The following is a 71,773-nucleotide window of genomic DNA, read 5'->3' as shown; positions in this document are numbered from 1 at the left end:
GTATTCCTTGCTTACTGAGTGATTCACTCATCCAAGAACTTCACTTTTTTAAAAAGAAAATGGTCTCGTTATCATGGGTGACCTGCTATATTTTTTTAAAGAAAATTGATCTATTTTCACAGGCGATCTGCCCACACACATCCAAACCTGGTTTATTTTCAGGGACCTGCCCACATACTAACGCTGGTCTATTTTTACGGGCGACCTACCCTTTTGATTGGGTTAACCTGAGATCCCATCTGGCGATCTCTTTTAATCCGAAGCAAAGTCGGTGTGTAGCTCGATTAATCTGAAATCCCATATGGCGATTCCCTTTAACCAAAGCTAAACTCTGTGTGTGGTTGACTTAACTTGAGATCCCATCTGACGATCTCCTTTAACCAAAACCAATACAAAAATGTGTGTGTGGTCTTATTATGACGGGTGACCTACCCAAATGAAAGATGATCTTATTATGACAGGTGACCTACCCAAATGCAAGATGGTCTCATTTTAACGGGTGACCTACCCAAATGCAAGATGGTCTCATTGTGATGGGTGACCTACCCAAGTGGAGAGAAGGGAAGAGTGGTCTCATTCTTATGGGTGACCTACCCAGGGGAAGAATGGCCTCATTATAATGGGTGACCTACCCAGGTAAAAAAATGGAGAATGGTCTCATTCTAATGGGTGACCTACCCAAAAAATGGTCTCATTGTGATGGGTGACCTACCCAGGTGGAAAAGAGGAAGAGTGGTCTCATTCTTATGGGTGACCTACCCAGGGGGAAGAATGGCCCCATTATAATGGGTGACCTACCCAGGTAAAAAAAAAGATGGAGAATGGTCTCATTCTAATGGGTGACCTACCCAAAAAATGGTCTCATTATGATGGGTGACCTACCCAAGTGGAAAGGGGGAAGAGTGGTCTCATTCTTATGGGTGACCTACCCAGGGGGAAGAATGGCCTCATTATAATGGGTGACCTACCCAGGTAAAAAAAAAGATGGAGAATGGTCTCATTCTAATGGGTGACCTACCTAGAAAATGGTCTCATTATGATGGGTGACCTACCCAAGTGGAAAGGGGGAAGAGTGGTCTCATTCTTATGGGTGACCTACCCAGGGGGAAGAATGTTCTCATTATAATGGGTGACCTACCCAGGTAAAAAAAAGATGGAGAATGGTCTCATTCTAATGGGTGACCTACCCAGAAAATGGTCTCATTGTGATGGGTGACCTACCCAAGTGGAAAAGGGGAAGAGTGGTCTCATTCTTATGGGTGACCTACTCAGGGGGAAGAATGGCCTCATTATAATGGGTGACCTACCCAGGTAAAAAAAAGATGGAGAATGGTCTTATTCTAATGAGTGACCTACCCAGAAAAAATGGTCTCATTGTGATGGGTGACCTACCCAAGTGGAAAATGATGGTCTCATTATGATGGGTGACCTACCCAGATGTAAGAGAAAAGGATTTTAGAAAGGGGTCTCAATATCTGGAGACCTGCCCGTTTTATTTTTTATTTTTATTTTTATTTTAAAAAAAAAAACTCCACGCTTTTGCTAGGGAATGGTCTCAAAATCAGATGACCTTCCTATTTCAAAAATTTTAGAAAAACTCACGTTGTTTTTTTTCAAAAAAAAAATGGTCTCAATATCGGGTGACCTGCCCATTTTGAACTTCAAAAGAAATCATCTTACCTCGAGGAATGAAGCAGTGCCGCTTCACAATTACTATCCTTTTCCGTAGTTCCGTTAACCTATTTTCGGAAATATAGGTCCCTCCTTTCCGTTGTGGACTTCTTCGAGCTCCTGTTTCCATTTGTTTGTTCGACCTATCCTCTTGAACTGGAATATGCTCCACGCGCTATATTTCCTATCCTTTTCATGCTTGATGAAGAGATCTCCAGTTCCTCATGGGGCCCTTTCTTGCTCCATTGAACGTTGCTTTGTGTTATACTTTTATCGATGTTTTAATTGTCTTTTCCATTTTTTTGAGAAATTATTTTTAAAAGGAAAACTAAAAAAAATTGGTTTTGTTCATGAAAACTAAAACTTTCAATGCAATCATCATATTTTGTTTTAAGTAACTCTCATAAAAGGTGTTTCAGAAGTTCTATGATGATACCACTTTGGGCTTTGGTTCACTATAGACCCCTACGTGCACTTTTGCCCCCAGTGTGGTGTGCAATACCTATCAGGTTTAAATTTGGTTTGGATCCCTCGAATTTGAGAATTAATGGAGTCATCTCCTTAATCATGCGTAAAAACAGTAAAAGATTTTGAATGCTATGAGATCATGCGTTTTATGAAGAAAAGGTTCCTTACATAGAGAATTCATGGCCGAACTTTATTTTATTGATCGGGAAGCATAGTATTTCTTTATAGAGTCAGCATTCACAAGTCTAACTAGATCTTCTCCATTCATTCTAGATAAAAATAAAGCTCCTCCCGAGAATGCTTTCTTTACCACGTAAGGGCCCTCATTGTTTGACACCCATTTACTCTGATCTTCTTATGGTAAAAGATAATATTTTCTTTAGTACAAGATCTCCTTCGTGGAATCCTCGAGGTCGAACCTTCTTGTCGTATGATCTGGCCATCCTTATTTGATAGAGTTAATGATGACAGATTGCGGCTATCCTCTTTTCACTGATCAGATTCAACTGTTCATATCTAACCTTTGCCCATTCTACCTCTTCTAGCTCAAAGTCTATCAATACTCTCAATGAGGGGATTTCTACTTCTAAAGGCATCACCGCCTCCATTCCAAAATACCAACGTATACGGGGTGGCTCCTATTGAGGTTCGGACTGCGGTGCGGTATGTGTGAAGGGCAAATGGCAACATCTCATGTCAATCCTTGTAGGTGACTACCATCTTCTAAATAATCTCCTTGACATTTTCGTTAGCAGCTTCTACCACACCATTCATCTTTGGCCTATATGGCGAGGAATTGGAATGCTTGATTTTCCATTTAGCGCAGAGTTTTATTATCATCTTGGCATTGAAGTTCTGGGCATTATTAGTTATAATCTTTTCTAGTTGACCATATCGACAAATCAAATTTCTTCGCCACTTTTTGCCTCCAAATCATCCAAACATCTCAACAAAGTTCTGTTAGATGATTTCTTATACAAAATTTCCCTATCAAGATAGAAATCCATTGCCAACCTCCTCAAAGTCTTCTTGTTGATTTTGGATGCCCCCATGGGATATGTCTGGTTTTGGATGAAATTTTTAATATCATAGTACCAAGGGTTTTCATCTATTTCTCTTTCAACTGAGCAACAATGAGCTGGGTTATTTCTGGTATCAATGTGTACCGGTTGTACCTTGTGCCCAAAGTCTATTCTAGCCATAGAAGCTAATGTGACCAAAGCATCAACAAAATGTTTTCTTTCCATTCCTAAATGGGTGAACTTTATTTCCTCAAATTCTCTAGCCAATTTAGACAGGTATTCTTGGTAAGGTCTCAACTTCTCATCCTTGGCTTGCCCTTTTCCTTTCAGTTGGCAAATAATCAAAATTGAGTCTCCATACACATCTATCTTTCTAATATTCAGCTCCAATGCCACCTCTAAAACGAGAATGCAAGCTTCATACTCCTATGTTGTTATTGCACCCAAACCACGACTTAAACTGAAACCGGATACTATTTCTTATCAGGAGAGATTAGCACTGCCCCCACTCCGTTACCACAACACCATTAAAGTACATAATCTACCAATCTGATTTCCCTTCCTTGACTGAAAGCACATCTTCATTAGGAAAATCAAATTTTAACGGTTCATAATCTTCCATAGCCTGGTCGGCCAGGTGATTTGTAATAACACTCCCTTTCATGGCTTTCCTTGTCATATATACTATGTCGTACTTAGCCAGTAGAACTTGCCATTTTGCAATTCGGCTTGATAGATAGGGGTGGATTCAGTAGGTATTACTTGATTTTCTCGAAAGCTTCTTCACACTCTTATTCCAAATTCCGAGATTCTTCTTCCTTAACAATCGAAGATTGAGTCACAAGTTGTGGTTAATTGGGATATAAATCGGGTAATGTGATTCAGTTTTCCTAAGAACCCTCTTACATCCTTCTCAGTCCTAGGAGTTGGCATAGATTGAATAACCTTTACTTAACTAGGGTGCACTTCTATTCCTTTATCACTCATCATAAATCCCAACAACTTCCTAGATTTCACCCCGAATGAACACCTTACATGGTTAAGCCTCAACTTGTACTTAGTCTTTCAAATAATTCCTTCAATATTTGGAAGGATTCTCTCCCTCTCTAGATTTAGCAATCATGTCATCCATGTATACTTAAATCTCTTTTTGCATCATGTCGTGAAATAGAGCCACCATGGCCCTTGGGTAGGTGGCCCCGACATTCTTTAACCCAAATGGCATGACTTTGTAGCAAAAGGTTCCCTACAGTGTTACAAAGGTTTCTTCTCCTTATCCTCTTGCGTCATTTTTATCTTATTGTAGCCAGAAAATCCATCCATAAAGGAATATGTGTAGCTACATGATGCATTTAATGTTTTAATTTTACCTATTTTTTTAGAGTTTTCTTTTATTATTTTTTAAAGCTTGTCTTCTATAGCATTAGTCTCATGTTAATGACCAAAGTCATCAGTTTCACAAGTTAACATTGATTGACCTTTTTTTTACCTATTTTTAAATTAATTTATTTCAATTTCATCTTTCAACATTTAATTTATTTGAAATTGTTCTTCGTACCTTTTTTCCCTTTTTTTTTTATTTGGTTATCCTAATCCTGAGCCCCTAGTTGCGACGTTTGCAGGTTAACCCAGATTAACTATGAATATTTTTTTTGTTACAGGATTAGTCTTGGGTTTATAACCAGAGCCACCGGTTTTAAAGGTTAAGGCAGACTGACTTTTTTTTGTTCTTTTTTTAAATTTTTTTAATTAAATTTTTTTCTTTAACATTTGATTTATTGGAAATTGATCTTCTTATTGTTTTTTTTTTCTTTTCTTTCTATTAGGTTATCCCAAGCTTATGCCCATGATTGTAGGATTTACGAGTTAACCCAAGTTTACTCATATTTTTTTTCATTGTTTTCTTAAATGAAATTTCTTTTTGGTTTCCTTCCTTCAACGTTAAGGTGTTTGATAATCAAACTTCATGATTTTATTCAATTTTCTTTCGAACACAATCACCATGGTATCATGATTGGGTCAAAGATTTTTCATCTTGACCTGGGTGGGCTCAAATCGAGTTTTTTCAACCATTTTCTAACTATATTTTTCTTAATTTTTATCCTTCAACATTTTATTTTCTAGAATCGAGCTTTGGGTTTTTTTTCTTTTTAGTTTTTGTGGAGTTATTATGTTCTCATTTGATTTATTAAGAATTGATCTTCAAAATTTTTTTCTACGATTTTTTTATGATATTATCTTAATGTTATGTTCATAGTCACAAAGTTTACGAGTTAACTTGGTTTGACTGAGATTTTTTTATTTATTAATTATTTTTCCTTTTAACATTGAATTATTTGATAATTTAGGTAAGCCCGGGTCAGGTTCTTCTTACCATTTTTTCATTGTTTTTTTTTATTTGTTTATTTATTGTTATTGCATTTTTTAATTATATTATCTAAATTATCATTTGAACCAATGACTCGGGTATCAAAATTTGTTTTTAGCATTCTTCGTTTAGATTGAAAAAACTTTTGCCCAGCTCATGGCGAAGCATAGACCACAAATCTAGTAAATCCTAAATTCAAACCTAGTGTCATATTTTTAAATTTGAGTTTGTTTAAGTTTTAAGAATAATATATTTATGAGATATAATATTAATATTAATTTTGGATCGACTTATTATAGGATTGAGGTAGATCCATATTCGATCTATTCAATAAACAAGTCAATAAATTCGGATCATAATCAAGCTCAAATCATAAAAATTATATACTAGATTCATTTAATTATATTAGAGATAGATTGAATTTGGGTCAAGATCTGTTTCATTGGTAAGCCTATATGAAGTGATTGGAACAAAGTGAGGTAGAGATTCTAATAGCATGTGTGGAATTTTTTTATGTTGGTTTAGATATAAAACATGGCACTATAAATGACTTGGTTATCTAATCAAAGAAAATTTTATTACAAAGACTCTAAACATTATAGTAACAGTATGCACACTTGCATTGCTTATCTTCTCACATTTTACTATAGATTTATTGTTCAAATTTTTTTCATTTTAGTCCTCAAACTTTTATTTTACATTATTACATCCCTTTTGGGCAGAATTAAAGAACAATTGAATCAAATTTGTTAATTAAGGATAAATTGAAATATGAGGGGACCAAAGTGAAAAAAACACCACAAATAGGAGATGCTTTTAGAGTTATCATAAAAAAAAAAGAAGTTTGTTTTAGTTCTCAAACTTTATAATTATACTTGTTTGATCCCTTAATAGTTTTTCAATTCAATTTTGATATAAAAGTTTATTTTTATTGTATCTTAGTCTCTAATTTGAGATAGAAGAGAAAAAGGACGCTGAATTTTAGTGATAAAGAGAAAAAACCAGCGTTTATGCTATTTTTTAGGTGTTTTTGGATATAAAAAAAATTGATATCATTTTCAAAAATATTAGGGCAGATGACATATCATCTAACCTAATTTAATTTAACAAAAAATAGGGTCCTTCTGTGGGTCTGCCCTTGAAAACCTGCGTGCAGGCCTTTTCTAAAAGAGTCAGACGATGGCTTGGCCTTTTTCTTTTTTAAAAAAAAAATTTTTCTTTTAAGAAAATCATGCTTTTTTTAAATGTGTTTTTTAAAATAATTTTTTAATTTATATTGAAATTAATGTCCCTTCTCTTTGATTTTTTTTTATTTTTTATTTAGCTTTTTTTAAAATACTGGTTATTTAATTTTTAATTATTTTGTATGTATCTAATTTTTGAATAGATTATTCTAATTCATCTATAATTTTTTTTTAATTTTTATATAATTGAACTCTATTTTTAAAGATAAAGAATATTTATTTTTGGATAGTATTTCTAATAAATGCAACCTTGCGTTATAATTTTCCCTTTGATTTTATTCAATCAATCTCGTGTGTGTATCTATTTTTACTATCATTTGATTAAATAAAAAAGTAATTTTAATATAAATAGTTATTGAACATAATCAGGTGAATAGAATGTGTTGCGAGATCAAATATATTGATCTACATCCGCCTCTTAATTTTTCCAGATATGTATTTAGTTATTGTTAATGAATTCATTTTCTATTTATTGACATAGATGATTCTCAATTTATTTAATTAGATGTGTGCATAAGCTTTCTGATTTACACTTGATATTATTTATGTTAAAAAACATGTTGGAAATGCTTGTATGTTCATTTTCTTTGTTGAAAAAACATATTTGGCACGCGGCAAAGCATGGGTAAACTTGTTAGGTTTTTAAATATCATACACGCAGCGAAAACAATAAAACAAAAATAATTTGGGGGTCCCTAGGATCCTATATCTAGAATTGTTTAGAGATTTTTTTTACTTGGAAATTTAATCTTCTTTTATTTTGAATAATTATTTAAAGGCTGGGTTGTAACAAACCATATGTTATCCAATTATCCGGCCTTCAACAGTGATCCACACAAACCACTAGTGAGAAATCTCCTAATTCTCTATTTAGAAGAAAGGGATTACTATGCCTAAAGTGTTAGCTCTCTATTCTATGACTTACATAGTTTTTTTGTATAACAAACAACAACTTCACAATAAGAAATATAGCTTACTATTTATAGGAAAATCTAAAGAAAAAAAATCCTACAAATTGGCAAGCTTTCTTTTTCCCCTAAATAATATCCATATTTTAATTCAGAACAATTTTAGAAATTAAGTCCTTACTTGATTTTTCTTATCTAGAAATATAATCCATGTATTAATTATATTCTAGTTCTTAATTTCTAAAATATATTTTAATCAAGTCATACTTAATTAAATCATATCAGTTTAATTTCTGACTAATGATTCTTAATGTGTATGACCCATTATGTTCCTAATATGTTGGCCCAAATATAAATTCTAATTCTAATTTAATAGAATTTTTTAAAAAGTAAATAATTTAATTTATCATCAATTCAACATTTGATTAATTTATATTTGAAGATAAGGTGTGTTGTACCCGACATCCCGGCAACCTTTAAAAATTCAATCGCAAAAGAATAACTTTATGGCATCTTATTTAAAGAGTCGCTATCTACTATTATAGTCACTTGAAACCCTAACTAGTCAACAGAGATTTTATGGTATGATACTGTTTATACAAAAGAGAAGATATTATTACCCTTTAAACGTCCTACTTGAGGTAAATTGTATTACTAGTTTTGTCTTAAATTGCTGAGTTTGTTAGGTTATGATATCAATAGTCTGCTTATAATATTCCTGAATCTAGGGTCAGTGAATATTCAGATGTGAATACTTTCAACTCTAGCATTGGTAAATATTACGTAACATAAAAAAAGTATAGTATTCCTAACTTTAGCGCTAGTGAATAAACCAATAAAATTTGAATTGAAAACAAAGCATACATATTTTTTTATTATTTTTTATATATAAAAAAAAAACAGGTATGTATTGCATACCAAATTTGCATTTCACAGTAAAAATCTACAAATTAAATATACTATAAAATAAATTAAAAAGGGTCCACAAATTTTTTTGAAATTTGATGATATCACAAAAGAATTCGTTTGGCCAAATATCAAAACAAAAAAGAATAAAATAAAAGGAATTGATATAAAAATGTGTTTTGTCAAATATTCTCTTAACCCTGAAGAAATTGGGTCAGTGTGCCTGATACCCAAGCACAACCTGATCTCAGCTGTTTTCTATTTATTTCTTTCATTATATCTAATTTGACTTATACAGGTTGGGCTGGACCGGCTAGGTCCAGCCAGGTTACTAGCCAAAACCAGTGAATAGGTGCATTCACAGTCACGGATGAATTAAGTTTCATGTGCAGTGTGCAGTAAGAAGTGATTTATAATTGCATGCACAGTAAGAAGTGATTTATAATTGGAAGAGAAGAACTTACCTGGTTCGCTAGAGAAGAAGCCGATGATGGTGTGATGGCTGACCGATGCTACCTCCTCTCCTCTGTTCTTTCTCTGATTTTCTGGTTCGCTGGAGAAGAAGCCAATAATTGTGTGATGGATGACCGATGCTACCTCCTCTCCTCTGTTCTTTCTCTGGTTTTCTTTCTGTCTTTGTTCTGTTGTTTCTCTCCCTGTGTTTGCTCGTTCTCCCTACGTTTTTCTCCTAGGTTCTGTCACTGTTTCTGGTACAGTTGCTGCTGAAGATGGAGCTCTAGAGCTGCTACTGAAGACGAAGTCGAGGGCGTGCTGCAGGATTACAACGGTATCACCTTTTGTTTCTCTCTTCTGTTCGTTCGTCCCCCTGTTTTTTTCCGTCCGTGTTCTCTGGTTTTCCCCCCTGGGTTCTGTGGGGCTTTGTCTGTTCGTTCCTCCCCCGTTCTTTGTGGCCTTTCTCTGGCTTTTATAAAGCCAGGGAATGCCATGCAGTTGCCTCTAGATAATGAGGCGACTGATCATTGTTGCAACAGTGGTGAAGCTAGAAGTTTTTAAATGAGAGGATAAATTATTAATAAATACTATATTATGTAGACATGTATTAGAAATTAATTCAAAATAAATATACTAACTCATATAAAGCAAAATTAATTTAAAAATACTTTTAAAATGAGAAAACTTATATTACAATTGTTATCTTTAAGTTTTCATAATAATAAAATTAAGTTGAGTTACGTAATAATGATACATCCACTACACATTGTGGACAAGGGATCATGCTACAGAGGATCATGCTGCATGAACATGAAGATCAGGTTGCATGAATGGAAACGTGGGACGTGCTGCAGGAAGTGGGCAGTTGATCATGCTGGAAGAACGTGGGTCGTTAGTTAACTGTTAAGTAGTGGGCAATGCTTTAATTCTTTCTTATTGCTTTAATTAATTCTGTTGTTAATTCAGTTATGCATCTTTCTTATTGTTTTATTAATTCTGTTGTTAATTCAGTTATGCAATGTAAGGCTATAAATGCCAGCGTTAATTTTAATAGATGGCATGAATTATATCCTAATCCCCTGATTCTTCTCTGTTATTCTTCCTCCACAAATTCTTTGTATCAGTGGTATCAGAGCCTGGTTATTCTTGGTTATGGCCATGGATACTCGCGGCAAATCAAATGCAGAATTTCGCAATGAAGTCAATGAAATCTTAGTTAGACACGAAACAAGCTTTGATCAGGTTAATGCTACCTTACAAGTAGTTTTGACAGAACTTCAAGCTCTTCGCACCACCCGTCCCCAAAACACCAATTCTCCTGAAATCAACCCCTTTTCTAATGAAGAGTCTTCACACCAACAGAACCCTCATCGTCATCCTATAAATAGCCATCAGCATCACAGTCTCAAGTTATCATTTCCAAAATTTAATGGAGATGATCCAACAGCGTCGATCTACAAAGCAGAACAATAGTTTGAGTTTCAAAATATTGTGCCAAACCAACAGGTTCAGCTGGCCTCTTTCCATTTAGAGGGTATTGCATTACAGTGGCATAGGTGGTTAATTTCACGGACCATTAACATGGGATGAGTTTACCAAGGCTATACAACAAAGATTCGGCCCAACCGACTATGAGGATCCGTCAGAAGCCTTAACTCGCCTCAAACAAAACAAGACAGTAGCAACTTACGAGGAGGCTTTTGAGAGACTTTCACACCAGGTGGATGGTCTACCAGAAAATTTTTTGATTAGTTGTTTTATTGCAGGACTCCGCGATGAGATTCGTTTGGATGTTAAAATCAAACAACCCCATTCCTTAGCAGATGCTATAGGTGTGGCACGTTTGATAGAGGAGAGGAATCAGCTGCAGAAGAGAGCCCCCCTTCCTATACGATCTGTACCACCTCCAATACCAGCTTCAGTGTTAGCAAAAGCGTTAGCCAATGATGTAACCATATTATTTGATAGTTTCACCCACATCTACCTAATGTTTTGTCCATTTTTATATATAAAATACCTTGATATTCTTTGTTTTATGTTTTGAAGGCATTTTTGGATGAAAGATGCAAAAAGGAGTAAATTGGAGGTAATTGGCAGATTTGACGTCCAGCCGATGTTTTGTGCAGAGCGTGAGTTCTAGAGATTTAAATGAAGTGATTCCAGTGGCACTAAAAAGCTAACATCCATACCTTTCTGGAAATGTAATGAAAGAAAAATAAAAGGAGAAAGATCATGAAAATCACATCCTGCAAAGTCAAATCTCGCATTCTGCCAGTGTTGATCTTTGGCCATTCAAAATTTAATATCTGGAGCTACAGAAGTCCAATTGATGCAAAATCAATTTTTTTGGATTCCTAATTCAAAGACCTATCCACGCTCAAAATTTCAGCCAAAAACGATGTCATATGAGGGAGATATGATTTTCCAAAGATGACAACTGAATTCTGCCAGCAAACAGGTTTCGTGAAGAAACGAGTCCAAATTACATTCCGAAGCATCTAAACCGACATCCAAGTTTTTATATCAGCAATTTAGCTCCTCTAAGTCAGAGTTTGAAGATTTCATGCAAGTCTATTTCTTCTTTTTAGGAAAAATAGTTATTGAAGTACTTAAATGTAAACTGTCAACTTAAGGAAGGACTATTTTATAAAATAAAGACTAGGGTTTCTTAGCATATAAAAAAAAAGAGAGAAGAGGCAGCAACCAGCAGAAAAGAGAGAGAGCAGAAGGAGGCAGCAGCCAGCAGAGAATAAACACAAATTCTCTCCTCTACAAACCCAAAAATCATGCTCTTTTCATTCTTTAGAAGTAGTTGTTCAATAGTTATGCAAGGCTAAGCTCTTTTCTTGGTTGCAAGGACACAACAAACCTTCGGACTTCAAGAACCGTGAGATTTATTCTTCCTTTTATTTTCAGTTTATGTTATGAATGAGTATGATTGTTTTCCTATGCATATTTCCTATGATTGTTGTTGACGATTGCTAGAGCGGACTCTAAGTTATTGTTGTGAACAATCTATTGTTAAGTTTAATATCAAAACCGGAGTTGTGATATATGAACTTGTGAAGCAACTAAGCTTGATAATTGTGGCGGAACTACATTATTGAACTTAGAGAGAACATTTGAACAAAGTGATACAAGCTACGGACAGCTTGTATGTTAATCTTGATGAAATTATCTAGTTCTTAAAGCTACCATTAAATTGAATCATTAGTGCGGACACTTTGATTGTTTGTTGGTTAGGATTAGTTATATGGCGGATCCGTTAATTAATCAATGTTAAGAAAAGATAAAATTTCAAAACATAAACTGTTATTTTTGTTTCAAGGATCGGTTCTAATTTTCGTTGGTGGATGTGTGCTTGCGACCAAGGTTTGTTTTCTTGATAAGTTTCGGTTTTAATTGATTTTGTTTGCTAGTTTATTTGCTGCCATAATTTACATAATCACAAACCAAATCCCCCCAATTACATAACGTACAACATAAAAATCTGACTTGAAACTTCCTCGTGGGATCGACCCCTTGCTTGCTCTATACTATCTTGTGTGTTTTAAGCTAGGGTAATTAATTTGTGCGACCGCGACATCGCAACAAATTTTGGCGCCGTTGCCGGGGAGGTAATTTTAGTTGATTGTTGTGCTTGTACTGTTATTTTTATTTGCTGTGATTCAAAAAAAAAAAAGAGAAACAAAATTTTTGCTTGCGACGGTACTGTTCACTTGCGGCGGCAGTACTGTTCAAAACAGAGTTTTTTGTGGAATTAGGTATCGGCCTTTTGTTTCCTAAAGGGAAACGACATTCTGAACAGGACTAGTGATAATTCACTAGCCCCACCATATTAAGACCAAATTCCGCTGTTTTCTAGTGTTTTTAGGCAGTTTTAGTTTTCTACCGTAGGATTTTCATACATTTTGCATTGTTTTCAATCTCTTGTGTGGTTACTTTCTTTTGAGTTTTCTTAGCAATTTATGTCTGTGACCCGTTCTACTAATCAAATTCAAGTGCAGATTGATCTTGAAATAGAAAGCACTTTACGCAGGTTAAGAAAGGAAGCTCGCCTCAACACCATGGCTATTGCACGACAACAAACACTCAAGGAGCTTACTGCTCCTAACGTGGAAAATCAACCATTGTGCATAAACATTGACAATAATGTAAATTTTGAGCTCAAATCTGGTTTTATACATTTGTTACCAACATTTAATGGTCTTGCAGGAGAAGATCCTCATACTCATCTCAAGGAGTTCCATATGGTTTGTGTTGGCATGAAACCGAATGGAGTTGATGAAGAACAAGTTAAGTTGAAAGCTTTCCCTTTCTCTTTGAAGGGGGCAGCAAAGGCATGGCTTTTCTCTATTCTCTCAGGATCTATTAGAACTTGGAATGCCATGAAGAAGATTTTCCTTGAGAAGTATTTCCCAGCATCTCAAGTTGCCAACATAAGGAAAGAAATATGTGGGATTCGGCAATCTCATGGAGAGACACTCTCCGAATATTAGGAAAGATTTGAGCAACTCTGCATTCAATGTCCTCATCATCAAATACCCGATCAGCTGCTCATTCAATATTTCTATGAAGGATTGATGCCTTCTGACCGTAGTATCATTGATGCTGCAAGTGGAGGCGCATTGGTGGATAAGACACCCGAGGCTGCACGCCAATTGATCTCAAACATGGCAGCCAACTCAAAACAATTTGGCACTCGTGGAGACTTCTCCAACAAACGAGTAAATGAGGTAAGTATTTCTAACCTTGAAAATAAAGTTAATGATCTTACTTCTCTTGTGCGTTCTTTGGCTTGTGGAAATGTGCAGCAGGTGAAAGTTTGTAGCATATGCTCCTTACAAGGACATGCTTCGGATATGTGCCCAACAATGCAAGAAGATTACATTGAACAAGCTCATGCAATTGATGGAGCATTCAACGGACAGCCCCAGCATAAATATGATCCCTTTTCCAACACGTACAATCCCGGATGGAGAGATCATCCCAACTTACGCTACGGCAACCCATCTCAACAAGGCAATCAAGGCCGACAGTTCCATCCCCATGAATTTCAGCCCCAACAAAATTATCAAGCGAGACAACCCCCTCCATTCACAAACTCCAATGTTATGGGGTCATCATCTAATGATGATCTTCGTGAGATGATGAAAACTTTGGCTTCTAATACTGTTACCTTGCAACAAAATGTCATATCTTTTCAACAGGAAACAAGGTCAAGTATTCATAACTTGGAAAGCAAATGGGGCAAGTAGCTTCAAGTGTAGGGAAATTGGAAGCACAAATGAATGGAAAGTTGCCCTCCCAAGCATTAAATCCAAAAGAGAATGTTAGTGCAATCATGCTGCGAAGTGGGAAAGAACTTGAAGAGAAAAGGTCAAAACAAATTGAGATGGAGGAAGAAGAAGAGATAGAAATTGAATTGAGTACAAAGAAGGAACATCCTTCTCCTCCACAAACTGAAATAAAGACCAACACTCCAAAGGTAACTCCTCACTCAATTAATTCCAGTTTTAAAACAATTCCACCCTTTCCTGTGAGTTCTTCTAGGTCAAAGAAAGAAGACAAAGAAAAAGAGATTTTAGAGGTTTTCAAGAAAGTGGAACTCAACATTCCTTTGCTTGATGTTATCAAGCAAATTCCCAAGTATGCAAAATTCTTGAAGCAGTTGTGTACTACCAAGAGAGCTTTCAAACTGAAAGGTCATGAAACGGTAAGTATGGGTGAAGTTGTATCTGCCGTTGTTCAAAAGAATCTGCCTTTGAAACAAAAAGACCCAGGTGCGTTTACTATCCCATGTGTTATTGGTAATGCTAGTTTTAAAAGAGCTTTATGCGATTTAGGTGCATCCATTAGTGTTATGCCCAAACATGTTTATGATTCTCTTAGTCTTGAGCCTTTGAATAAAACTAGCATTGTAATACAACTTGCGGATCGTAGTTTTGTTTACCCACTTGGTGTGATAGAAGATGTCCTAGTCAAGATTGATAGTTTTGTTATTCCATGTGATTTTTATATTCTTGATATGGAACATGATTCTTGTGATTCATCAACCAGCACTCCTATATTGTTTGGGAGACCATTCTTGAAAACCGCCAACACAAAGATTGATTGTGGTAAGGATACCTTGTCTATGGAAGTAGGAGATGAAAAAATTGAATTCAATTTTCATGATGCAATGAAATATCCTTATAGCAATGTTTATTCTATCACATGCTATAACCAAATTGATAAGTGTGTGCAGCAAGTTTGTGATTCTGATTGCGAAGACGGATTAAGCATAGCTTTGAGCTATGGCTATGATTTCACCAAGATAGAAGAGATGGAGAGGCATGTGTGTTCCCCAAAACGTGCATGAATCAGTATTGGCCTTACAAGCTTTGCAAACCGTTCCCCATGGTAATGTCTTTGTTGATTTAGTACTCTCACATAAAAAGCTTTTTTCATCTATTTTACAGGCCCCCGAGTTAGAATTAAAACCTTTGTCTGATAATTTGAAGTATGTATTCATTGGCGACAACAATACACTTCCCGTTATCATAGCAACAGGTTTGACAAGTATGCAAGAGGAAAAGCTTGTGAAGTTGTTGTGTGATCACAAGACGGCCATTGGATGGACTTTAGCCGACATCAAGGGCATTAGTCCCTCAATGTGTATGCATCACATACTATTGGAGGACAACGCAAAACCAACAAGGGAAATGCAAAGAAGGTTGAACCCGCCTATGATGGAGATAGTGAAAGCTGAAATTTTGAAACTGTTAGATGCAGGAGTCATTTACCCCATCATTGACAGTAAATGGGTCGCGCCAATCCATGTGGTGCCCAAAAAGACTGGAATCACGTTGGTGAAAAACAAAAATGATGAGCTCATTCCTACTCGCATCTCGAGTGGATGGAGAATGTGTGTTGATTACAGAAAGCTCAATCTTTCTACACGGATCATTTCCCATTACCATTCATGGATCAAATGCTTGAACGCCTAGCAGGTAAGTCTTTTTATTGCTTTCTTGATGGATATAGTGGATACAATCAGATTGTTATTAATCCCGAGGATCAAGAAAAGACTACATTTACATGTCTATTTGGTACATATGCATATAGGAGAATGCCTTTTGGTCTCTGTAATGCTCCTGCAACTTTTCAAAGATGCATGATGAGTATTTTTTCTGACTATGTTGAAAGAATAATTGAGGTTTTTATGGATGATTTCACGGTGTATGGTGATTCTTTTGATAAATGTCTAGAAAATTTATCTTTGATCTTGAAAAGGTGCATTGAAACTAACCTTGTCTTGAACTATGAAAAGTGTTATTTTATGGTAGAATAAGGAATAGTTCTTGGGCATGTTGTGTCTTCACATGGATTAGAGGTTGATAAAGCTAAGATAGATGTTATTTCATCATTGCCTTACCCCTCATGCGTGAGGGAAGTTCGTTCTTTTCTAGGCCATGCAAGTTTCTATCGACGCTTTATCAAAGATTTCTCGAAGATTACAGCACCCTTGTGCAAACTATTAGCCAAAGAAGTGGATTTTGTGTTTGATCAAGCATGTAAAGATGCCCATGATGAGCTTAAAAGACGTGTCACATCTGCCCCTATCATCCAACCACCAAATTGGGATGAACCTTTTGAGATAATGTGTGATGCGAGTGACTATGCGGTAGGAGCTGTGCTTGGGCAAAGAATTAAGAAGAATTTGCATGTTATCGCCTATGCTTCTCGCATGTTGGATGGAGCACAATGCAATTACCATACAACTGAAAAGGAATTTTTTGCAGTGGTGTTTGCTCTTGAAAAATTCAGGTCATATCTACTTGGTACAAAAGTCATTGTTTTTACTGACCATGCAACTCTCAGGTATCTTTTGAAGAAGAAGGAGTCCAAACCAAGACTGATTAGGTGGATCTTGCTTTTACAAGAATTCGATCTTGAGATCAAAGACAAAAAAGGTGTTGAAAACCATGTGGCTGATCACTTGAGCCGACTGAGGATCGAGGATATACAGATCGAAACAATAAGAGAGACATTCCCCGATGAGCAGTTGTATAAGTTGCATTCCTCTACAAGACCATGGTATGCTGATTTGGTAAACTATTTAGTCACCAAAAAATTCCCTCCAGGTTTGTCTAAACCCCAAAAAGATAAGTTACGAGCTGATGCTAAATATTATTTTTGGGACGATCCTTACCTTTGGAAATTTTGTGCGGATCAAGTAGTTAAGAGGTGTGTACCACAAGATGAATTTCATTCCATTCTCACTTTTTGTCATTCTCATTCTTGTGGTGGGCATTTTGGAGCAAAAAGAACAGCCCACAAGGTACTTGAAAGTGGTTTCTATTGGCCTTCTATTTTTAAAGATGCATATCACTTCTGCAAATCATGTGAAAAATGCCAAAGAACAGGTAATATCACTTATAAGAATCAAATGCCTTTAACAAATATTCTTGTAAGTGAAATTTTTGATGTTTGGGGTATTGACTTTATGGGTCCATTTCCTTCTTCATTTGGCAATCTTTATATTCTTCTTGCTGTTGATTATGTGTCTAAATGGATTGAGGCGAAAGCCACACGAACTAACGATGCTAAGGTTGTTTTAGATTTTGTCAGGACTCACATATTTGACAGGTTTGGAGTCCCTAAAGCTATCATTAGCGATCGTGGCACTCATTTCTGTAATCGTTCCATGGAAGCATTGCTACGCAAATATCATGTGACTCATCGAACTTCCACAGCATATCATTCTCAAACGAATGGCCAAGCTGAAATTTCAAATTGAGAAATCAAGTCCATTTTGAAGAAAACAATGCAACCTAACCGGCGAGATTGGAGTCTACGTCTTGGAGATGCACTTTGGGCTTATCGGACTGCTTATAAATCACCTATAGGAATGTCACCTTATAGAATGATTTATGGGAAAGCATGTCATCTACCGGTGGAGCTTGAACACAAAGCTTTTTGGGCCATTAAACAATGTAACATGGATTATGATGCTGCTGGGATTGCAAGAAAACTGCAACTACAAGAGTTGGAAGAAATTTGAAATGATGCTTATGAGAATGCAAGGATTTACAAAGAAAAGACTAAGAATCTTCATGACCGAATGCTTACAAGAAAGGAGTTTCATGTTGGAGACAAAGTCCTTCTTTATTATTCGCGTTTGAAACTTTTTCCTGGAAAATTGCGCTCTCGTTGGATTGGACCCTTTGTTGTTTCTAATGTTTTTCCTTATGGTGCAGTTGAAATTACAAGTTTAGAAACCAACAAAGTACTCAAGGTCAATGGGCATCGTTTGAAACCTTTCTATGAAGGTTGGACGGCAGAACTCACCGCTTCTATAGAGTTAGCTGAACCAATCTATGAAGAATGAGCATGCCACATGTCAAGCCAATGACATAAAACAAAAGCGCTTACTGGGAGGCAACCCAGCACCAAAAAAAAATCAGATTTGCTTTTTTTTTCCTTATCTTTTATTTTTTCGCATTTTATTTTATTTTCTGTCATTCTCTTATGTTCCTTTGCTTTTATTTCAACATTGAGGACAATGTTGTGTTTTAAGTGTGGGGGTATTAGGAGAATTTCAGTTTTCTTTGTTGTTCTAAAAAAAAAATTGTGTTTGATCTTTTTAACTCACATTGGTTTTTGAGAATATGAGTATTATGTATGAGAATTAATTGAGATAGATGAAGATATAAATCAAATGAAGGAGTATGCATGAAAATTTTAAGGTTTAATTGGTTTAGGGATTGACTTTGAGAATATGCCGTGTTGACTTTATAGTGTTATACCAATGCAAGCTTTTGAGCCTTCAACATTATATTCTTTGATTGTGCCTTCTTTCAATGATATGTATCGCTAGAACTTGCTTCATATCTTATTAAGATTATATTCCATTACAAATATACATGAAGATGATAAAGGCATTAGGAATTTTAATCACTTGAACCAAAAAGTCAACCTAAAGCATATTATCCTTAGTGAGCCCCTTTTGAGCTTGTTTATCTTTTCTTTGCTTTATCCATGTATAAGCCTTAACTTTTTATATGTTTTTCTTTTCCCCTGGCCAAGGATTAGTAAAGCATATACTTATGATATCTCATGGAATTATGGTTGGAAATTATGTGAAAAGAAAGAAGAAGTGATGCTTGATGAAAAGATGGGCAAAGTTGCCAAAGGTTAAAAAAAAAGAAAAGGAAAAGAAAAGAAAAAAAAGGAAAAAAAAATTGTTCCTTTATGTTCTTAAGATTTTATGTTGAAAAAGCTTGAAATCAAAAGAAGTTAAGCATTGGTGATTAAAGATGGAAAATTTATGTGCTTTGATGGAATATCTTGTTTGAAATATCATTTTTCAGAATGCTCTACTTTCTTTGGTTTGAACATTTCCTTTTACTTTCTTTTACCTCACCTTAACCTTAGCCCCATTACAACCGGAAAATAAGACCTTTTGATTCATGTAGTACTTGTAATAAGTTGCTAATGAAGATGAGATTGATAAGCAAGCCTATGGTAGAACATACTCTTTGATTGAATTTGAGAGATTTAAACACATAAACCCTAAACACATGTGTTGGAGTGTATATCAATGAGAGGACCTATAACTTTGGCATGGCATAGATTTCATTTAAATCCCGACGATTGATCGAGTTTTGAAGTTATTACAGTGTGAGACCTTACCGATATCCCTACTATCAGAAAAATGAGATTGAAAAAATGGTGCAGAAGTTATTACAGTCGGATCTGAAAAGGCCAAGCCGCAGTCATTTCTCTTCACCAGTATTGTTAGTAAAGAAGCCGGATGGAGCTTGGAGATTCTGTATCGATTACCGCGCTCTAAATGATATCACAATCAAATATAAGTATCTTATTCCTGTGATTGATGAATTATTAGATGAGCTCCATGGATTAAAAATTTACTTCAAACTGAATTTACGGTCGGGTTACCACCAAATTCGAGTACGAGAAGAAGACATTCCTAAAACAACTTTTCATACTCATGAAGGTCATTACGAGTTTGTAGAAATGCCATTTGGCCTCACAAATGCACCATCAACATTTCAAAGTCTCGTGAATGAACTCTTTCGTCCTCATCTTTGAAAGTTTATCGTGGTGTTTTTTGATGATATCCTTGTGTATTCAAAATCATGGGAAGATCACCCTGTACATTTGCAAATTGTACTACAAATCTTGTCCACTAATTCTTTATTTGCAAAGGCAGAAAAATATCGTTTCGGCGTTTTACAGGTTGATTACTTGGGAAGTCAAATCTCTGAACAAGGTGTATCGGTGGATCCCATAAAAATCTAAGCTGTGTTGGATTGGCCGAAGCCTACAACAGTAAAAGGCATCCGTGGCTTCCTCGGTTTAGCTGGCTATTATCGAAAGTTTATCCGTTATTTTGGCAGTATAGCAGCACCTCTGACACAACTTTTGGCCAAAGATAGTTTTCATTGGTCAGAGGCCGCGGTGCAAGCCTTCATAAAACTTAAGGAAGCATTGACTACACCTCTAGTTTTATGTCTTCCAGACTTCTCCCAACAGTTTGTGGTGGAATGCGATGCAAGTGGTATCGGTCTTGGAGCAATTCTTTCCCAGAATAGTCGTTCAATGGCATATTTCAGTGAAGCACTAAAGGGGTCAGCTTTAGCCTTGTCCACCTATGAAAAGGAGATGTTAGCCATTGTCAAGGCTGTCCAGAAGTGGCGCCCTTACTTGTTGGGGAGATCATTTATTGTTCGCACAGACCAGAAAAGCCTTAAGTATTTGCTGGAGCAACGCATTACTACTCCTACACAGGCACGATGGCTGCCCAAGTTGCTGGGCTATAACTACCAGATTGAGTATAAACAAGGATTGGAAAACCAAGGTGCAGACTCTTTATCCCGTGTAGTTGAATTTCAGTCCATGTCTCTTTCGTTGCCATCAGCAGATTGGTGGGTTTTGCTTCAAAAAGAAATACAACAGGACTCTTTTTATGGTGATCTGATAATGAGGGGTTCTGCTCCACTGCTTCAGCGGGATGGGGTATGGTTTAAGAATAACAAAGTTTTCTTAAATCCCACTTCACAGTTCATTCCCAAAATTTTAGACTATGGTCACTCTTCACCAGTAGGTGGCCATTATGGTTATCATAAAACTCTCGTCCGCATCAAGCAGAACTTCATTTGGTCTGGAATGCGTGGGATGGTTAAGGAGTTCTTGAAGGCGTGTGATGTCTGCCAACGGTTCAAGAGTGACTGCATGAAACCTGCCGGCTTACTGCAACCTTTGCCAATTCCTACAACAATATGGACTGATGTCTCCATGGATTTTATCGAAGGTCTGCCACCTTCCAATGGTTATACTATCATTATGGTCATTGTTGACCGTTTGACAAAATATGCTCATTTTACTGCATTAAAACATCCATTTACTGCTGCAACTGTGGCTAAGGTTTTTATTGCCAATGTGGTTCGTCTGCATGGGATTCTAGTGTCCATCGTTACTGACCGAGACAGAGTATTTCTTAGTTCTTTTTGGCAGGCACTATTCCAGCTACAGGGTACCCAGTTATGCATGAGTTCTAGTTATCACCCCCAGTCTGGTGGCCAAACTGAAGTAATGAATCGCACCTTAGAGCAGTATTTGCGTTGTTTTACTGGTGACCAACCCAGAAAATGGGTTGAATGGCTTCCATGGGCAGAATTCAGTTACAATACTTCTCTTCACTTCTCCACCAAAACAACCCCCTTTGAAGCTGTTTATGGGACCCCTCCCCCAACTTTGCTAACATATGTTCCAGGAACTTCCCACATCCAGGCCATGGATGAAAGTTTGCGTGATCGTGATGCAATTTTAAAGGAATTACGGCATAATCTCTCACTGGCCCAAAACCGTATGAAATGTCAAGCGGATCAGCACCGACGTGACATTTCCTTTGAGGTGGGAGATCATGTGTATTTGAAGTTGCAGCCTTATAGACAGTCTTCGGTGGCCTTTCGAGCTTCTATGAAACTTTCTCCACATTTCTTTGGTCCTTATCAAATTGTGGGGAAGGTCGGTCCAGTTGCTTATAAATTGTTGCTGCCACCAGGTTCATTAATTCATGATGTGTTTCATGTTAGTCTGTTAAGGAAGCATCATGGTCAAGTTACACAGCCATCAACCCATCTTCCCTTGGTGTCCAATTCATCTACCATTCTTCCAGAACCTGAGGCTCTCTTAGATCGACATATAATTTGCAAGGGACAGTATCGGCCTAAATCTGAAATTCTAGTTAAGTGGAAGGGAGCTCCTGTTGAGGATGCAACGTGGGAGAATGAATGGCGTTTCACTAAGACTTATCCTTCTTCCATCCTTGAGGACAAGGATTCTTAAGTGGGCGGGAATGATACATCCACTACACATTATGGACAGGGGATCATGCTACAGAGGATCATGTTGCATGAATGTGAAGATCAGGTTGCATGAATGGGAACGTGGGACGTGCTGCAGGAAGTGGGCAGTTGATCATGTTGGAAGAACGTGGGTCGTTAGTTAACTGTTAAGTAGTGGGCAATGCTTTAATTCTTTCTTATTGCTTTAATTAATTCTGTTGTTAATTCAGTTATGCATCTTTCTTATTGTTTTATTAATTCTGTTGTTAATTCAGTTATGCAATGTAAGGCTATAAATGCCAACGTTAATTTTAATAGATGGCATGAATTATATCCTAATCCCCTAATTCTTCTTTGTTATTCTTCCTCCACAAATTCTTTGTATCAAATAATTGTAAATCTTCCGTAAAAAATTCATTGTAAAATACACATCAATTCATCAAAATTCATTTCACACCCCATTAACATGTAGCATGATGTATATACTGCATGGATATGGATCTAGATTGATAGTCTAAATTTATTATGACAAATCATTTTTTAAAAAAAAATTGTTTTTTTCTTTTCTTTTTTAAGAAAAAATCAACATGCACTGATTAAAATCAGGCTTGCACACACGTGTTAATTCTTATCCAGCAAAACACAAATTGTCTGACGAAAACAAAAAAGAGAAAAAAAACAAATAAAATATGAATTATTTAATCATCTATCCTGATTATTTTATAGGAAGACATAAGGAAATTAACATCATAAAAAGGACCAATCTCAAACTAAAAAAATTTTAATTCTACAAATATCAATCTTTACTTGCTGACAACAATTTAAATGTTTGCTTGTTCATCTCGTGAAAACATTTAGTTCCATATCGTAACCAATTCAATTGGAAATGATATAACCTTTAATTAATTCAAAACAATCAAATAAATGCCTCTTGCAGTCTAATCCACTACCCTTTATCTTTAATTGATTCAAAATATTATATATATCAAAACCTTTAAATTATTATAAACCCTAATATTTTCAATAACTAATTATAAAAGAATAAAACTAAAATTAAATAATCAAACAAATAAAAAAGATCAAAAAAAATTATGCTTGACTATACTTGAAAAACAATTTGTATAAGGAAGAGAGGAGCTAAAAAAAAAAAGTAGAAAAGCTCTTGAATAGTTAGTGGAATAAAAGAAAAGAAAAGGGAAAAGTTTGAGAAAATAAGAAATGAGCTGGGGTGCTGCACATATATTATATATATTATTTATCATTTTAAGACACAAGTCAACAATAATAACTGCATGTATCAACCCCTCACCATATTATTATGTTAATATTATAATATAAAAAATATTTAAAAAAAATTAATTGCTCCTACGTGGCTCCGCCACTGGTTGTAGGAGACGCATCATGAGCAGCTGGCAGGGAAGTGGTTCATGAATGAAGAAGGTGATGAACTTTTTTCTTTGAAACGGCGTTGTTTTCACCTGAAATGGATATTTTCAATTTATCCCCTGAATTTCTGACATTTAGCAATTTGGATCCTTATGGAAATCTTTGTGTGTTTTTTTAATTTTACCCCTAGATTAATTGCAATTGAACCCTTGAATTTTGATGTCATTTACAAAACAATCCTTGGTTCCAATTTAATCAATGCAATTCTTAAGACTCTTCAATTTTTAATTTTTTCAAAATTACCTCTGGAAAAAAATCAATCAACTCCTCTATGGTATCATCACCTATTCACTTATGTCCTTGAACTTTAATTTCTTGCAATTTCAATCCAAATCAGCCCCAAACTTTGATATTTCTTCAATTAAGCCCTTGATTGCATTAATTAAATAAATCAAAGTTTAATTAAGTCCATAAACTTATCAATTCTTCTAATTTTTTACAAAATTGACTCCCAATTTTATAATTTCATCCTTATTAGTCCTTAAACTTTCAACTCGTATTGTCTAGACCCAATTCTCAAATTATTTTTTATTCATTTATTTTTTTATTTATTATTTATTATTTTTAAAACAAATTCAAAATTTAGATTATGACAAGGTGCATTGTCTAGTAATATTTCATGATCCCCCAAATATTTGAAAAGTCATTGGTGATTTGACTTAACCTTTCAATGATAGGTTTCTCGATGTAATTAATATCATTTCATCAACAATATTTCGATTTAACATTAAAGCATGAAGTATGTTTATCATGTTAAATCATGTTTGTTCTCTATATAATAATTATTGATCATATGAATAAGATTTGAAATTCTTATCAAATTTTATTTTATCTTAGCCAAGAATTTTTCAGTTATTACTATTTGAGAACATAAGAAACAATTTTTTTAATTCATGTAGGGTGATGAATCCTCTTTTGATCACTCAATTACTTTTATATAGTTCATGTTATACTCAATGCCTACCTCTTTGTTACCTCGAGTAAAATAACATGTAACAAGATCAAAATATAATATTCTCCATATAAAATAACTTAGTGGTTTCAAGTTTAAGGATTACTTATATAACTATCATGTGAGCCTTTTCATAGACATAGATGATCTTCCATATGAAATTCTCATATGGGTCAATTCAACGTACATGTCATATGACAACCACCTACATATTAGTTCTACATATGATACATATAATAGATGATCTCTTATATCTCAGCTTATGAGAACAACTACTTCCTTTTATAAATAAAAGAATATAATATATATCAGTCTCTATAGCTCTAATAAATGTTTAATATTTAAGAGAGTATCGACCAGGAATATTTTAAAAATAATATTTTGATGCGATAAGAATTTCAACCCTATTCCTTCCCCTTTTTTTCTTTATCTTAATTGATTTTTCTTTTTAATTTTTTAGGGATAGAGTAATTAAGTGATGACAAGTTTTCCCTCTTTATAATGCTAAAGAAATGTATGGTCATCTTAGGAATAGGAAGGGATTAGATCGTACTCGTATTCAAGTCTCATTCGTCTATAACAGTGGTAAACTATTGATTTTTTTTTAAGAGTAGTATTTTCGAAGCTCAACTTAGTCTTAAATTGAATTATTCATCTAAATCGTTTTTTAGGATTAATTGTTGGTTTGATTTTTTTTTTAAGAGTGGTACCTTTATAAAAACAATAGGTTAGTCCTTTTTCAAAGCTCAACTTAGTCCTAAATTGAATTATTCATCTAAATCGTTTTTTAGGATTAATTGTTGGTTTGCTAAAGCTTTTTAAAAGATGTTTAATTAACTGAATTGAAAACACTTTCCTGTAAACCAAGTCAAAAAAAATTTTACTAAAAAGTGTTTTTTATTGATCGAAAAATATTTTTCATTTATCAACTTTTCTAAAAACAAATAAATATAGAAAAGTTTAAAAAATGATTTTTTAAAAATTACTTTTTGAAAAACAAATACAGAAGCATTTGAGGAAAACATCTTTAATGATTTTCTTCTCAATATTGAGATTGAGATGTAAATTTAAAAATATTCTAATTAAAGTATTTAATTACCAGGTCACAAGCCAAAACATTCACTGAAATGCAAGTTGCAATCAAGTTTAAGTTATAAAAAGGGTTTGGCAATGGATGTCCTGATCTTGGTTTCTTTTAAAAATGATTAAGATGTTGGGTTTTTTTTTTTTTTTTTGAGAACGGAGAACAAGAATAGATTTTACGAGAATAAAGGTTATTTAATGAGTGAACTAGGCTCAAAATACGGTTTTTGGCTTAGAAAGATACTCTTGCCTTCGTTTTTCATTTTTTATTATAAAAACTTGGGATTTAATGATATAAATAATGATATGCGAAAAAAAAAGTGAAGTTTTTATTTTGAAAATATTTCTTTTCTTGAGGCTAAAACTTGTCAGCTAAATAGTTCATTTCTTTTTATCAAAAAAATGACTTTTAGAGGCATGTTGAGTAAAGATAATGCTAATGTTATTGATGGAACTGAATCTTGAACAAACCCCTCTTCCTAGTTCATGATGAGCCTTCTCCTCCTATAAGAATATTCTTGAGGTAAGTTTTGTTGCTTCTAACCTCTATTAGTGCTGCAAATACTCAAGTTGATTATCACGATCTTCTGAGCATAGTCGAGGCAGACTTTTAGTTCGATACTCACCAGATTATGAGGGAAAAAGGATCAAAGTATCACATTTCCGACGTCCATGTAACCACTTAGAGACTATCCGATCGTCTTAAAGCATTTGTATACAAGTTTTCCTCATGTCATGTTCCAAATGCAGAGCAAGAGGATTAAAAAGATCCAAAATGGACTCCAGCAATTCAAGAAGAAATGAAAGCACTGCGCAGTGGGTTATTTCCATTAGGAAGATGGGTCTATTGAGAGATATAAGGCAAGACTTTTGGTGAAGGGATATACATAAATGCATGGCATAGACTGTCAGATAACCTTCTCCCTAGTGACAAATTAAGCTGAATATTATGAGAGTTTTGCTATCTCCAGCAGCAAATCCAGATTGGCCACTACGTGAGTTTGATATGAAGAACATGTTTCTTCATGGCAATATCAAAGAAGAAGTTTATATGGAGATATCACTCATATTATTCCCTCAAGCATTGAAATTGTGTGCAAGTTGTCACGAGTATTGTATAGGCTACAACAATCACCTCAAGCGTGGTTTTGAACAATTTATCATGGCTATGAGGAAATCTCAGGCTTCAAGAACAGTTAGCAACGAAATTCAAAATGAAGAATCTCGGAGGGCTGATATACTTTCAAAGAGTTGTAGTCTATAGATCAAAGCAAGCTATATTTCTTTCTTAGAGGAAATATGTGTTAGATTTGTTGCATGAAGTAGATATGATTGATTGTAAGCTAGAAGATACCCTAATTATCAGAAATTAACCACAAACAAAGAATATTTCAGACTAAGTGTTAACCAACAAAGAGAGGTATAATAAATCAGTGGGAAAATTAAGCTAGTTATCTCATACTCGTCTGGATATTATGTTATTAGTCTAGAGAGCCAATTCTTGTATTATTCTAGTGAAGATCATGTGAATGCAGTGATTCAAATACTTCTTTGTATAGCAATTACAAAGATTAAATTTGAGTGATTGTAGAGGTGTTGTGATATATCTTTGGTAATTTAGGAAGATCTTATTTCTATCCTAAAATAGTGCATCTACTTAATGGTTTTCCTTAACCCTATCCTGTGTGTTCTTCAAATGAAAGTATGGAAATAAAGGAATATTTTTTTTCAATCAATCTAAAGTATCTATACTTTGAAACCCCAGAATTCTCAAACCATCTTCTCATTATTTATTATTATAAGAACAGTAGAACCAAAATAAAATGATAATTACATTAATTTTCTAACAAGTTTGCAACATCAATGCTATTATCAATTCATTTCTTCGAACAACTTCCCTTCAATCTCCATCCTCGCATTTCTTTCCAAACTTCTAACTACTACTTGGAACTAGAATCTTGTATTCCATAGCCTTTGTTATCATGTGTTTAGGTATTATTTTATATTCTTTGAACTTGTTTGGGAATGCGGATGGCCGCGTGTTTTAAAAAATTTTAAATTTTTATTTTTAAATTATTTTGATTTGTTAATATCAAAAATAAATTTTAAAAACTAAAAAAATTATTTAGATGTATTTCTGAGTAGAAAAACACTTTGAAAAACAGTCACTACTATAATACTAAACACAATAATTAACTTGTTGCTTTGGGTTTCTTCCTATTTCATCATGGTTCCTAGTATATTTTTCTCTTCAGATTGGTTAACAAAAATCAAAATATTAAATACATTTATTTGACTTTGTGGACATGATTAATTGTAGCAGATTTTGAATAATTTCAATGCTCTTTTTATTTTTATTTTATTTTTATTTTATTTTTTTAATCATTGAAAGTTTAAAAAATTAGTTTTTGCTTCATAATAAATAAATCAGATGCTAACATAAATTTAAAAAATCAACCCACAATTCAAATATACTTTGATTTCAAAAAAAATGTCACATATCTAACTATGATTTCTGAATCTTTAACTACATTTAAAAAATGTTCTAGCCTTATCTTCTTTCTTGTTGATGCATTTGAAGAGGTATTTAACCCTTTCCAACACCTTTCAATATTTTTATAAGCCATGAGCATTAGGGTCACACCCGCATGTCTGGTCGTAGCCCCAAGTTGTAAACACCTAATGTTGGGGCTGCCAAGCCCTTAGAACTAGGGTTGCAAAGCCCTGGGTGCTAAGGTCAAACTCGCACGCTTGGTTGCAGACCCAGACAAACGGATCTAAAGACCCACCGCCTAGGGTGTGCAGACCCGAGGGCCTAGGATCTGCAGAACCGCACGTTAGGTTCTGTGTCAGGACCTAAGGTTTTTGGGTCTAATGTTTCTAAATATAATTATTTGTATTATAAATATTATTATTTTTATTATAATTAAAAGTATTTAAATAAAAAAATATTATTATTTGTCTTATAATTAAAAGTATTAATATCAAAATTATTATTATTATTGTTATAATTAATATTATTAATATTAAAATACTATTATTTGTATTATAAATATTATTATTTTTATTATAGTTAAAATCAGTAATATAATACTTATTAAATTTTAAAAATATATATATTATTAATAATGAAAAAAATAGATTTCATTTGAAGGGTAAAATTAAAAATTATTATTATTATTATCATTAATAAATTTGGAAAAATATTATCGTTATTGAATAAAAAACCTTAAATTTGATTTGAATGGATTAAAAACTATAAGAACTTGGGTCAGATGAGTTTAATATTATTTTTAATATTATAAATATTATTAAATTTGAAATAAATATTATTACTATAAAAAAACATAGAATTAATTTGAAAGGCAAAATCAATTGTTATTATTATTATTATTATTATTATTATTATTATTATTATTAACCTGGGTCAGGGATCCTTTTCCAGACCCAAGAAACTTGGGGATAGAAAGGGGCGTCTTGCACAAGCTGCTTGAATGTGGCAAAACGCAAACCCAAATATCTCAGGTCTTGTAACCCCGCTTGACCCAAGACTATGTATCCTGTGTAAGAACCCAATTCTCATTGATCCTGTGTCAGGACCCAAATCCCTTGGGTCAGCCGTCAAGACCCAAATACCTTGAGTCTTGCAGCCCTACCTGACCCAAGACTATTGGTCTTGACGCCACGACCCAAGGCTAATGGGTCCTGCATAAAGACCCAGTTCTCTTGGGTCCTGCATAAGAATCCAATTTGGTTGGGTGCAGCGTCTGGACCCAATTCACTTGGGTGCTTTGTTAGGACCCAATGCACTTAGATCAACCGTCTAATGGGTCCTGACACCGAACCCATTAACCTTGGGACCTGAAGCTGGACCTAAACGAATTGAGTCCCCTGTTAAGACCCAATTCTTTTGGGTCAACCTAGGATCTAATTCTCTTAGGTCTGGTGTCTGTACCCAAAGTTAATAGGTCCTGCGTTAAGATCCAATTCTCTTGGGTGTTGCGCCAAGACCCAATTCCTTTGGGTTTGGTATCAAGACCCAAGCCTAATGGGTCTTGCATCATGACTCAATTCTCTTAGGTGCTGCACCATGACCCAATTCCTTTCGGTTCGACATCAGGACCCAAGCCTAATGGGTCCTGCATCAAGACCCAATTCTCTTAGGTCTTAGATTTTTATGATATTTTTTATGAAAATAAAAGATGAGCCCACGGCGTAGACCGAGCTACCTAACTAGTATAATCTATATCTTATCGTGGTGCGTGAAAAGACATATTGATAGTCAATATTACATATGGATTGTTAAATCAAGAGCCACTCGATCTCTTATACCCATTGATAAAGGCAATGTTGTTCACCCCTAGTTGACGAGGGAGATCAAGATTGCGTTATTCTCAAGTTACTCCTTTCTCTCCTTCATCAAAGCTATTATAATTGTCGTTGTTATTGGCTGATGTTATGGCTGGTGGAGAGGTGTTATAGACATCGCTGATCATGATGGAGATGTGTTGCTATGGATCACACAAGCGTGAAGAAAAGGAGAAAAGTTGGGTTGAGTGATGCTCAAAGGTGAAAAGGATGAGAAAGGAGAAGAAAGAATGAAGAAGGGCTTTTTTGGTGGTGGTATCTTGTGAAAAGAGGCAAAGGAGAATGAGAAAAAAAAAAAGAGAAACTTTTAACTTTATGAAAACTTATCAATTTGTTATAGAACAGCTTGTTTTGTGGTTAAAAGCTTTGTGCTAAGTCTATGTTGGTCTATAAAATTAGAAGACACATCATCCTAACTATTAAAATCAAATTTAATCAAAATATCACTAATTTGACAAAAACTCGTCAATGTGATTTTTTTAATAAAGTCTTACATGCAACAACAAGTCAACAACAACATTTACACATAATTTAAAAATTCAAAACATCAACACACAAATTTCATAATTCAAAAACAATATCAACACATTAAATTCCACACCAAGACCAAACCATTATGCTTTGGATAAATTTTATAATGTCGCGGTCACACAAATTAATTACTCTAACTTAAACAAACAAGATAGTATAGAGCAAGTAAGGGGTTAATCTCATAATGAAGATCTAGTTCGGGTCTTTATGCTGGATGATTTAAAGTTTGGGGGTTTGAGGTTATCTAAGCTATGTTATGGTAAATAGAATAAAACAACAAACTAAATTACATAAATCTGAAACTTATCAATAGAAAAACCTTGGTCTCAAATAAATGTCCATCTATGAAAATCAAAATTGGTCACTGAAATGATATGACAATTTATATTCTGAATATCTTTCTTTCCTTAACATTAGTCAATTAATCGATCCGCAGTATAACTAACCCTAATCATTAAACAACCACAGTGTCCGTACTAGTAATTTAAAAACTAGATAGGTTGATAAATCTAGACTGCATAATTGATTACAGTCTATATTTGATTTAATTGAACATTATTCCTAAGATTAACAACATAGATTCGTCATAATTATTGAACCTAGTCGCTTTACAAGTTCAAATATCACAACTCCAATTTTGATAGCAAACTTAGAAGAAGATTGGTTTAAAGTAATAATTTAGAGTTCGCTTTAGCAATCAAACTAGACAATCATAGGAAATAAGTATAGAAAAACATTTATATTCATCATATAAAATGAAAACAAAAGATAGAATAGATCTCACAGTTTTTTAAATCTGAAGGTTTTTGTATCCTTTTAACCAAGAAAAATAACTTAGCCTTGCATGTGTATTGAAAAACTAATGAATAGAAAAAATGAGAGCATAATTTTGGGTATATGAGAAAAAGGTGGAGTTTTTCTTTTTCTTTCTGACTGTCTCCTCCTTTTCTTTCTCTCTTTATTTTTATTTGATAGAAAAATCTAATCCCCACATCCATCTAATCCGTTTGTATCCTCTCAAAAAAAATAAAAATAGTTCTTTTCAAAGTGGACAATCTATATTTAAGTAAGTTTGACTTATTTCTTCACAAAACCTGTTTGCTGGCATAATTTATAGATTGTTTTAGAAAAATCATATATCTCTCATATGAGCTCTTTTTTTTCTTCCATTTGGTAGGATGATAGGTCTTTGAGTTCAAAATCCAAAAAAAAAAAAGAGTTTCCATCAAATAGACTTCTTTAACTCAAGATATTCAAGTCGGAATGATTGAAGGTCAAAATTGGCAGAATGCAAGACTTGTCTTTGAAGGCTACGATTTCCATCCCTTTTTTATTATTTTTCTTGCCATATATGTATAAAAAGGTATGGGTGTTAACTTTCTAACGCCACTGGAATCACTTGATTTTGACCTCTATAACTCAAGTTCTGGATAAAACATCGATCAGAGGTTAAATTTGTCAATATTCAACACGGGTTGGAATATGGTCTGAATTTTATTTTCAATTTACTTTTTTTTGAATCTCACATCCAAAAGTGCCTTCAAAACATAAAATAAAGATTATCAAGGAATTTTAATACATAAAACATAAACAAAATACTAGGTAAATGTGGGAAAAAACTATCGAATAATATGGTTACATCAAATACCCTGACACATAACTCTTGCTTGTCCTCAGGTAAGGAAAGATAAAATCAAACTTAAGGAAGTCCAAAGTGTAAATAAATAAATAAATAAAATAACCATGACTAATCTCTTAATCTCTCATCAATGTCCAAGAGTACAAGCATTATAAACAAGAATACAATAAAAAAGAATAAAAAACATAAATTTTTAGGATTTTATTTACATGCCAACTTCAAAACTCAATTAATTGTTGAGATTTAAATGAAATCCATGTCATGTCAAAGTGATAGGTCCTCTCATTGATATACACTCCAACACTCACGTGTTTAGGGCTTATGTGTTTAAATCTCTCTAATTCAATCAATGAAAATGTTCTACTATAAGCTTATTCTTCAATTTTATCTCCATTACTAAAATATTACAAGTTATACATGAATTAAAAGGTCTTAGCTTTCAGTTGTACTGGGACTAAGGTTAAGGTGAAGTAAAAGAAATGAAAAAAAAAGGCTGAAATGAAAAGAAGTAGAGCATTCTATAAAAATTGAATTTTGAAACATGATATATCATTAAAGCACACAAATTCATTATCTTTAAGCACCAATACTTAACTTTTTTTTATTTCAAGTTCCATCAACATAGAGCTTTCCAAACACAATAGAATAACTTTTCTTTTTCTTTTTTTTTTCTTTTTCTTTTTCTTTTTGAATGGTCTACCTTTGGTGACTTTGTCCATTCTTTTTATCAAGTATCATTTTTTTTCCACATAATTTCCAACCATAATCTTATGAGATATCAACAAGTATATGCTCTACTAATCCTTGGCCTGGGGAAAACGAAAACATATAAAAAGTTGAGGCTTACAACATAGATAAAGCAAAGAAAAGATATATAAGCTCAAAAGAGCTCATTAAAGGTAATATATTTTAGGTTGGCTTTTTGGCTCAAATGGTGAAAATTCCTAGTACCTTTATCATATTTATGTACATATATAATGTGAATATAATCTCAACAAGATATAAAGCAAGTTCTAAAGATATATATCATTGAAAGAATATGCAATTAAAGAATGCAATGTTAAAGCCTTAAAAACTGACATTTGTACAATATTATTGAATCAACATGGCATATTTTCAAAGTCAATTGCTAAACTAATTAAACTTTAAAACTTGCATGCACACTCATTCATTCAATTTATATTTTCATCTATCTTAATTAATTCTCCTACATAATATTCATATTCTCATAAATCAATGGAAGTTCAAGAGATAAAACGTAATACTTAAGGTGAAAAAAACATAAATATTTTTTTGACATAGAAACAACAAAGAAAAAAAACAAAAACTCTTCAAATACCCCCACACTTTAAACACAACATTGTCTTCAATGTTGAAATAAAAGAAAAGGAATATAAGAGAATGACAAACATAAATTTAAATGTAAAAAAATAAAAGATAAGGGAAAAGGAAAGAAAATCTGAATTTTTTTTTTGTTAGGTTGCCTCCTAATAAGCGCTTTTGTTTTATATCTCGCATGCTTAGGCCTCATAAATTGATGAGGCTAACTCCACGAAAGCAGTGAGTTCTGTCATCCAACCTTTATAGAAAGTTTTCAATTGATGCTCATTGACTTTGAGCACTTTATTTTTTTCTAAACTTGTAATCTCAACTACACCATAAGGAAAAACATTAGAAACAACAAAGGGTCCAATCCAATGAGAGTGCAACTTTCCAGGAAAAAGTTTCAAATGTGAATGATTCCAACATGAAACTCTATTCTTGTAATCATTTGGTCATGAAGACTTTTGGTCTTTTCTTTATAAATCCTTGCATTTTCATAGGCATCATTCAATATCTCTTCCAACTCTTGCAATTGCAACCTCCTTGCAATCCCAGCAGCATCATAATAAAAATTGCATTGCTTAATGGCCCAAAAAGCATTGTGTCCAAACTTCACTAGTGATGACATGCTTTCACATAAACATCCTATAAGGTGACATTTCTATAGGTGATTTATAAGCAGTCCGATAAGCTCAAAATGCATCACCAAGTCGCAGACTCCAATCTCGCTAGTTAAGTTGCATTGTCTTCTTCAAAATGAACTTGATTTTCCTATTTGAAATTTTAGCTTGGCCATTTGTTTGAGGATGGTAGGCTGTGAAAGTCTGATGAGTCATATGGTACTTGCGTAGTAATGATTCCATTAAACGATTGAGTGTCATGATCACTAATGATAGCTTTAAAGATTCCAAACTTATCAAATATGTGAGTTCTAACAAAATATGTGAGTTCTGACATATAATTAACAACAAGATGGATATAAAGATTACCAAAAGAAGAAGAAAATTGACCTATAAAATCAATACCCCAAATATAAAAAATTTCACTTATAAAAATATTAGTTAAAGGCATTTGATTCGTTTAAGTAATATTTCTTGTTCTTTGGCATTTTCACATGATTTGCAGAAGTGATATGCATCTTTAAAAACAAAAGGTCAATATAGATCACTTTCAAATATCTTGTGGGCTGTTCTCTTTGCTCCAAAATGCTCACCACAAGAATGAGAATGAAAAAAAGTGAGAATGGAATGAAATTCATCTTATGGTACACATCTTCTAACTACTTGATTCGCACAAAATTTTCACAGATAAGGAGTGTCCTAAAAATAATATTTAGCATCAGCTCGTAACTTGTCTTTTGGGGATTTAGACAAATCTAAAGGGAATTCTTTGATGACTAAATAGTTTACTAAATCAGCATATCATGGTCTTGTAGAGGAATGTAATTGTTCATCTGGGAATGTCTCTCTTACTTTTTCAGTTTGTATATCCTTGGTCTACAGTCGGCTCAAGTGATCAGCTATATGATTCTCGGCACTTTTTTTATCTTTGATCTGAAGATCAATTTCTTGTAAAAGCAAGATCCACCTAATCAATCTTAGTTTGGATTTTTTTTTCTTCAAAAGATACCTCAAAATTGCATGGTCAATTAAAACAACAATTTTCATACCAAGTAAATAGGAATATTTCTAGAGCAAACACCACTGCAAAAAGTTCTTTTTCAATTATATGGTAATTGCATTACGTTTTGTCCAACATGCGGGAAGCATATGCGATCACATGCAAATTCTTTCTTATTCTTTGCCTAAATACAACCCCTACTATGTAATCACTCGCATTACACATTATCTCAAAAGGTTCATCCCAATTTGGTGGTTGCATGATGGAGGCAAATATGACACGCCTCTCACTCTCATTATATGCATCTTTACACGCTTAATCAAACACAAAATCCACTTCTTTGGCTAACAATTTGCACAAGGGTGTTACAATCTTTGAGATGTCTGTGATAAAGCGTCGATAGAAACTTGCATGTCAAAAATAAAAACAAACCTCCCTCACGCATGAGGGTAAGGCAATGATGAAATAATGTCTATTTTAGCTTTATCAACCTTTAAACCACGCAAAGACACAACATGTCAAAGAACTAATCCTTGTTTCACCATAAAATAACACTTTTTATAGTTCAAGACAAGGTTAGTTTTGAAGACTAAAGATAAATTTTCTAGACACTTATCAAAAGAATCACCATACACCATGAAAACCTCAATTATTCTTTTAACATAGTTAGAAAAAATATTCATCATGCATCTTTTTAAAGTTATAAGTGCATTACACAAACCAAAAGGCATTCTTTTATATGCATATGTACCAAATAGGCATGTAAAGGTAGTCTTAAAGTCATTCTCTTCTCGTGGATCCAAAGCCATTGGGTCTGGCATGGCTGCGAGACCCAACCAAACCCAAGGCTCTTGGGTCTGGCATGACCGTCAAATCCAAGTCTATTGGGTCTCGATTAGCCGTCAGACCCAACTGTCTTGGGTTTGACATGCCCGTTAGATCCAAGTCTAGCTTGGCTATTAGACCCAAGAGACTTCGGTCTAGATTGGCCGCTAGACCTAATTATCTTGGGTCTAACATGCCCGTCAGATCCAAATCTGGCTTGGCCATAAACTCAAGAGACTTGGGTCTAGATTAGCTGTCAAACCCAACTCTCTTGGGTCTGGTTGGCCTCGAGACCCAAGACTATTGAAAAACATTATTTAGAATACTCCAATGGTAGTTTAAATGTTTATTTACTAAAAAATAATTATAAAAACAATTAATTAGCATTTCTGTTTAAGTTGCTTCAAGGGTAGTTTGAACGTTTTTTATATATAAAAATAGAAAACATTTATTAAAAAAATTATATATGATACTTTAAGGATAGTTTTAATATTTTTTTATAGAAAAAAATAAAAATATTTAATTATGATTTCTGTTTAAGATATTTCTAGGATAGTTTACATGTTTTTTTTAGAAAAAATAAAAAATATTTCTTAAAAAAATTAATTAGCATTTCTGTTTAGGATACTTTAAGAGTAGTTTAAATATTTTTTTATAAAAAAAATTAATCAGAAGTTTTGTTTAGGATACTTCAAGAATAGTTTAAATGTTTCTTTTATAAAAAAAAATAATTAGCATTTCTGTTTAAGATACTTCAAGTGTATTTAAAATGATTTTTTATCAAAAAAATCAATTAGCATTTCGGTTTAGAATACTTCAAAGGTACTTTAAATTTTTTTATAATAAATAAATAAAAATTATAAAAAATTTAATTAGGCATGGCCACCAAACCCAAGGTTATTACCAGATTCAAGAGATTTAGGTTTGACTTGGCCACCAAACTCAAGATACTTAAAATATTCTTTATACTTTTAAGATTTTGTTTACGTTTGAAAAAAAAATTATTATTAACTCGTTACGGAGCGCGGGCTAATATGCTAATTAAATATAATACCATATAGATTTAGGGTTAACAATTCCTGTCAAAAAAAAAACAAGCTATAAGATATTTCTCATATATATGCCTTTTTGGTTTGAAGTTCCACGTATTTTTAAGACAAATTTTATTCAATAATATTTATTAGAATATACGTGCTTTTCACCATCTAATAAAATCTATTTAATTTTTAAAAATGACTTTTTATTATGGGTGTTTAAAAAAATCAGTTCATCTAAAATATTTATATTATCTGACTCAACTTAACCTATTAAAGTCAGATAATATGGATATTATAGATGATAATAAGTTAAAACAATTTAAGAAAATGATATCACATATCGGGTAATGGGTTGAGACTTTTTAAACCTGCTCAACCCAACTTGTATACCTTATACAATCCACTTGGTATAAATACTCTCTTTCTTTTTCTCTTTTTATTTTTTTCTCTCTCACCATTCTCTTATCACCCTGTCAACCTTTATACCCTGAACCTAAAAGGCAATCTTCTTCGACCACTATTTTAACAAAATAAAATAAAAACATTTAGGTGTTGTTAATATATTTTATAGTAGAAGAAAAATTTAAATTATGTGAAATTTGTCTCGATGTGACCCGATCAACTTTGCAAGTACAGAAGCACCTTGGATGACAGATAAAAACATAATTTGACTCAAAATAAATATTAAAACAACAACATATTGGATTGATTATGATCAAACTAGATTATAATTGATTGATGAGGATCAACCTAAGTTAACCTGTCAATCCATGTGTCAGGTCATAAGACTATAAAAACCTCATATAAATCAAATCAAAATAAATTATGAAGTCTAATATTCAATAAACCATATGTTTAAGGATAAGATGTTAAAAAATAACAAAAAAAAATGACATGAGTCAACCTATGTTAATTTGACAAACTCGCAACTCGGGTCCTGAGATTAGGATAACTCAATAGAAAAAAAAATCAAATAAATTATGAATCATAATTCTCAATCAACCTAGTGTTGAAAGATAAAATTGAAAAATAAAATTGATTAAAAAATGATAAAAAAACCAACTCGAGTTAACTCGGGTTAATCCGTCAAACCCGTGACTCGGGTCATGAATTTAGGATAATCTCATAAAAATTATATTAAAAAGAATATGAAACTCAATCCCTAATAAATCTAATGTTGAAGGATAGGATTGAAACTAAAAAATCAATTAAAATGACACAAAAAAACAACTGAAGTTAACCCACCAAACTCGTGACCCAACTCATGAATTGGGTATAACCTCATAAAAAATCAAAATAAATTAAAAAAATTAATTCTCAATCAACCAAATTTTGAATGATAAAATTAAAGAAAAAATCAATTAGAAAAAGGAGAAAAAAATAAAGTCAACTGTGTTAACCCGTGAAACTTGCAGTCTGGATCATAAGACTATGATAATCTCATAAAAAATGAGTTAAAAAATTATAAAGTTCAATATCAAATCTAATGTTGAAGGATAGAATTGAAATTGAAAAATCAATTAAAAAAAGACACAAAAAGAACAACTGAAGTTAACCCGCCAAACTCTTGATCCAATTCATGAATTGGGGATAACCTCATAAAAAACTGAAATAAATCATAAAACTTAATTCTCAATCAATCCAATTCTGAATGATGAAATTGAGGGAAAAATCAATTAGAAAAAGAAAAAAACTAAAATTAGCTAAGTTAACTCTCGAAACTTGCAGTGTAGACATAAGACTGTAATAACCTAAAAAAATAAATTAAAAAAATTATAAAGTTCATTACAAAATAAATATAATGTTAAAGAATGTAATTGAATTTGAAAATATAAAAAAATATAAAAAAATTATAATAAAAAAACAAAATATTATTTTAGTAAATAATGTTTTACGAGGAGAAGTGGAATGCAATCCTTTAAGGTTTTTAATTTTAATTTTAACTAAATAACTTGTTATCATAAGTAAAATATTATTAATTATATAAATAATATAATATAAAATATTATTTAAAAAAACAAAATATAAACGCACTTGAATGTGCATCGAGTAATTTTCTATTTTAATATATGTCAAAAGTTTTATTCATGGTATAGAAGAAATCAAATAAAATAACTTAATTGTGGTTTTTATTCTTATATCCTTTGCATGAAAAACTAGATTAAAATTTTATTATTCATATATTCGAGATTGTAATTAAAAGTATTTTAAAAAAATATTTTGTATTTAAAATTATATTAAAATAGTTTTTTAGATTTTTTTAATATTAGCATTTTAATATGATTAAAAAAACAACGAGCGATCGAACTTCCATATGGGGAAAGTCCACACATCGTCGTTACATTAAAAGAAGAGGAGGAGCCAAAGTTAGGGTTTTGATGCAAGAAATTAGGGTTTCTAACTTTCCATGGATGGTTAGACTTTGAAGAGGAGGATTGTTGAGAGAAGAAAGGAAACCCAACATCAACAAAAAACTGTATGCCCAAGAACATCACAACAAACCCAAGAATCTCGACAACATCCCTCACCCGCAAAAGCACCTGCAAGAAGAAGAAATTCAACCTTTTCAAAACCTAAAATACACCACCACCTCCACCTCCACCTCCACCTCCACCTCCACCTCGTCCTCTTCTTGGAAGCAGAACCACCGCGACGGCACCGTGGCGTCGAACGATTCTTCCAGTCTTAATCACGTACAGCCGGTCCCACAGAATGAGAACAAGTCAGCACTACCCGGGTACGTGAGATTTGATGATGGTAGTAAAGTAAAAATCAACTTGAATTCAAGGTCAAAATCTGAAATTAAACAGCTAAAGAGGAAATTAGCAAGTGAACTTCATCAAGTTAGAAGCTTGAAAAAGAAACTTGAATCTAAAGAAAAGTTTGCATCTTCTTATAATGATAATCATAATAATAGAATAGGTAATAGCGGTGGTGGAGGCGGTGGTAACAGAATTGGAACTCTTGCTAGGGTTAATTCTGAAGTTAGTTATGTGGGACCCACCAATTCGCGGCTGTTGGATGGTGATGAGAAGAAGAAAACCCAGATGAATTCGAACAAGAAGTTGAAACAGTCTGGCGGTGGAGGGAAGGACGGTGGTGCGGGAAAGGGGGTGGTGGTGGAGTTTAGCAAGGATTTGGTTATAGGGTGTGGGGAGCTGTTAGGGAAGTTGATGAAACATCAATATGGGTGGGTGTTTAATGAGCCAGTGGATGCAAAGAAGTTGAAGCTGCATGATTATTATAAGATTATTAAGCATCCCATGGACTTAGGGACTGTGAAGAGTAGGTTGAGTAAGAATTGGTACAAGTCGCCAAAGGAGTTTGCTGAGGATGTTAGGTTGACGTTTAATAATGCTATGAAGTATAATGAGAAAGGGCAGGATGTGCATGCTATGGCGGATAAGTTGTTGAAGATTTTTGAGGAGAATTGGGCTAATCTTAAGGCCAAAACTAATTTTGATAAGAGGGGGGAGATGGGATATGATGCTAGCTTGCCAACACCTGCTTTGAAGAGAGCTCCAGGTCCTCGTGCTTCATCTCCTGCTCACGGTCCTGCTTCAAAGAGAGTTCCAGGTCCTCGTGCTTCATCCCCTGCCTCTGGTCCTGCTTCTGCTTCTGCCCGTGCTCCCAGTCCCGCTTCTTTTCCACAGACAATGCCTTTAGAGACAAAAACTTTGGATAGGACAGATTCTTTAACGGAGCATGTACATTCGAAGATGAAAGCTGCAAAAACTGTTGCCAATCAAGGCAGGACATCAGTGTTGAATAAGCCTAAGAAGAATGAAACTGTCAGAGGCATGATGACATACGAGGAGAAGCAGAAATTGAGTATACACCTGCAGAGTTTGCCTTCAGAGAAACTAGAATCAGTTGTCCAGATTATTAGGAAGAGGAATCCTGGGCTTTTCCAACAAGAAGATGAGATTGAAGTGGATATTGATAGTTTTGATAATGAAACACTTTGGGAACTTCATGGTTATGTAACCAATTACCAGAAGAGTATGGGCAAGAATGAGAGAGAAGCTGAAGTTGCTCTACAAGGGAGAGAAGAAGCTGGCCATAAAATGCTTGGGACTGTAAGACCATAATTCTTATTAGCTCCAATCTCTAGCTGAATTTCCTTCATGAAAGTCAGGCTGACCAATACATTATCCTTCTCTCTGTCTGTGTAGAATATGACATCTGCTACTGCAGAGGCACCAAAAGAACTTGGATCGGGTAATGATCATCTTGAATTCCTTAGGATTTGTGTTGCCCACATTCAGGCTCTTTTGCTGGATCTTTATGGCATTCTAATTGTTATGCACTGATTTCTAATCCTGTTGGTTTGAAGCAGTACAAATGACCGTTTCTGCATCTTCTCCTGTTAAAGATCATAGGCAAGGCCATAGAATGAGCAGATCAAGTAGTTCAAGCAGTTCTGGCAGTGATTCCAGATCCTCTTCAAGTGGTAATTAAAACTCAACTAATGTACCATTGTTGGGCATGTATAATTTTCTGGCAATGATGGTGCCAATTAAGACATTAAATGGATTTATTAATTCATTCCAATACCTTATGTGCAGGCTCTGATAGTGATTCAGGATCTGGGTCAGATGCAGCTCAATGACATAGGAGTTAGTAGATTCAAGGTAGGGGCGTCATCCTTGGTTAGAATCTAACGATCTCTTGCTTCTCTATCATCCATGGTAATACAAAAATTGTCATTCAACGTTTACAATATTGGACATTTACCTGTCAAAGTGATCATTATTGAAGCTTTAACCACTCTTTAATTCTCTCTTTCTTTTTTCTTGAACCATATATATGGTTTTAAGGTTATGGCAGTATGCTATGGAATTTTGTGATATCTGTGATTTCAGTAGTTGAATGATACTGTGAGTCAATAATAGCTCAATGGAAGCTAATTTTGGTTTAGATGCTGGTGGTTGGGCGATTTATGACATGCCATTTGTTCTGGAAGAGTACTTACTCATATAGTGTAGGGCTGCAATGGCTATGCTTTTGGTAACCAGAGGTTACTAAGGTTCAAAGTGTTGAAAACGTTGCCTATAATCATCATTCAATGTCTTTGAAGTGTCAAAAGATAATTTTAGAAACTGGTTGACTTGCATTACTCAAGGCATCAGATTAATGATGAAGCCCTTTTTTTCCTTTTTTTTTTTTTTTGTATGTGTGGTATTTTTTTCCAATCATGTCTTGTAAACCGTTCCGTGTAGCCTATGAATCTTCTGGAGTAACCACATTTTCCACTTTTCAGTGGCCATACATAATCAAATGCTTTCTTTTGTGTTTTCCAGAGTTCCCTTTTTAAGTGTTTCTGTAGGATTTCATCTCAGATCATTCACCATTTTTTGGTGATATTTCCGACATTGCTCCTGATTGTTATTCATTATGAGATAGATTTGTGGCTTTTGGATAGTAATGATGTCTTTGATCATTTATTTTATCCTTCTAGGGGCGTCTATTGTTTTAATAATGATTTTTTGAAACTAACAATTGCATGTTATTTATTTATTAAAGGGTTTAGGTGTGCTTTCATATACAATATTGTAGTACAGGTTCACTTCTTGCTAACACTGAATGCGTACAGTGAATTTTGTTGCAAATTCATGTGTGATTGTGACATGGTTTAATTCTTGTTAGGTATGCATAATTTTGCCTCCTAAAATTTCTACCTACAGTTTTATAACTGAACTCTGATTTTTTTCCTGTGGAAATTATTTTCTAAATCAACTCTGCAACTTACCAATCATTAGAGAAAATAAACATAAAATGTTTGGTAGTGTACTCTGGCTTATCGATTTATAGCACTGCCTTTTGGTTGAGCTGCTTTGGATGGAAGTACTCTGTTGCATTCTGCTGAGTGTGTGTGTGTTCACGGGTGGACTTCTGTTGGAGTATAGAAACTAGTGAGTTTGTAGGTTTTTAGATGGAGCTGGCAACCTAGATTGAAATACTATAGCAAGCTACTGAGAAAATACATGATTTCAGAAAGGATTAGGGTAGCTACTTTTAGCAATCCTGTGCTGTGGTTGTTGTGGTGGAGTGGCCTCCTAGAACTGTTTACTGCATAATTGAGAATGGCGTCTTTATTCATAAAAGGGAAGTTGTATTTCTGCATGATATCATGTATTTTTTCTTCCTTCTTTTCCTTCCCTTTTTGTTTTGCAAGGTTGTTTTGTGTTTCCCTGTATGAATTCCTAGGAACGGCATTTTTGCTCAAACTGCACTAGTTGCATGGTGGCCGGAGGGCCAAGATTGCTGGTGCAGGAACATTATTGTACAACTATAACTGTTGACACCTATGGAACATCCTTGGATTGATATAGTACTTATTTTTGCTGCAGCTGATACGCAGATTTAAGTTGGTCTGTATGCTCTTTTGGAACATACCTGACAATTCTTGGGATGCTGATTTTGCCTGGGAGAATCCAAGTTTCACCTTCGGTTGATTCTATGAAGTGAAATGTCTTGATCTTCGCAGTAAAACGCTCAACGCTGGGGGTCTTTCCGTACTTTTGTAGGCGTGTGATCATTCAGGGCGAAAAACATATCCACTATGACAGCATGATTTTTACTTGTAATGGAATGGTCTGGTGAAATTGAAGTGAAAAAGGGGTCGGAAGCACTAGTTTCTTAGTCTTGTAGTGATTGCCAAATGTTATTTTCTTGACAATGGCCACGATTACTTTCCAACATTAATAATTTGGAACAAATCAAAAATACCCAGCGTGAAAAAAGGGCGGTGGAGATCTATCCAAACCGCCGTCAATTTGGGCATATACCCTGATTTATAAGAATATCATCTTCCATGGGACGTTAACACTGGCCATACGCATTTAACACAAACTAAAAAATTCTTATTCTCTCCCGGGTACCAAACACCTCCTATAAAAGTCACAGGGTATTATTGATAAAATTTAAATTTATGTGCCTCCTCTACCCGAAAAAGCAAAAGCCGTGCTGCCGGCAGCCGCAAAGACAACACTCAAAAAATGCAAAGTTTGCATGTGTTTGACTCGAGCAAATAACCGCCGGCCAAAAATCAGTACTTAAATTACTGGGTGGCAAATTTGATTCCCTTCTCAATAGATGATTTGAGCTCAGGCTTCAACTTTTCTAAACCTTCCTTTTCGTAGTCAGAGAGAGGACCTAACCCTAGAACTTCCTCCACGCCATTCTTTCCAAGCCTCACCTGCAAATACAAAAGGATTCACAGGGTTACCATCTCACAACCCTGGCAAGCATACAAAATTCAAATACAAAACTTCCATCGCAAAAATGCAAGAGTACAACAACGAAGATGCACTAGAAAAACAACAAATGCCAGAGTGCTGCATCTGCAAAAGGTGCAGAGAATCATGTAACCTTTACAATGTAATGCACCCTTTGTCGTCAGATATATCTACAAAGGACCTGCTAAAAACAATTGATCTAACAAGTTCACTTTCTTTTTTCATTTGGCAGAGTGATAGCTTTGTCATAAAATTGGTGTAACTGAGATGAGGATGCTATGATCAGCACATCGAGACTATGACCAAAATAATAAGTGCATCTGCAGAGAGATGATGAAATTATGGAAAGGTCATAAAAATGGTTCAATCATGTTCAACATGAAGCGAGAAGACATACATGGATGCACTAGTGAGGAATAGTGATCAGATTGAAGTACTGGAGGTGATGGGGAAGACAAACCAAAATGACATGAATTAAACCAGTATCTTTTAGTATGACAACATCATTTAGAAGCTCAATCCAACATAACATTGACAGGATAAGATAGAACCGAGTAGCTAACCACAACTCAGGTATTTCATTCTTGGGGCTTAAAAGAATAAAATTCAATTAAGATCATTTTTCTTTTCCAACCAAGTAAACAGGACAGCTCAGATGACTCCTACACATACAAATCTGTAATTTGAACTAATATATTGTGAACTAGGGACGGTACTCTAAACTTGTAAACAATATGCAATTAAGTAAATTAAAAGAATGAACCCCAATCAAAGAGATATTTTCCATCGACATAATAAAACAAAGAGCTTTTATGTTCAATCAAGGAAAGTTGATAAAATTACCCTGGATGCGAAGAAAGGTAGTTCAGTGACAGTTGATTGCACAAATGAACATTCAATCACATCTGGAACTCCATTGAGCCCCTTCAAGCAAGCATCAGCAAAAATGGCTCCTGCATAGCTGCAAATGGCCAATCAAATTAGTTAAAAGAAACAGTTTTTCTTTTATAAATAAGCTGGCTCAATGACATGAAGAGACTTGTAAAAGGGTAAAGAATGAGCTACACATTGTTTTTCTAACCATGATTTATACAGGAAGGGAAAAACAATTAAAGCTGATAGGTAAAAATAATCCTCCATAAAAATCAATTACAAGAGAAATTTATTTCCTGGTCAACATAGCATGAAAACTTTTGTAGGCACCAGACTTTCATAATGAAAAGCAAATAGTGTCCATAGACAAGGATCCAAATTATATTCATGATTATAAAGATGTTCAGGACATAAACTTACGCCATTGACAAAGTTGCAGAGCCCTTTCCAGCCTTTGCTTCCACAACTTCTGTCCCACCATCTTGAGTTCTCTTTGTAAGAGCAGTAATCACTTCATCTGATAAATTGGCTTTTGGTGTGGCCTATAAAATAAATCAAATAAGTAAAACAGAATTAGAAAGGTTGATCTCGAACAATCAGACAAGAATTTGCATACAAACAATATTAGCATACGCCAGATAAAGAGTATTTAGGAGAGAACAGGGGGAAGGGAGTGAATAAATACTTGTGAAAATAGTGGGAGAATGGTTATGCCTGCATGACCACCAACAACTGGTACATTAACCTCTGTGAACCAAAGCAAAACACCAAAGGCAGTATGAGAAATCCACACGTGAGGTATTCAAAATGTTCAAATAAGTCCCCTATGCTCATAAGATATTATTGAGTCAAAAAGTTCTAAAACACAAAACTGCACAGTAAAAGACCAGAGAAACTTGCTAATATAAGAATTCCATCTACTGAAGCTAAGCTCTTCTTTTTCACCAAAACAAAAGGTTTAGTAGGTTAAAACACTATAAACTTTGCTTTCAACTTGGCTTTCTGTAGGTAAACATAGGTGGAGAAAAAATAAGGACAAGTTTCTTGTAAATGAGTAACTGTACAAACCTGCAACTGGCACCATGGCCTTTCCAGCATAGAAAGTTTTGGCCCTAACAACATCAAGGGTAGTCACACCAAACAACCTTTTCGGGTCATAGGTTCCTGCTTTCTTAAAAACCTCAGCGGCAATAGGAACTGTTGAGTTCACTGGGTTGCTGATCATATTAACAAGTGCCTAATACAACAAATTCAAACACAAGATTTGTAAGCTAACATGAAATCAAAACAAAACCATAAAGAAAAATGACCCTGAATGCATGTTTGATTGACTTTGAAAATACAAATGACTCTATGGGGCTCCAAATACAACCGCTGCAGGAGCTATTTAAACCAAACCATAGCAGAGTTAAGAACTAACCATTAAAGTTAACTCAGACATACAAACATGAATTAATAGAACTGTTTACAGAAAAAAAGCTTGTTACTCACATTAGGGCAGTGCTTAGCAATTGCTTCACAGAGACCCTTTACAATCCCAGCATTGATGTTGAAGAGATCATCACGGGTCATTCCAGGTTTCCTTGGCACACCAGCTGGAATGATTACAACATCTGCTCCCTCCAAGGCTTTCCCCAATTCAGCATCACTTGCATACCCAACAACCTAAACACAAATAAACAAGCAAGCAAACAAACACCTAAAGTTAATGACAAGTGAGTGGGGTGGTAGTAATCAAAGCAGAAACATTTAATGCAATTAAATCAACAACAGCATTATAAAACGGATGGATTCAGTTCCAGAGAGACCAAAAACAATAAGGAATTAACAGGACGAATCAAATATAGATCTGTTTAATTTACATATTGATATAATAAAATATACTAAAAAAGCAAGCATCTGCACAAAAAGAGGAAAATAAAAGTGAAAGCATGTATCTTTTATATAGGTAGGGGATATAAACCTCAGATCTGGTGTTGATGTGGCTGACATCGGCAGCGACACCGGGAGTGTTAGCGATATCGTAGAGAGCGAGGTTGGAGACGAGAGGATTAAGTTTCATGAGAAGAGAGAGTGGCTGACCAATTCCTCCGGCAGCACCGAGGACAGCGACCTTGCGTTCGGGGACGGCCTCAGAGGCGTAGCCACGGCGGAGGACGTGGGAAGATGGGGAGGTGGTTAGGGATTTGATGAGTCTCAACATTGAAGCCCTCATTTTTTATAAGTTCTCGAGAGAGAGGAAATGGAGATGGAGGAACGATCGAGGGTTTTGGGGTTTGGAGGAGGAAAAGATAGTTTTGTTGGTGACCTCCAGGTCGAGGGTGAGAGGGATCTTAAGGCAGTGTTTTGAAATCTTTTTGAATTTTTTTTTAATTAAATTTTAAAAAATAAAAAAATACTTTAAAAAATAAATTATACAACAGTACCAAGCACCTTTTAAAACTCTTTATTTATTCTACCAACCCATTTATTTAATACATTTACTTCTTTGGTTTAGTTTAGTTTGATTTAATTAAAAATCATAAAATATCTCTTTAACCCTTTGGGCTTGGGGGTACTTACGTGTGGTGAGTAATTTGACATGTCATGTGATGTGGGTATTTTTCTAATAATAATTAAAAAAAAAAAAAAAAAAGTGTGCCAAAGAATATTCTTCTATTCTACACCACTAAAACTTTCTTCTTTTTAAAAAGTTTTCCGTTGCAGAAATGGTCCGCCGTTATGATATTCCGTCTAATTACACAGAGTCACGTTGTCTCGCGAGATGAAGTTTATTGGAGTTTGATATAGAGTTTCAATGTGTCCCAAAATACTATATCGGAGGCTAATTCTATAAACAAGTTTTAAATATTGATTTGGTTTTTCATGCTTTAAAAGTTCATTGAAATGCATTTTAGGTAGTGTTTCATGAGTATGATAATAGTTGTTTTTAAAATATTTTTTGTTTAGAAATATATTAAAATAATATTTTTTTTATTTTTAAAAATTATTTTTGACATCAACGTATTAAAACGATCTAAAAATATTAAAATAAATTATAAAAATAAATGCACTTTTAAACTTAGAAAAAATAGATTTCTCATGAAAAAAAATGGATGTAAAATACAAGTTGTTCTCTCTGCTTTTTAAATTTTTAATATTAATCTATCATTTTTTATGTTTGGATAAAAATTTAAAGTATCAAGTTATGACCATTTATATTTTTTATCTAAAAGAAATATGATAAAAAAATCATCTTTTGAATTCAAAAATCAAGACAAGCTACATTACATTATACATTGAGACAATGAGAACAACATGTAATTTTTTTAATTTAAATTATCATATAAAAAAAGGTGTTATAAATACATCAAATAAATTATACAAGACAATCTTGGAGATGTTGCATCATGGTATCTTTTGAGCCTGAAAGTTGGTTTTTTAAAATATTTTTTAGATGAAAATATATTAAAATTATTTTTATTTTTTTATGATAAAAAACATTAGAAAGAATTAATCGGAAGTTTAAAAATGTAAATTTTTTTAAAATTACGGTTGATCTCCGATGTTAAACGAGGCCTTTATCTTTTTTAATTTTTATATTTCTTCTCAATACTCGTCTTGGATTTTGAAATTAGAAAATTTTAAAAATTCAAAAATTTTAAAAATTGGAAATGAATAAAACATGCAGTTTTCATCTTAGCAAAATAATTTGATTTTAGCAATCTGTCAATTAAAATTTTTCATTGTTTAGAAAAGCAAATGCATTTACTTTAAAATATATATTAAGAGATAAATAATAAAATTTTATTTTTTAATTGGTCGTGTGAAAATGCGCAACAAATATGTATAGTAGTTTTATGAAGAAAGAGTGGTCAGTGTAATATCTTCCTTCTTTTTATTTCTTAGCTACTATGAATTTGATATCTTTTATTCTCAATCATATTGCAATAACCAAATGACAATAATTAATAAAAGTGTAAATTACACGTAACCACACCTATAAATCCAAGCTTATTTCTCGATTATAATTATTTTTTAATAGTTTTTCTTCGATTAAATTAAAAAGGTATAATCTTAAAATGAGAAAATAAAATATCAAAATAAAAGACTTTATCATTGTAAATAAAACTAAAAGATATAGGAATTTATTGCTCTCCAAACACAATGCATTGTGAACAGGAACAATTAATTCCCTATCCTTTTTTACCCTTGAAAGAAAACCCTTTTGTCTAGAGGATGAGTGTATAATTGTGTTTTGATATTCTTAAATTAATCCAGGGCAAGACAGTACTTGGTTTTAAAATTACATTATAAAATATCATATATTGATTGGTGTCATTTAGAGATAAATTTTTATTTTTACTCGCATATTAAAGTTACTAATCTACACTATGGGCTTATCTTTAACTTTTAAAAAAAAAACTGGGAGCAAAACCCAAGTCTATCTAGGTCCTGCCAAGCTAGATCCCAAACATATATGGGTCTTGTTGCGGCCAGGACCCAAGGCTATTTTGGGTCCTGCCCAACATGGCTCAAGTCTAGCTTTGAATTAGCCTTAGGTTTGGCTGTGCAGGACCCAAGGTTATTTGGTTTTGGATCCTGCCATCAACTAATAATTTATATGTAATTTTTAAATGAAAATAAATGTAAACTTAAGTGTAATTTGATAAAATTATTATTACAATACATTTGGAAAAATTAGTAAATGATATAACATTTTCTTTCAAATTCATCAATTATTTTATTAATTACAATAAAATATACTCTTATAAATTTTACTGAAAATAATAATATTTATAATACAAATTATAATATTTTTAGTATTAATTATTATAAAAATAATATTATTTATAGCTCCAAAAATATTATACCATTAATTATACTAAAACAATATATTAAGAAAAAATATAATATTAATTATACCAAAAAAATAATATTAAGAAAACAAATAATAATAGTTTTGAGATCAACACTATTAATTAGACTAAAAAACTAATAATATTTTTAACACCAATACTATCAATTATACCAAAAAAATATATTAAGAAAAAATATAATAATTCTTTTAATATTAATTATACTAAAAAAAATATCAACAAAACAAACAATAATATTTTTACTATTAATACTCTAAAAATTAATTACACTAAAAAAAGAATATTAAGAAAACTAATAATAATATCTTTAATATTAATACTTGTAATTATAATAAAAGTGTAGGCAGCACAAGCACCACGTGGCGCTTGGTTTGCCTGCAACTAACACCCAATGCTATTTTGGGTCCTATCCTGCCAGGCCCAAGGCTAGCCTACGTGTCACGTGTCCTACGTGGTTTTTTCATAGTAATAACAGCTTTTTAAAATTTATTAATGATAATAATAATATTTATACTCTTATAAATTTTAATGAAAATAATAATTATTATAATACAAATAATAATATTTTTAGTAGCAATAATATGAATTATTATAATAATATTATTATTTATAACACCAAATATAATAATATTTTAGAGACTAATACTATTAATTATACCCAAAAAAATAATATTAAGAGAACAAATAATAATAGTTTTGAGATCAACACTATTAATTAGACTAAAAAAATAATAATATTTTTAACACCAATACTATCAATTATACCAAAAAAATATATTAAGAAAAAATATAATTTGAATATTAATTATACTAAAAAATATTAATAAAACAAACAATAATATTTTTATCATTAATACTCTAAACATTACTTATACTAAAAAAAGAATATTTTTAATACAATTATACTAAAAGTATAGGCACCTCAAGCGCCATGTGGCGCTTGGACTGCAGTCCAAGCGCCACGTGGCGCTTGGGCAGCCTATTTGTGGGCGTGGCAACCAAAGCACCGCGTGCGCTCTTGGTCTGCCCCATCGCCCAAGGCCGGGCAGATCGAGCACCGGGGGGCTTGCCTCTAGGCTGACGCCCCTACCCTCCGGCCCAACCACACCCCTGCCAAACAATGCAGTCCATAGTAAAAGCTTTCACAGTTCACAGTGAAAGCACTTACAATGCATCCATAGTGCAGCACAGTACAATTCACAATAAATTCACTCACAACGAACAATATTTCACGCTACAGTAAAACATTGATCAGTTTTAGTTATAGTTAATGTCCTAGATTTGAGAATGTTTTTGTTATTGTACTGTTGGTCTTGTCTTTTAATTTGAAAAATTAACCCAACTTAAGAATATTTGCTATGAGTTATTTTTTATTTTTATAGTTCTTTTAAGCTAATGTTTTTTTAGATTTGATCTTTTTATTTTTATTTTATTAGAGATTAAGCTCATTGTTGTTGTATATTCTTTTTACATCCTTTGTTTTTTTTATTTGGTTTGGTTATCTAGGGTTTTTTTTATGTTTTGTTTCTTTTTAGATATATTTCTCAAAATATTTTTTATTTAATTAAATAGAATTGATTGATTGAATATATACAGATACTCATTTCATTGTGTTTTGTTTAATTTGTTTTTAAAAGTCATTGCTTTATTGAATCATATAACTTCTTTTGATGTTGTCCTATATCTTTTTACAGTTGAGTTTAAACTACTTGAAAAGCTTTTTTTATTAGTGGACAATGTCCACAGTTGAATGCTGGCCCTCCAATAATATTTTCATTATAGATTCAATCGAAGACTCATTTTTTTATTTATTACTGATAAAAGTTTATTTACGATATGTTTTTTTGTTTTTGTCTTTAATTTAAATCAAATAATTAAATTAACCAATCTTATTACATATAATATCTATTTATTTTTGTATTTCAAAAGTACTTTTAAAAAAATTAATTTTTTTTTTATTTTTTTCTTTGCTTCAAATTAATTTTTTTTTGTATTTTTAAATTATTTTAATGTACTGATGTTAAAAATAATTTATTTTTAAAAAAATATTATTTCAATGAATTTTTTTTTAAAATATTTTAAAAAATAACTATTATTACTCTACCAAATAGACTTTTAATTAAGTTAATAATTAAATTAATAACACGACAATAGATTTTTTTATTTTTGTTTCTTTCAAAAGAGAACCGTTTCGAGTGAAGGCGCGGGTTACAGTCCATTATTTTAACTAAAAGTACTTGATCACAAGACAATCGTTTATTTATAGTTTCTTTATATATATATATATATATATATATATATATATATATATATATATATATATATAAAAGAAACTATAAATAAACGAGATCACCGTACAACACAGGCACAGCAACATTGAAGGGCGGAGAAAGAACACGGAATTTTTTTTTTTGTGTTCTTTAACAGCCGCTGGGAACAGAAAGGTGGGCATGCATGCATCTGACTTTCCGCCTCGAGAACGAGAACACAGTGTTCTGTCCTTTTCACTTACCTAACATTTTTAGTCCCTCGAGGTTTCTTTTTTTGAAATTAGATGTCCAGTGAACAATAATAAAAGAAAGAAAGGAAAATGCTAGAAGAACAAGGTGCACGGACTGCGTTGTGAAATCCGACCCGATTAAATTCGGTAAGATTTTTTATTTTATTCATAAATTTAAAAAATATAAAATTAATTTATAAATATTTAACCTCATTTATATAAATTACTTTATAATTTTTTCATATAAAATATTAAAATATCCAATATTTTTTTTAATTTTTATAGATTAATCTGAATCAACCCATATGACTCAGAACTAACCCAACCTCTTAACCAAATCAACTACCATACATGATTTAATTATAAACATATTTAAAAATATAATTACGGTTATTTTTTAAAGTATTTTTCACTTAGAAAAATATCGAAATAATATATTTTTTATTTTTTTAAAATTATTTTTAATATTAATACATTAAAATAATCTAAAAACACTAAAAAAAATATTAATTTAAAACATTAAAATACAAAAACATTAGGAGCTTAGCTAATATCTAAACCTTTAAGGTAAAAAAAAACAAAAAAAGTACTAGGTTTTTTGGTACATAATTATAGCCCTCTACGTTTCCAATGCAAGGCTCTGGCAGGCAGGCAGGAACTGAAACTAAACTGATCCTGGATCTTCATGAAAGAAATGAAACTTGTTCAGTTCAAGGAGAAGTGAAATGGTAAATTCATTGACAGCATAATGTTTTGAAACATGCTGGCATTCATATACAGTTCACAGCTACCACCGTACCCTATTGCTTCACTGACAAAATAAAGAAAAATATACGAGCGAGCATAAATACATTAATTCTCTGCTCAATGCTTTGGCCCACTCAGGAAAAAAGACCGAGATTTCTAGTGTGAATTCTCGAACAATGCCCATCACTGAGTCCATGTCCATCAGTTTCACTGCAGCAAAATATATAAGGCGGCCAGTTAAAGTTGGGTGTAGAATTCAAACATACCATGAGAAAGCAAGGGTCTTAAAGGTTCACCTTTTGAAGAAACTTCGAGGCTACTTCCATGTGAAAGTTTAGTTTCAGATGGGCCAAAATAGAGATTAGACATAATGAAATTACACTACGCTCACTGCTTCGCCTTGAGTTGTTCTTATCCAGTCAAGTATATCAGAACAATCATTACGACTAACAAAATGCCTTCACCAGTAAACAAACACATTAGTGTTTTGTCCAAAAACATAAAAAAGTTTTGTCAATAGATAAATAAAAAGAGAAAACAAATGTATCTGTCCTTGTTTGTTAAACCATACCTATTTTTGGTGCGATAAGCCTTGAGTTGAAGAACCTCCCGTCTGCTAGTCATATCTTTCTTCATTCTAAGTGATTCAGGCACAACAAAGCTTCCGGTTTGGTCATGGTATGCATCATAAACAAAGTTAAGCACCATTTCCTGAAAAATAAAATTATAGGAAAGTTAGCATGGAGAAAAGATCCTTTCACCAATGGACTAAAGTGTGCGGCTGCTTTACAAGGAGAAACAAAATTTACTGCATTCCATCCTTCTGTACAATCTGGAAACTAGGAGTTGGATCCTCAGAAGAATAGTAAAATAATGATCAACCATGTCAAACAATGAAAATGGTACCATTTTATGTCATTGTTCCCTTGCCTGGTTCAATTTTCTCTAGAAAAGTCCTCCATTCTGAGTTGGTCTAAGAGAATTTTGTGAAAAAATTCTTCTTACAAGATTGGAGGTCAGTTGTAATAGAGAAACAAAAATGAAAACTTGACAGGGAAAACAGAATACGGTATTTGTTCTTCTTGTAAGGTATTTGCACCTGGGAAGGCATATGATGCCACTTCGGGCATTTTTAGCGGTCAGACATGGCTATATTCTGGCAACTTTGTTACCAGAAGACCTCAAGATTTTTCTTAAATAATTAGCTAACACTAATATCATGTCTTCAATGGAATGGGGGAACTTTCGTAACATCCTTTACCTGTTATAAAAGTTTTGCTAAATGATTTTGCACCAGCACCAGCGGAAAAATGCAAATAAAAAGTTGAGGAACAAGAAAAGCTTTCACCTTATTTTTCTTTTAAAGAAAAATATCTTTCACTCAACCCCCGTTCATTAGATCAAAGAATTCTTGGTGTTTTCACATCACTCCAATAAAAGGTGCACTAAGATGATAGAAACATACATATGACCTGTCTCCAGTGACCTTCAATTATCACAGAGAAACATGCATGCATGTGTGTTGCTGTGGGCACACACACTCGAAGATTTGCTACATAACCAAGTTTCTCATCATGAACTCAGAAGCATGCACACTTACGGAAAAAAAAATGCACATTCATGATATAGACAGGCATATCTAAGCCATGTAAAAGAGACTTGTACAAGTACCAAACACTTAACAACTGTAAGCCAACCAGCTTTTAGTTACCATTGCGAAGAGAAAACATGGCATCAAACTTGATCATACCAGAGGTTTAGAAGCATCAAGCCAATGATAGATATGCTCATTACGAAACCATGTCATTTGCCTTTTTGCAAAGTTTCTGAAAAGAAAAGGCAAAAGTTGAATAAAATAAACCATTGGATATTAGACATGAACATCCAAAATCTGATAGAATAACACAGCGTCTAGGCTACATGTAAACCTTTTCCCCCTTCTGGAAGGGAATTGAATTCTTTTACAAACAGATTTTTATACACAAACCAACTTCATATCTGATAAATTAATTAACAGATGAATTTTAAGCTACTGCCTTGATATTATTAAATCAAGTACATATTTTATCAAAGTACCCAATCAAGGACTTGTCCAATGTCAAGTGCCTCAGGACCTTCATGATACATTAACTAATTAAATAAGCCTCGATGCTGAAGTGTTACAGACATTATTATTACTGTTTTACCCTAATAAAAGAAGAAATTCATTATAAGACAAAGAAGAACGAATACAACAAGACAGTGAGGCATCCTCCAAAATGCATGAAAAGCTTGGATATATATATCATCCATGAGCATAAGAAAACATGCAAAATTATTATTTCACCACTCCTGCCCTATTTTCTAATATCTCGTACTGCCTTTTCCTTTTCTCAAAAGCATCCATCACATTCATCTGAGCTCTTGTTTACCCTCTACCTCACACATGGCCCAACCTCCCCAATGTCGACTACAGCATTTTGTTTTAAATCTTTCTACCAGTCAACATGAACATCAAATTGAATTCTACATCAAGAGTTACATAAATATCAATTTTGAAGTGGATAAATGTTACCGAGATGCTTTCTGAAATTCTGATAGAAAAGCATAAAAATCTCCAGCAGAACTCCTACCCCCATCTTCTCGACACCTTAAAAGATACTCCATTGCCTGATAATGTTAAAAAAAAATAATAATAACTGTATTATCACTGATTATGCAATCTAGCAAAAAATAAAGTACCAATAAGCAAAAAAACATAATCAAGTGAAAATGATTGTGAATGATGATGATCTCACACAATAAACTAAAACAGCAAGGAAAAAATTGAATTGAGTTGTACATTAATCAGAAGTGTTCTCTCTGAAAAAGAAGCAAACAAATTGATCCAACTATTAGAATTTGATATGATGAAACTATACATAAACAAAACTGAAAGCAAATCACTGATTAAGCAAATTAGGTGAGGGAGGAAAATAGATGAGAAAACCAAGCAATTGACATGAATATCACCGACAAGAAACATCAAGACAACACAATGGTTTTCAATGATAAGATAAATCCATATAAAACTGAAATAACAATAAATAAAAATATTTCAAAGGCATACTTGTCTGTAACCGATTGCTCGAGTTGCGGAATTGGAGTTTGGAAGAAGACCTTCATCAAGAAGCCATTTGGCTTCAGTCAAAATCCCATTGCTCCCTATAGCCAAATCAAATAAACACAAAATAAATGTCACTTAGGAGTTGACCGTGCAAAGGAAACTAATATGCATGCGAGATTTAAAGTAAAAAATATAAATAAAAATACTCCCTTAATCCAAAAATAAGTATTAACAAAAGAAAGTAATAAATATTTTCATTTGTTTTAAATTATATTTTTTGTGATTGTCTACAAATTGAACATAGACTATATATATCCACTTGTTTTTTAAAGAGGCCATTTATTTTAAGGAGTACATAAAGAAATAAGTCAGGCCATCTTATCCTAAAACAAACATAAACATATCACATGATGTTGCATAATCATCTCTGATGCTATTCTAACTTGCATTAATAAAAGAGCAGGAAATTAAAAGGTTAACCAAATATGATATTAAGGGAATGACATTTTCCAAACTAATCAAATATAAAAGAGTTTTCACCTATACTTAAATCCAACCATCTGAATGCATGCTACCATTGTTATTTAATTTCCAAGTTTTCACTAATACTTAAATCCAACCATCTGAATGCATACCACTATTGTTATTTAATTTCCAAATTGCTCAAGAAAATGTAAGTACGTTTGTCAAAGCAGGCAAGATAATGCCGGTATCTCTAGATGGTAGGCAAGGGAAAAAAAAGTTAAGCGTTCCCTAAAACTTCTTCAAACACTACCACATATGTAAAGCCTAGAATGGATAAATATTATCTTTGGATTCATAAAATGGCAGTGTAAAACCTAAAATTTCACAAGTAGTAGAGCCCTTCTACAAAAATATAATTATTTGAATCACAAAAAAAAGAAGAGCAAATAACATTTTAGAGTGGAGGATTCTATTATTAATTATTAACTGTGATAAGTTCACAGTTTGATTGAACATCCAGATGGAAGAATTTCAAAATCTTTGATGGTACCCTACTTTGTGACGACGGAATAGGAAAGCATTCCCAGCATCTTTACAGCACAATGTTTTATGAGCTTCAAGAGTGTCTTTAGTTTCTATTCAGTCGCATTGTAATGTCTGCTTGTCTTCCCTTTTTTATTCCTGTCATCTCATTAGATCATGTCTCATTCCTCTTACTGTACTTGTATATTCTTCTCTTTTTATTAGTATATTCCTTTATAGCAAATATGTGTCTATAATAGTGATGAGCTGTGATATAATCTACCTGCAACCATATCTTCACATCGGTAATCAATTGATTTATAGAGATCAAGTCTGGGGCTTGAGAGGAAAAAACAAATGAACTCGTAGTCCAAATCACCAGATGAATTCACATCATGGGAGCTGTCTGTTAATCTTGTATCAAATTGGTCCTTGAAAGACTTGTATGGAACTTGAAAAGCAGATTGAGGAGATCCACTAGTCTGCCACACCAAGAGAAACAAAAATCAATGGAAAATACATGCACTCAATCTAGATATGCAGCCCCATAAAACACAAACAAAAAAGAAATTGTTTCCTAATATAATTAACGTAAACTGATAACGAAGAAAATAGTTTGTTCTGTGATGTTAAAAGCAACTTATCCCTGTGCCCGTTGGGAAGAGGAGTGCCTGCACTCATGTGACTAGGGAGGGGCATAAGAGATAATAGGGTGGGGGATTTCAGTGTCATGATTTCATGACAGCCAGTTACATTTTGGTTAGGGCTTCTTAAGTAATAAATGGTTTAAAAATGTTGGGATATTATTATTATTGTTGTTGTTGTTGTTGTTGTTGTTGTTGTTCAAAGAGATGAAATCACTTTGTTTGTGTTGTGTAAATAGTTCCATATTATTGTGCAGTTAGAATTTTCAACAATCCACATGTCCAACACCCACAATAAAAGTTGCACAACCATGACCTTGATCTAAATTCAGTTGATGTCACAAATATAGCTAGAAAACTTCACAAATTAACCTTAATTATCTCAAGGCTACGCCGCAACCGATACCAATCATTGGCAGCCAAAAACTGTGCCTGTGAATCACCTGCTTTGACCACCAACTGCACAGCTGCATCCCAGTCCTTATTCCTCTCAAGTTCTGCAAGCTCGGAATATACTTCAGATGCAATCTCTGGTGAGGCTTTAGGAACATCTGGCTTTCCATATATGAACCTAAGAATCACATTAAAGAGATAAAAGTGAAAACTAACATCGTAAGATACTCTTGTGTGTTTTACAAGCAATATATATAATTTCCTTCCATCAACCTAAAAAGGAGAGGGATAAAGGAAGGAGAGCAAAAATAAAGAAAGGAGCCCTTTTAGAGTCTTTCCAGCACAATCTAGAACATAGAGCTTTATTGCCATATAATATAAGGAAATAGTAGAAATGATATATGCAAGGTCGTAACTATAAGGAACTGCTCAACCAACCATGCCTTGTCAGTAACAGTGTCATGTATGATATTCAAAGAAATAGCAAAGGGTTGAGAAACTTCTGTCAAAGGTATGAAAAATATGCTCCTAACTGGTTGAAAATGACCATCAAAACAAGCTTACAATCACACCATTTTCAAATCAATATAACTGGTTTTTCCTTATTTCTGTAGCTAAACATGTTGCATGTGTCCTATGAACGATTATGCAAGATAAATTGGCTATAAGAATTTTATGTTCTTATCTTTCTTTTTTTCCTCAAAAAGTCAACTGCAGAAAAGAACTGTGTTTTTATTTATGTTGATGCAAACTCATTATTGACCCATCATTATATCATAAATTTAAATCCTGCAATGATGTGATTGTGGAAGCTTATGTAGTACGTAGTTGAGACTTTTCCTTCAAGTATTCTTTTTCTCAACCCAAAAGAAGGAGGAACTTCTTTAGAAAGATTGATCGTAATTATAGTTGAGTTATGCAAATAGATACCATCGCAGGTACAATCCAGTCCCACCAGTGACTATGGGAACACGACCATTTTTGAGAATATCTTGAGTTGCTTGTCTTGCATCCTCGTAAAATTGCCCAACTGAATAATCTGAAAGGACATGGTATGAGAAGAATCTTAAGGGAGGAGTTTGTATTCCATCAAAGAGCAAAATACAAATTACCATAAAAAACGATGTGCTACAATGCTTCATAGACATCAGCTGGTCCTTCAAAAAACATACCTTCAGATGGGTGTAATATGTCAAGTAGATGGTGCCGCACTTCCTGCCAAAAAGCGTATAGTTTGAGATTACAAAAACTATTCACACCGGCTAAACTATATGTATCTGTCAAATGCCAGGTATGTTTTACTTTGCATATCAATATAAGAGGTTGAGGTTGACCAAAAGCTTCACAGTTTTTCTTCTATATAAAAAGTTCCAAAGTTATGAGATGCATATCCACCAAAATCTAAGTGAATATTTTTCTGTGCTCATGAAGAGAATTACTTGGAACATTTGCACCAAAGCGAATTACATGATGACCTACGATTATTTTAGTGCCAGGAAAAGTGACACTGATCAACGGAAACAACAAAAAACAAAAGCATAACGTATGGAATATGAATAAAGACCTTTCGTTCACTCTCAGTAGGCTTTGCTGATCCTACATCAAGACCACGATATACCTGCAGTACAAAGCAGATAAAAAAAAGCCACTTCAATTCACCTGAATAGAAATTTCAATACTCTGGAATTTCAAGCATAAAAAGAAGGCTGTCTAAAATAAACCCAGATAAATAAATGATCATGCCTAACTTCTTCAAAGTCCTGGGACAATTAAAACTTCTTCTTTTCATCCTACATTTCTCTTACCAACCAAAAGGCTAAATCTTCCATTCCATTTGTTTGCAGATTACTTTGTTTTCTTTTCCCAAAGAAGCAAACAAAGCAGTGATTAACCAAATAAAAGATAGAAACCATAAGAGAGGGGGCAACATGAGACCAAGAAGAGACCTGGACGGAGTCGGCGCTGACGATTTCACCGTTAAGGCGTTTGGCAAGCTCTAATGCGAGACGGGTCTTGCCGGATCCAGTGGGACCAGAAATCACAATTAACTTGTCTTTTTTGTTTGGTACGGGAATGGAGCATGTTGTGGTGGTGGCGAATTGGCGGCCGTGGCGACAGAAAGAGGAGGAAGAAGAGCGGAGGAGGGAGTGTAGGCAGCGTGTACGGAGGCCACACACTTCGGTCATTATCATAGTTTGGTCTATGAAGCGATAGATTGATAGTTAAAAATAGTTACAGCTATGCTTATACCTAAACCAAACTGGAAACTGGTTCTCTTCTCTTCTCTTCTCTTCTCTTCTCTTCTGCAGTTGGGGATATTTTTGTTCTTAGATAGATAGGCTGAGGTTTAAGGTAAGAGGTTTTACTTTTAGATTTTTCATTCCTTTTTTTCTTTTGTTTTTTACGAATTTTAAATAACTGGAAAAACAAAAGGTTTTAGACTTTTTTTTCCTCTCTCGGTGAAGGACAAATATATATTTTTTTTGGTGAATAAATATATCTAGCACTAACCTCCTTAAACCAAGCCTCAAGGTTTAGTTTTTAGTTTTTTTTTTTTTGTTTTACAATAAATATATTTTTGAAACAAATTACTTATCACTTAAAATTACAATATGTTTTTTCCGAACAAATTAAAAATATTTTCTTCATCAATAATCTAAAAAATATTAATAATTTTTTTAAGTTTTATATCAATATTTGAGTTTAAAAGGTCCGGAAATATTGTTTTAAAACACAATTCATTTTAATAAATTAATTGGATGATTTAGATGATTCAAAATCTAAATTAATTCAGATTTTAATAAAAAAAAATATTATTTAATATGACCTACTCAAAAACTTGAGATAACCAACAACTCAAAAAACCTAATTAAAATTCATTGATTTTTTTTTAAAATAATATCTTTTATTTTATATAAAATAAAAAATTAAATTAATCAAGTTAATTCAGATCAAACTTTCTTGAATTTTTTATTTTTTCATCTGAAACTGTTTTCAGCTTTGCCTAAAAAGAACACCATTTGAAAAGAAAAAAGAAAATCTATAATCTGGTCCTTGGCTCTCTGCATCCAAGTTTTGGAACGAAAGAAGAAGATTTCTTTACATAAACACAAGCATTTAGAAATGAACGTGCAAAGGTCCAGTGGGAATTATCCATCACTTGCGATCAAGTTGAATGGATGTCAAAACGCTTACATATTACCGTCTGAAATCTGGATCATATATAACATGAAGGAGCAGAAGAAAATGGTCAAGTCATGAGCCACCAACTTAAGCAACCACCAGGCTTGTCGTGTCCTATTTTAGGAGGAGGCTGATGTGCCACCTCTCCAAGCAGAGAAATCAAGAGTTAGCAGAGAATGGGAACGAGTTCAGAGTGGGTTACTTGTGATTTATGGTTCTTAACTTCTCATGAGGATGGCCCAGATCCTAATGCTTTTAAGCCTAAGACACTACCTAAACTGTAATCTACCAACTGGTGGTTGCATGGAGCTTTGTCGAAAAGACTTCAAGCTCAAGATACACTGTCAAATACAAAGGAAGCTGTCTCTAAAAGGAAGTAAAACGCAACCACTTCAGTTCTATTCACCCACCCTAAATGACGATCAAACCTTCACTTGATCGACGAATTCAAACCCTCTTCCCTGTAGCTTTAGCTTGTCTCCTTCTTTTAGGAACTGCGAGATTAGTCCTAGATAGTTTAAAGAGCAACCAGAGCTCTATCTTCAGGGTATATGGAAGGCAAGAAGGTGGCGAGTTTAAAAAACCAGTCTTTGTTTTGCCAAAGGATCGGTTTGAGAAAGGGTGCAATGTTTTTGAAGGGCAATGGGTGTGGGACAATGTATCCCACCCTCTTTATACAGAAGAAAGCTGCCCTTACTTGGTTAAACAGACCACCTGCCAAAGAAATGGTAGGCCTGATTCTTTCTACCAAGATTGGAGGTGGCAGCCTCGTGCATGCGAATTGCCGAGGTAAGAATTTTTTTTTTTTTTGTGGCATTTGATGTGTTCATGTCCCCCTTTGAAACGTGCCTTGCTGCTAGCCATTATTTTATGGCAGTAGAAATGCAGAAATTCCTGAATGCCTTTATAATTATGTTCTCTGCCGTCTCAGATTTGATCCATTAAAGCTACTGGACATTTTGAGGGGCAAAAGGCTGATGTTTATAGGAGATTCTGTACAGAGAGGCCAATTTGAATCTATGGTCTGTATGGTGCAATCTGTAATTCCTGATGGAAAAAAATCTTTTCACCGAATTCCTCCGATGAAGATCTTCAAAGCTGAGGTACTCAATTCGCTTAAACTTTTTTCAATGTTTTCTTCAAAATATAAACAGTTAGCCATGGGGATTTTATCAGCTAAATTGAACCGTGATTACATATGATTATAACCAATAAATTCATATTTCTTTCCCACAAAATGTTTCAGGAGTATAATGCATCGATTGAGTATTATTGGGCTCCCTTCATTGTGGAATCCATTTCAGATCATGCAACAAATCATACTGTACTAAAACGGCTGGTTAATCTCGATTCCATAGCTAAACATGGAAAGAGCTGGGAAGGCGTTGACGTGTTAGTATTCGAGAGCTACGTATGGTGGATGTACAAGCCTTCGATCAATGCTACGTAAGTATCCAGTTCTTCACGTCTTTGCTGACTGTCCAAGCACATTCTTCATTATTATAACCTCTGAACTCACGCATGTAACTAAGCAAAATCTAACTTGAATGTAACAAAAGGTTGTTTAACTATGTGGTTTTGTTTCAGACATGGATCAACAGATGACATTCAAGAATTTAATGTAACCACTGCATATAAGTTAGCATTGGAAACTTGGGCAAAATGGCTAGAATCCAACATCAACTCCATCAAGCAGAAGGTGTTCTTCATGAGCATGTCTCCAACTCATTTGTGGTGAGTTACACCGTTTCCCCAGGTTAATTAAGCTTAATGCCATCTTTGCAGTCACTGTTAAAAAGCATTAAAAGCGGACACCTCTTCTCTTCCTCTTTTTTTAATGGATTTTGATCTAATTCTAGACTTCTCCTTTGATATATCACATTCAAAACAAATAGAATAACAAGGTCAGAAAATGCTGAAACCAGCCCTCCCATTCTAATTGTAGGTAACTGTTATCAGCTAATCTCTGTTTGTGTAGTCATTCCATAACCAACCTTTAATCAATTCTTTTGATGGAGCTTCATTCATTTTCGGGTGGACTATAAAGCTCTGGTCCTAATGAGAGAACATAACATTCTTTTGTAGGAGTTGGGAATGGAGGCCTGGAAGCGATGAAAGCTGCTTCAATGAATCCTACCCAATTGAAGGTCCATACTGGGGCACAGGTTCAAATCTCCAGATCATGAAGATAGTTGATGATATCCTACGAGAATCGAAAATCAATGTTACTTTTTTGAATATCACCCAGTTGTCGGAATATAGAAAAGATGGCCATACAACCATCTATGGTGAACGCAAGGGAAAGCTCTTGACAAAGGAGCAAAGATCTGATCCAAAAAATTTTGCAGACTGCATCCACTGGTGTTTACCAGGGGTTCCTGATGCTTGGAATGAGATTCTCTACGCATATTTGTTACAGAATCATCAAAATTTTATGTGATTACGACGGTGGGGAGATGCAAACTTTTTGCTGAAAAAAGAAAAGAACAAAAAAACAGAAGGCAAAGACCTCTGCAAGTCATAGAGTTACATTCATGAGCTGAAAATTTAGTAATTCAATTATTTTTTCCGGTTGTTGAAAATTCTTTCCCTTAACAAGCAAGCATATGTAACAAAGCTCAAACGTGAAGATACTATATCTAGATGAAAAATGAAAAGTAATAGCGCAAGTACTACCAAGATATTGCAATTTCATAGCAACTTGATCAGAATAGAAACTGCAGCAGCAGCAGCAGTTAGGCAGATGAGATTGGATAATCATCTTCTACTTTATTACTCTATATTTTTCTATACTAAACTTTATACCCTCCAACCATTATTCACAAACCGTGGCATTGTCTTCAACTTATTAAACTGTACAAGGGGCAGGCTGGCCAATTAGCCCACTTATGTTTTGTTCACGTCTCTAGCAATTTGTTTACAGCAGCTCCCATTCAGAGTCTTGTCTCCAATTAGTTTGCGGATCCAAGGTGATGGTGGTACTAGATGACAACTCGTGCTGCATTGTATCATGGCCATCAAGGTCCCCGAACCAAATTGCAAGCTGCTCATACTCCTTGGTTAACCTCTTTTTGGAAGAGAAAGCATCTTGGATTTTTTTCTTAAAAAATAAGAAAACCAAAAGGGGGTCAGTAGGTCTTATTATCTACAAAATTAAGAAACTCAAAAAAAAAAAGGCACAAGATTCTAATGGAGGTTCATTTACCGAGTAACAAAATTTAAGTTGTGAACAGTAATCGGCTCAAGAAAAAATTTCTAGATGTGCTCTGTGGCTCTATGAAATTACAGTTTCTAGTGAATTCCTAGACACACAAGATTCTAATGGAGTTTCATTGACCAAGAATAACAAAATTCAAGTTGTGAACAGTAATTGTCTCAAGAAAAATTAACTGTGCTCTGTGTGAAATTACAGTTTCTAGTGAATTCCTAGCCTCTTATTCACACTCGCAAGATGGTGGAATTTAATTAAAACATAACAGAAAGATTGCCAAACTAGAAAGTTAAAAGTTACAAAGATATAGCTCATATTTGCAAACTAGATACAGTAGAAGTAACTAGCCCACGTTTGACCAGCCAATGAAAATTTATCTGTCATTATTTTTTGAAGCACTTTACATTTAGGAATGGAGTGGCTCCTTTTCTTTTATTCTCCTATCATGTTTGAAAAATTATCAATTGCATAACTGCAAATAAATTCTTCCTTTACTTGTAAAATATATGCACAGCTCCAAATATAAACCCCCCCCCCCCAAAAAAAAAAAAAGAAAAGAAAGAAAGAAAAGGATGCACAGCCACCAATCCACATGCGTGCATGGTGCATATACAGAGAGAGAGAGAGAGAGAGAGAGAGAGAGTAAAACCTTGTATGATCTGAGTCTACGATTTCTACGAGAGACTTCATAGAGAAAGCTATTGTCAACAATGACACAACTTTCATCAAGCTTCACATTCTCAGACAAATCAATGTTTTCCATTTCAGATTCTGTCAAATCTTCCATAGCAGAGTCATCCGAGCATCCTGCACGTGCTTCTAGAAATCAGTAAAAAGATACACTTGCAAGTTTCAGCTTATGCAACAGTTATTCACATGCAAAAAAAGGATCAGCTATGGATGGTTCTTGTTTGGAAGCTCATGTTTTGTTAACAAGAAAATGATAAAAAACAGTCACCAAGAAACAAGCAGGTTCAAACTCACAAGTCGTGAAAGGCTAATTATATCCTTACCTGTGATATTATAAATGTGTTCTCTTATTAGAAAGAATGAATAACTTCCAGAAAGCCATGCCTAAGGTGTATAGTTATTTAACACCTCAATACTAGTCACTGAAAGGGGAACCATGAATGTACATGTCAAAGCCATGTAGTCATATACATGGAAATCTTACTATGCACAGGACTTACCATACATTCTAAACATAATGAGGCAGTTTGCAATAGCTTAAATAATGCTTAGAGATTACGGCATTCTTCTGATAATCAGGCTGTTCCAATTAAATGTAGAATAGTTTTCATTGATTATGTTAATATGCATATTTCTTTTAGCTGAAACCATCCATTCAAATCATTAGTCAGGAAGATGCATTCAAACAGTACCTCATTCCCGTATTCAATAATAGTTCAGAGATGACAATTAAGCTGATATTCTAACTTACCATAAGAAGACAACAATTTAAAACTAATTCAATATAGATAGGCCACAAAGCAATTTTATTGAATGTTTTACATCTCAAGGGCTAATGATGATAGCTATAACTTTTTACCAACAACACTACTAGAATATAGACGTGTTGATCTTTATTTTCTGATATTATCTCAAAGCGAACCAGACAAGTTTCATCAGCTTTTATTTTTTCAGAATATTTTCAGAACACACACCCAGACACAGAGACTCTATGAATTTCAAATCAAACCCATATCTGAAGATAATTAGCCATCAAGATATTACAAGACAGCTTCACATAATTAATTCAAAGCAAAGCAGGAGCTTTCTCTAGAATTTGTTTTATTATATTTCTGATATTAGGGTTAATCAATCTAGGGTCATGTGATTAGAATGTTACTTTTAAAAGTATCTTCTTTATAGGCTATGTAGTTTTACTGAGGGACTAAGACTAGGAATCCTTTTCTTACATGGATGTAGGGCTTAAGCTAATATAAATAGGTTGCTAGGGTTACTTTTGTAGTAGTTTTTTGTTATTTTATCAATCTATTCAGATTTTAGAGGTTTCTTATCAACCCTAAACCTTAATTACCTTGTTCCAACTTCAATTTAGCATAATTTTAACCATTATGCTGCTGAAATTTCTGTTTTCTACTGTTTTCCTCTTCCCACACTACATCATAAAGGCATGGCTAAAATGATTTTAGAGTGTTTTTTCAACCAAAATATGATTCTTCGAAGATGCGGGCCTGGCTTGAATGATTCTATAGTCTTTTTCTACCAAAATATGACCCCTAAATAAAATTGAGTTACCAACCTATTGATACCAAGGAAAGCACACTGTTGGAGGAGGCAAGCCCCATCTCTGCTCCATTGATCTTACATGAAACAGTTGGAGCAGATGTAGAAGACGAGAGCACAACAGAACCATCAGAATGAGATGATGTAGAAGACAGGAGCATTTTGGAACTGTCAGAATCATGGCCAGCCACATCACAAGGATTACCGCAAGAGATTAATTTGGTGGTGATGTTATCAAGTGGGATCCCAGGCAAACAATGAGATTCCTTGAATATGGAACAGCTGGGGGATGCAATTTCCATCTCCACTGCTTCTTTTTCAGAAGATACAACTGAAAAGGACATCTGAGAAGAAGAAACAATCACATTAGCAGAGTAGGAATCACCTGCAGAGCTATCACATATAGTTCCCACATCTTGAGGGCACTGGAACGCCTCACCAGGAACTGAAGTAACAGGTGAAACCTCATCCAGAAACCCACATGCATTTTCACTACTAAAATCAGGAAATTCACTGGATGCTTCAAAAGGTTCTTTATCTCCATGAGTAATAGATTCCAACTCCTCGGGTCCACAGGAATTCTCCTTTACTGAATTTTCTTCAGTGCTCACATCAGAAGTCTCAGTTGTAACATCGTCAACTCCAAGAGCTGACTCAGATTCTGCCCCTTCAAGTGTTTCTTCAGAATTGCCAGTGATAGTCAATTGATTTGCAACCTGAAGCTCCCAGACATCCTTGCCTAGCTGCTTTGTCATAGGATCATGATCACCAAGCTCCGCAGGTGATTGCTTTGCCTGAGAAGTATACCCATGATCATCCTCGATGCCAATCACAGTTTTAATAATATACGCACCAATGGTAGCTGCTGCTGGAGCTTCACATTTTGCAGGATCCGCCAAAGGAGGGATTAAATCATGGACAGCATCAGAATAGATTTTCTTCATGTTCTCACCCACAGAGTGCACCTGATTTTCAACAAATTTAAATGCATCCTGTTCATATAAGAAGAAGTAAAAGTATAAGAAATGGCCAAATCATGTTTGTGCTGTGGATGCATGCAGGGATATGCCGGCCCATGGGACAGTTTAAAGTAAATATGTTACAGCTAAAAATATCGATGCATGAAAGAGAAGTTGCAACAACCAAAGAAAATATGACTATTGATTTCAATCAATGAAAGTGACAGAAAATGTGAAAAAAAGCCTGTCTTAACTCATGCTAAAGAGAAGAAAAAAGAAAGAAAAAAATGATACCTTATTCACAACATTATCCACTTCATGGCACATAGTTTCAAACTTCTGGTAAATGTTTCCAGCCCAGGCCATACCTTTAGATCTTAAATCCATTATGTATTAGATTCTAGAAGACAGTGTTCAAACACTGCAAGATATTAATTCCTGGTTCAGGACAGGACAGTAGCCTAAACCTGCAGAGATGAATATGTCAACACTTGCATGACTTGGATAGATAGAATGTCTTAAAGTGAGAATATCAATATCACAAATCAGAGAAACTATCTGAAAGCTAAAGATCACATAGAAACCCAACTCAACTTGTTAAACATTTTAAAAACTGAAGATAAATTTTTAAGAAGTTTTTCTTCAATAAGATTATGGGTTGCAGTATTTTAAGTGCATTGACTGAAGAGACGGAGACAGTTGGGACATGTTGTTTTGAAAATACATAAATTCACTCCAAAGTTGTCCTAAAGACAAGTCCCTAAAATAAGATTAACCAGAATGGAGTCGTCAGTCATGTAATCATGGCCTACCTAAGTTATCTTCTTTGGCTCACTTGCAGAACTTGCTTTATTGGCATGGTGGTAAAAAAACATATCCACTATAAGAAATAGGACTAACACTTGAAAGAAAGGAAGCACGATATGTCAATCAGGTAATTTTTTTAAAAAAAATTTATACCAAATTCACATGCATATGATGCAAGTTACAATAAACATCAAACTTTAAATGAAACCTACTGATCCTCATGCGAATTTTCAAAATTGACCAAACATGCAGTGACTTCGAAAGTGCCATGGAGGAGAGCAGAATACAGACAGCGGAAATTTTATTCAGATTGAATTTTCAATCAATTTGCTTTGTCTCAACAATCCAATTAAATCATTTTCTTTTCTTCTTCAAAACAAAAATTATAATTATGGTTGAGATTTTTGCTTTGCCCCAATCTCAGTGGATATATAACCAACAAAGAAGGCAACAGAACTGAACAACAGGATGCATTGCAGCTAATACACACACACACAAATTCTGATTAAGAGTAAAGATTGAAACTTTGAGCTGGGTTTATCAATCAAAAAAGCTTTTCAGGTTAGAATACTAGGTTTCTCAATCAAAACCAGGACCCCATATCCTTGAAACAATGAAAAACAGGGAGAAAAACACTAGCAAATAAGGATACTCCACCCCAATTAAGAGACGCAGCCAAGCAAAACATAGCCAAAACACATGCATTCATAATTCGACACAAAAAAAACCATCTAAACAGAGCATCACAATCACAACAATCATCAAAAGAAATCAACTAAAGACATGATGTCAAAGACAAACCTCACTCACTCGTTCATAAATTAAACCAAAATTATACCCTCGAAACAAGACATTAAGCCCATAATTTTTTTTTAAAAAAAGTTATCTTCTAACCGGAAACAAGGAAAGACGGCCGGGGGTTGTGGTGATGATGATCGCGGGTTGCGAGAACACTAGCAGCATAGCAGCAGCAGTATTTTTTGAAAAAACAGAGGGTTTTAGACTTTCTAGTGGTTTTGCTGTTGTAAAGTTGGCTTTTTATAAGAGTTCAAACCACGACGTCGTTTTCTAATGAATATTCATTCGGTGTCCTAAATAACCCAAACTTCTAAACCGACTTAGAGATTGGCTCGTAGTTTGATAGAAATATATTTTAAAGTAGTTTTTATTAAAAAATATATTAAAATTATTTAAAATATATATATATATATATAGTTAAACTGTGACGACAAGCGGGGTTAAGGTTGTCCTAGCTTAATTGCATCAAGTGAATTATTGTGCTCGGAAACAGAGCAGCATGGGCAGCTGCAGCCTGCAGCGTGAATTACTCTAGTGTTTGATAATGAAATTGTCTATTTTTTCTTTAATTATAATAAGATTGAAAAAAAAATGAATCAATAAATTTAAAAACCAAAAAGAAACTTTTATATTTTTTTTCTTTATTATAATTTTCCTGAAAAATATAAAATATATTTTCCTAAAAATATTAAGAAAAAAAAACTGGAAAAAAATCTGAACTTGCCTCGCGGTTGAAACTTGGAAATTGGAATACAAAACCAGATAAATTATGTTTTTTAATCAAATTGAGATTCTTGTGAACCCACCAGACCACCACTGATACCCATTGCAACATCATTTCAACTTGCAGTACCATATAATCCTCCAATTTATTTAGCAGTATCTCTTTGACAAGTTTTGGATTATGTCTAGATTGCTTGTATTTATTTCACTTCAGAGTTGATGCAGCATTTTGTCCTCATATTATTAGATTGATCCATGCCCATTTGCTTGTGCCAAGCATGAACCTACCTTTTAAAGGGTGTTTGGCACACTTGTTTTTTTTTATTAAGATATAAGATCTTGTTTGGTTATTTAGGGCATGTTTATCGAACACTCCCTTGAGGTATTTTTAATGCCGCTGACCTTAAGTTTAGAGTGTGTTTGCTAAATACACTTCAAGCCTTTTCTTTTTAGTTATAGATTTGATATTAAAATTATCTGATTTTCCTTAAAAAAATGGAAAAGAATCCTAAAAATTGAAAAATTAATCTTATTCTAGAAAACACGGAAATAGGTTTTTTATTCATAATTTCATTTAATGTTGATTTATAAACTTATATTATAAGATACGGACTCGGTATTAAAATACCATATTTTTCTCTGAAATTTTGAAAAAATCCAAAACAATTCAAAAAATTCCCTCATTTTGAAACCATAAAAAATATATATGTTTTATTTTCATGCATATAGTCAAATGCTAAAGCTTTTTCATGCGTATGTTTTAAAAAAGATAAAATCATATTTTTATTATGTTTTAAAATTACAAAATGGATATCCATTAGGTTTGGAAAAAATACCAAAAATCCCTCAACAATTATTATTTTTTAATTAATAAACAATATTAGAAATTAGTTGTAGACTTTATTATTTGGGATTATAAAATTACACTGTAAAGTATATCCTTAGATATTAAAGATACAAAAAATAGAAATTAAATGCAATGCTAAAATTAGAACCTTAGAACGATTAGGATTTAACCTGATAAGATAGAGATTCCCTCACGAAAAGAGATTTACCTTGAACCTTAGATGAGGCCAACAAATAGAAACATGACCTAGATATAACGATCAATAAACAATGCAGCTTATCATAAGTATGGTACATTGAGGGTGAAGCGTCTTTCCCTCACATAACTAGTTTCTTTACCCAAATTCTCATAAATTATAGGTTTTCTAGTAACCATGATACTAGATGGTGACTCCCTTATAATCACAACTTTATGATTAAACTCAAAACACTCTTCAATTCCAGGAGG

At 33.6% G+C, this 71,773-nt stretch overlaps 5 protein-coding genes across 8 annotated transcripts; 2 read left to right on the top strand and 3 right to left on the bottom strand.

Annotated features, from left to right (window-relative positions):
* Positions 1-39,645: 39,645 nt before the first annotated feature.
* Positions 39,646-43,868, top strand: LOC133680978 (transcription factor GTE4-like). The gene is made up of 5 exons (XM_062104050.1): positions 39,646-41,298; positions 41,395-41,440; positions 41,559-41,672; positions 41,788-41,853; positions 43,573-43,868. The coding sequence occupies exons 1-4, from the start codon at positions 40,267-40,269 to the stop codon at positions 41,829-41,831; spliced, it is 1,236 nt and encodes a 411-aa protein (XP_061960034.1). The 5' UTR covers positions 39,646-40,266; the 3' UTR covers positions 41,832-41,853; positions 43,573-43,868.
* An 89-nt stretch (positions 43,869-43,957) lies between these two features.
* LOC133680979 (malate dehydrogenase, mitochondrial-like) lies at positions 43,958-47,669 on the bottom strand. The gene is made up of 7 exons (XM_062104051.1): positions 47,297-47,669; positions 46,825-46,998; positions 46,402-46,570; positions 46,019-46,080; positions 45,754-45,875; positions 45,304-45,421; positions 43,958-44,420 (listed from the first exon to the last, which is right to left on the bottom strand). The coding sequence occupies exons 1-7, from the start codon at positions 47,546-47,548 to the stop codon at positions 44,283-44,285; spliced, it is 1,035 nt and encodes a 344-aa protein (XP_061960035.1). The 5' UTR covers positions 47,549-47,669; the 3' UTR covers positions 43,958-44,282.
* A 5,732-nt stretch (positions 47,670-53,401) lies between these two features.
* LOC133693674 (tRNA dimethylallyltransferase 9) lies at positions 53,402-60,938 on the bottom strand. Its single transcript, XM_062114943.1, has 12 exons — positions 60,495-60,938; positions 60,113-60,166; positions 59,721-59,763; positions 59,479-59,587; positions 58,528-58,726; positions 57,795-57,993; positions 56,528-56,622; positions 55,994-56,088; positions 55,190-55,265; positions 54,011-54,150; positions 53,736-53,897; positions 53,402-53,649 (listed from the first exon to the last, which is right to left on the bottom strand). The coding sequence occupies exons 1-11, from the start codon at positions 60,738-60,740 to the stop codon at positions 53,816-53,818; spliced, it is 1,338 nt and encodes a 445-aa protein (XP_061970927.1). The 5' UTR covers positions 60,741-60,938; the 3' UTR covers positions 53,402-53,649; positions 53,736-53,815.
* A 1,154-nt stretch (positions 60,939-62,092) lies between these two features.
* Positions 62,093-64,313, top strand: LOC133681134 (protein trichome birefringence-like 31). Its single transcript, XM_062104270.1, has 5 exons — positions 62,093-62,520; positions 62,663-62,834; positions 62,978-63,177; positions 63,319-63,465; positions 63,817-64,313. Exons 1-5 carry the CDS (start codon positions 62,147-62,149, stop codon positions 64,169-64,171), a joined length of 1,248 nt encoding a protein of 415 aa, XP_061960254.1. The 5' UTR covers positions 62,093-62,146; the 3' UTR covers positions 64,172-64,313.
* An 88-nt stretch (positions 64,314-64,401) lies between these two features.
* On the bottom strand, positions 64,402-69,980 carry LOC133681133 (uncharacterized). Of its 4 annotated transcripts, none has more exons than XM_062104266.1 (5): positions 69,853-69,980; positions 68,446-68,618; positions 67,209-68,184; positions 65,592-65,749; positions 64,402-64,831 (listed from the first exon to the last, which is right to left on the bottom strand). In XM_062104266.1, the coding sequence occupies exons 2-5, from the start codon at positions 68,536-68,538 to the stop codon at positions 64,649-64,651; spliced, it is 1,410 nt and encodes a 469-aa protein (XP_061960250.1). In that variant the 5' UTR covers positions 68,539-68,618; positions 69,853-69,980; the 3' UTR covers positions 64,402-64,648. The 4 variants fall into 4 exon arrangements, with proteins under 4 accessions (XP_061960250.1, XP_061960253.1, XP_061960252.1 ...); XM_062104269.1 differs by having other exon boundaries at positions 67,209-68,157; XM_062104268.1 differs by lacking the exon at positions 69,853-69,980 and adding an exon at positions 69,769-69,786.
* Positions 69,981-71,773: the final 1,793 nt, after the last annotated feature.

The sequence above is a fragment of the Populus nigra genome, chromosome 1 (assembly GCF_951802175.1).
Source record: "Populus nigra chromosome 1, ddPopNigr1.1, whole genome shotgun sequence".
In the NCBI taxonomy this organism is placed as follows: domain Eukaryota; kingdom Viridiplantae; phylum Streptophyta; class Magnoliopsida; order Malpighiales; family Salicaceae; genus Populus; species Populus nigra.
Note: the sequence above shows the minus strand (reverse complement) of the source record. Positions and strands in the feature narration are given on the sequence as shown.

Excerpts from the sequence above, each read along its gene's own strand:
- LOC133681133 (XM_062104266.1), bottom strand. The coding sequence starts at position 68,538 with ATGGATTTAAGATCTAAAGGTATGGCCTGGGCTGGAAACATTTACCAG. Across the intron at positions 68,185-68,445 it reads TGGATAATGTTGTGAATAAG|GATGCATTTAAATTTGTTGA; the intron begins GTATCATTTTTT and ends TTATATGAACAG. Across the intron at positions 64,832-65,591 it reads GTAGACTCAGATCATACAAG|AAAAAAATCCAAGATGCTTT; the intron begins GTTTTACTCTCT and ends TTATTTTTTAAG.
- LOC133680979 (XM_062104051.1), bottom strand. The coding sequence starts at position 47,548 with ATGAGGGCTTCAATGTTGAGACTCATCAAATCCCTAACCACCTCCCCA. Across the intron at positions 46,999-47,296 it reads ACATCAACACCAGATCTGAG|GTTGTTGGGTATGCAAGTGA; the intron begins GTTTATATCCCC and ends ATTTGTGTTTAG. Across the intron at positions 45,876-46,018 it reads TTCTCCCACTATTTTCACAA|GCCACACCAAAAGCCAATTT; the intron begins GTATTTATTCAC and ends TTTATTTTATAG.
- LOC133681134 (XM_062104270.1), top strand. The coding sequence starts at position 62,147 with ATGACGATCAAACCTTCACTTGATCGACGAATTCAAACCCTCTTCCCT. Across the intron at positions 62,521-62,662 it reads CGTGCATGCGAATTGCCGAG|ATTTGATCCATTAAAGCTAC; the intron begins GTAAGAATTTTT and ends CTGCCGTCTCAG. Across the intron at positions 62,835-62,977 it reads TGAAGATCTTCAAAGCTGAG|GAGTATAATGCATCGATTGA; the intron begins GTACTCAATTCG and ends AAAATGTTTCAG.
- LOC133693674 (XM_062114943.1), bottom strand. The coding sequence starts at position 60,740 with ATGATAATGACCGAAGTGTGTGGCCTCCGTACACGCTGCCTACACTCC. Across the intron at positions 59,764-60,112 it reads CTACTGAGAGTGAACGAAAG|GAAGTGCGGCACCATCTACT; the intron begins GTCTTTATTCAT and ends GCTTTTTGGCAG. Across the intron at positions 56,089-56,527 it reads GAGCAATCGGTTACAGACAA|GCAATGGAGTATCTTTTAAG; the intron begins GTATGCCTTTGA and ends TAACATTATCAG.
- LOC133680978 (XM_062104050.1), top strand. The coding sequence starts at position 40,267 with ATGAATTCGAACAAGAAGTTGAAACAGTCTGGCGGTGGAGGGAAGGAC. Across the intron at positions 41,299-41,394 it reads GCCATAAAATGCTTGGGACT|AATATGACATCTGCTACTGC; the intron begins GTAAGACCATAA and ends CTGTCTGTGTAG. Across the intron at positions 41,441-41,558 it reads ACCAAAAGAACTTGGATCGG|TACAAATGACCGTTTCTGCA; the intron begins GTAATGATCATC and ends GGTTTGAAGCAG.